This window comes from Amblyomma mixtum, chromosome 4 (assembly GCF_055824585.1).
Source record: "Amblyomma mixtum isolate Tamu chromosome 4, ASM5582458v1, whole genome shotgun sequence".
NCBI lineage: Eukaryota > Metazoa > Arthropoda > Arachnida > Ixodida > Ixodidae > Amblyomma > Amblyomma mixtum.
Genome location: NC_143015.1, coordinates 152,456,677 through 152,528,409, shown reverse-complemented (window position 1 = coordinate 152,528,409; position 71,733 = coordinate 152,456,677). Strand labels below are relative to the sequence as shown.

At 51.3% G+C, this 71,733-nt stretch overlaps 1 protein-coding gene and 1 pseudogene across 1 annotated transcript; one reads left to right on the top strand and one right to left on the bottom strand.

Annotated features, from left to right (window-relative positions):
• The first annotated feature begins 39,682 nt into the window (after positions 1-39,682).
• On the top strand, positions 39,683-42,225 carry LOC149348805 (uncharacterized; annotated as a pseudogene).
• Positions 42,226-44,744: 2,519 nt separating this feature from the next.
• Positions 44,745-48,469, bottom strand: LOC149348804 (uncharacterized). Its single transcript, XM_089541852.1, has 6 exons — positions 48,268-48,469; positions 47,874-47,990; positions 47,089-47,196; positions 46,484-46,561; positions 46,323-46,394; positions 44,745-45,902 (listed from the first exon to the last, which is right to left on the bottom strand). The coding sequence occupies exons 1-6, from the start codon at positions 48,467-48,469 to the stop codon at positions 44,818-44,820; spliced, it is 1,662 nt and encodes a 553-aa protein (XP_089397978.1). The 3' UTR covers positions 44,745-44,817.
• Positions 48,470-71,733: the final 23,264 nt, after the last annotated feature.

Sequence of the window (71,733 nt, the reverse complement as noted above, 5' to 3'; positions counted from 1 at the left end):
GGGGTTTAACGTCCCAAAGCGACTAAGGCTATGAGAGGCGCTGTAGTACAGGGCTCCGAAATTTCGACCACCTGGGGTTCTTTAACGTGCACTGACATCGCACAGTACACGGACCTCTAGAGTTTCTCCTCCAAAGAAATTCAACCGCCGCGGCCGGTGGTGGTGGTGAAAACATTTATTAAAAAGGGACAGGAGGTTTGTTTGGATCAGCCCTTAAGGGACCGATCCTTACACGCACTAGGTGGAGGTCCCTAGTATGGGACCCCAGAGGCAGTGGCCGCCGCCCGGGCGCGCCCGACTAAGGCTTGTTGGGCTTGTAAGTCGTGGCAACCGAGCAGGGTCGCCTCCCAGTCCTCCCGGGTTGGGTTGAGGATGGGGGTAATAGCCGGGTTGGAGGGGCAGGCCCACACCATGTGATAGGTGTCAGAGGACACTGCACTACAGTGCGGTTAAAGGAGGGGTCAAATGTTTTAGTGCTGCTGGGCACAGAAATGTATTGGTGAGAAGGCGGAAAGGAGCCGCTCATCCACCTTCTTCAGGCATTTACATGGGCGAGGGTAAAGGCGATGACTGCCTTGAAAATAGGTTGCATTATCTTTGAAGGTATAGATCGGATTAGTATCGGGATTAGTGTCGGGCTAGCGCTTCCGCTCGTGCCAGGCGCCGACCATTATGGTCTTCGTGTTACATGTTTGCTGGAAGAGGCCGCACGTGGAGGGCACGTCTCCACAGTTCTGGGTTGCGAAACCTGTCTTCCATGGGAGTGGAGTGTTGGATATGGAGTCGAGCAAGAAGGCGGCGATCCGACTCCGTTAGCGACAAGCGCGTGTACTGGTTTGTAAGGTGCGCCTCCCGGAGCTCCCGCAAAGTATTCACCCCTCCAAGGGCCATAAGCCGGCTGTTTGAAGTAGTGACGGGGAGGTCAGGGGCACGCTTAATAATTTTGCGAAGGATGACCTCAAGCGAATCCCCCTCTTGTTTCCGTAGGTGGAGATAAGGAGTCGAATAGAGAATTCGACTGATTACAAAGGCGTTTGCCAGCCACAAGGCATCCTTACTTCGTAACCCCCATGTTTGTTGGAAACCCGGCGGACCATGCGGCCCACCTGGTCCCCCACCTTACGGAGTTTGGCCAATGTAGTGTCTGGCCGTCTGTGTTTGTGGATGTAGAGTCCGAGTACCCGTATGTCATCACTTTCGCGTATGGGACCACTCTCAGGAGAAAAGAGATATTTTAGTTGTGCACTTTTGTGACGGGCGGAGGTGCACAAAAATGCTTTTGACGAACCTGCCCGACTTACATACCAGTCCCTCCTAGACTACATCAATGCAATTTGGCGCGGGGACACCCCCTTGCCAATCGACTGGAAAACGGCTCTCGTCACTTTTATTCATAAAGCAGGAAAACCAACATACACAGATAACCTCCGCCCCATCTCTCTCACCTCCTGTGAGGGCAAACTAATGGAGACGATGGTGCAAGATCGGTTATCTGCATATCTTGAAAACAAACATGTCTTTGCGTGCACCCTGTTCGAATTCCGCACACACAGATCCGCACTGTGGAGTAGCAGGCCAGGGCCATGTTGCCACCGGCCGACCTCTGCACCTTTTCCTCATTAAAATTTCCTTTCTCAGATCCGCACAAGATGTCCTCCTGCAACTTAATCGGGAAGTCCTAGACCCCCTCGAATGCCCCCATAATGACCGGGTAGTACTCGCCTTGGACCTTAAAGGGGCATTTGACAATGTAACACACGAGATCATACTAACTTAAGCCAGAACGATTGTGGCCTGAACACATGCCGGTACATAAGCCCATTTTTAATGAATCGTCAATCCTACATCCGAATCCAAGATAGCATACTCCTTATCTACTCGGCACGCGGGGAACCCCCAAGGCGCGGTACTTTCCCCGCTGCTCTTCAATCTGGCAATGATGCACCTGCCGGCCCAGCTGAGTGGTGTCGCCGGCGTGCAGCACGCCCTGTACGCTGATCACATTACTCTGTGGGCCACGCAGGGCAGCACAGGGGACATTGAAACCAGCCTGCAAACAGCGGCGACGATAGTGGACCGCTACGCCCGCCGCTGCGGTCTTCAATGTTCCCCTCAAAAATTTGAATTTGTGCACCTCCGCGGCCGGGATCAAACCCGCGTCTTTCGGGTCAGCAGCCGAGCACCATAACCACTGAGCCACCGCGGCGGCGGCCATGGGGAGTGGTAGAGGGTGGCTATCTCTCCGCACCACACGCATTCTGGAGTGTATTGCTTAGGCCAAATCTTACTGTATATGTAGCGACATGGGTATGAGTTTGTTTGTAGCCGTCTGCATGTAGTTGCCTGATGCCTTGTGAGTGTCTTGTGGGGAAGCGGGCATTTACGGCGTCCTAACTTCCAAAACATGGCGAGCTCTCCGTAGCTGTTCGGAGTAGTGTTGGTTTCCCCCTTGTCGTCGCTCGCTCGGTTTGTGTAACCTCAAACCATCGCGTCGACTTTAAGGTGTCCCTCCACTCCTCCGTGCCCGGGTGGGCATACCACACTCTGCTCGTTTTCGAGTTTTGTCAAGGGGACCCACAGAAAGCTCTTGCCATATCTCTCAGCTGATCGCTGGGGAAAGATGATATGCAGTGAAGACAAAAAGAGGGCAGTTATACGCGTTCCCTCTGGGTCAGGTGTCCACCGAGATGTGTGAGACAGATGGTGCGCCATTGCCTATCCTCAAAAACCAATTTACCATTTGTGCCCCCTGCTTTCTAAGCTTCCGCTCCATTGGTTGCACAGCTTAAAGCGCGACTAAGGTGTCCACTGGTTACAACGTCGACGGCGACGGACAACGGCGACGGCGACGCCGCGAAACGGAGAAACGGGCACTAAAGAGCTGCGATCTAACAGGTGCAAGGCAAAATCGCAGATTGGATCATCGAGGTCGCCCCTTCGTGGCGGCCACCTGGGGACAAAGTGAGCGGACGACGACAGAAAAGCCTAATAAAGTTTATTTCTCCTCCTCCTCTGTCACGTAACTCTCTGTGTTGAAGGTTTTTATTCTCGGCGGCAAATAACTGTCCCTCATAAAGTTATTTCTCTCACTCACCCATTGAGATATCCTTGTCCCTCAAACCCTTGTATGTTAATTCATTTTGCATTGGCACAACCCACTCGCATTGGCACAAACGTCACCCGCGACACTACACCCGATCTCACATGGGCCACACCGAACATAATCTTAAAATCTCACACGGTGCTCCAGATAGCCTTGGAAGTGACTACTTTCCAGTCTCCACTATTATATCTTATGATTCCAAGATTTTCAACCCTCGTTCGCAGCTTCTCACTGACTGGGATAAATTGCGCTCATATTTGGCAACTGATTCGACAGAACCCCGTACTGTCACTGACTGGACAGACCGTCTGGTGAAGGCCATCCAGGCGAAGAGCAAAATCATTAAAAATACCCCTAAGGCACCGCAGGTTGATCCGCATCTGGCTCATCTATGGGAGGCCCGACAGGGACTTCTCAAGCGCTGGCGTCACCAGCGACACAATCGTAAATTGAGACTCCGCATAGCCGCTCTCACTCGCGAGGCAGAAGAATACGCGAAAACGCTAGCCCGCTCAAACTGGGCAACATTTTGTAACGACCTCAAGGGTACATTAAGAACTAAACGCACGTGGTCCCTCCTACGCGCTCTCTTGGATCCAACAACCACTAAATCTCAGACACAAGTAAACACACAACTGGAGCTCCAAAACTCCAAAAGGGCACCGACGTAATTGGCCAACTACGAGACACTTATATACCCACATCTCTTCAGTCGGCAGATCCACCCAATCTACCTCCACCTAACCCAGAACTTGATGCCGACATCCCCTTAAACGAAGTCCGCCGAGCACTCTTTCGTATTCGCCGCTCTACGGCGCCGGGGCCGGATGGCATAACGTACAAGGCACTACTCAATCTGGACGATGTCTCCCTCCAGGAACTCACGGAGCTCTTTAATAACCACTGGCAAGCTGGGACGCTCCCATCAGCCTGGACCCATGCCAGCATGCGATTTATACCCAGACCGGGCAAAGCCCTCACTCTTCAAAATTTGCGCCCCATCTCCTTAACGAGCTGTGTCGGCAAGCTCTTCGAGCATGTCATTCTCAATCGCCTGCAACCATTCCTAGAAACAACAGGCTTTCTCTCAAACGTTCAATCCGGCTTCCGCCCAAACATCTCGGCGCAAGACGTACTTCTCGCGCTTAAAGAGTCCCTCTTTTGCACTAAGCGTCGTACAGCCTCTACGCGAGCCATACTAGCCCTGGATATCCATAAGGCTTTCGACAAAATAAGCCATGACCATATCCTCACGACATTAGCCACCACGGGGTGTGGCACCCGCATATGGCAATATATTCGGGCCTTCCTTCAGGGGCGCACGGCAGACCTCCACCTTGGGGATACTGCCTCCCAGCCTTTCCCCCTACCTAACCGGGGAACCCCACAAGGGGCGGTTCTATCACCTTTACTCTTTAACATTGCCCTAGCGCCACTGGCAAAGGCCCTTGCTGCTACCCCAGCGCTCCACACAGCCATATACGCAGATGATATAACCCTCTGGACAACGGGAGGATCCCTTGGAACAGCCCAGGATATCCTACAATCTGCCATAGACATCACCACCACTCATTTAGCAAACACAGGCCTCCGTTGCTCTCCAAATAAATCGGAACTCCTGCAGCTGAAACCCCTCCCCAGTGACCCCCTGATTGAACTGCACATGTACGGGAATCCAGAGCCCATTGTGCCTCAGGTGAAGATTCTCGGCCTTCTAATTAACAACACACTCGATGCAACCACCACCCTTCAGCTCTTGCAAAAACAGACCAAACAGGTCGCTGCACTTATCAGGCGGGTGGCAGCACGCAGTCATGAGCTGTCTGAACGGGAGACCCTCAATATGACAAATGCACTAATCATTAGCCGCATTATATACCACCTCCCCTACCACATACTCACTCAGCTGCAAACACAACAGGCAGACATCCTAATACGCACGGCTGTCACCTCCTCCCTACGTCTTCCACGGACGGTTAGCACGAAACGTCTTCTGGCCACTGGTACGCACAATACAGTGACCGAATTAATAGAGGCTCACCGCACCAACCAATTAGTCCGCCTGAGTCGCACAGAAACAGGACAACGCCTACTGCGACAGCTACGTCTCAATCCACCCATTCCAACCTCAACAAGTCCTACACCTTACATGATTTCTCTGCGCACTCAGGATCACATATATCAGAAGCCCCTACCGCGCAATATGAGCGCTAGTCTCCATCAAGGTGGGCGGCAGGCACGAGCGAGCTATTACACGAAAAGATACAGCAACCGCTCCGATATCCTTTATGTCGACGCGGCACAAAATTCGAAACCAGGATTTTTCACGGCAGTCGCAGCCTATGAAGACGGCACAGTGGGGGCCGCCGCCACTAACCGGACTAATTCGCCTGCAGAAGTGGAAGGAGCCGCCATCGCAGAGAGAGAGAGAGAGAGAACTTTATTACAACAGCAATTCGGGGCACACCCCAGGGTCCGCGCAGGACCCCACTCCACTCAAGTGTTTATGTTCCTGAGGTCCATAACACTGGCAGCCCGGCCGGTGGCGATGGTCTGCACGGCCGGGTACTCCGAGCGCAGCAGGGTCTCCCAGTCCTCCCCGGTCTTCAGGCTCTCTAGGTCCCGCGGTGGAGGGTCCGCCGGGCAGAGGGAAAGGATGTGGAGGGAAGAAGCGAAGGGTTCTGGGCATAGGGCGCATGCCGGAGTAGGGACGGAGGGATGATAGTGGGCTAGGGTAAGGGGCGCGGGGAGAGTGTGTGTCTGTAATCTGCGCCAGAGTGTTGCGTGTCTGTTATCTAGGGAGGGGTGGGGCGGAGGGTAGAGCTGGCGTGAGGCTCTGTATACCTGGGTCCGCTCACTGAATGAATGCATGCGCTCCTTCGTGAATGCCGCATCCGAGGCCACCTGAGCCCGGTTTAAAGAACATCGGGCTAAAAGGTTGGCGGCCTCGTTTCCGGGATTCCCGGAGTGCGCAGGCACCCATATCAGCTCCACTTGGCGGGGCGGGGGTGCATCGGGCGAGTCCAGTATGCCAAAAGCAGGGACATGGATTCGGCTTCGAGCAAAATTTAGAATCGCAGTTTTTGAATCACTGAAAATGTACCGGGCATCCTTGCGGGTGATTGCGAGTGCAATGGCGGCTTCCTCTGCAGCATCTGGGGAGGTGTTGGGAGGGAGAGGTAGTGTGATGAGGGCAGATAAAGAGGAGTCCACCACAGCTGCTGTCGCTTCATCACCCGTGCAGGCAGCGTCCACCTATACGGCGTCCGGCTCGGAGCCGTACCCTCGATGGAGTGCCTTCGCAGGGGCTCGCACTTGCTCTGGCCCACTCCGCCATTGCCAAAAACGTAACCGAAATTTGCACAGATTCCCAGGCCGTGTACCACCACTACCTAAAGGGCGTGGCGACGCCGGCAACACATCGTATTCTTGCCACAGTCACCTCTCTCGACCGAACGGTTACTCTGTCGTGGGTCCCTGGGCATGCCTCGATCCCCGGTAATGAGCGCGTTCATGCGCTGGCCCGAGAACTCTCCTCCCGGACCCCGGATGATCAGGCACTCAACCCTGCGAAACAGGCTACATCGGTTCTGTATACATATCATCAAATTACACTATTCTACAAACTCAGCCGCATGACACTGCCACCACCCCACAGTACCTTGTCGCCCTCATCCAGCGCCACATGGGGACAATTACAGGCAGGCTGTTTTATTTCCCCCCACCGTCTCTCATGCTTTCACCCCACCTTACCTCCTGATTGTACCACCTGTGGCGTGGCCAGATCTACACTTTTCCACTACCTTTGGGAATGTCCTTCCCCAAAGGCAGTACACCCCATCCCTAATCCCACTCATTCTTCCTGGGAGGCTGCTTTACGGACCGCTCAGCCCGCCTACCAGAAATGGCTGGTGGATCGGTCTTTACGTGAAGCGCAAGCCCGTGGACTCCTGGACCAGTAGGAGACCACCCTGGAAGATTTTTTTTTTGGTGTAATAAAGTTGTTTCCATCCATCCAACGTTGTGTCATTTCAAGGAAAGGAAGTGCGCATAACTGGCTCCCTGGTCAGAGGACGCCTGAATCTCGCTTATAGGTACGTGGTGTGATGGGAGAAAGATGTGGGCTGCAGGCGTTGACAACGTTGTGTCAGAAACGCTACCTTGGCATTCTCCCTCACCCAAACCCAACCCCGGAGGACTGCGAGGCGACCCTGCTCGTCTGCTCTGACCTTGCACGCACAACGGGCCTTGGTCGCGCGAGGCCGGGCTGCGGCCGATGCCACTGGGGTCCCGAACTAGGGACCTCCACCTTGTACTTGTAAGGGCTGGCCCCCTCTGGGTCAGCTCATGTATAACCTCCTGTAGTATACCTGTACATAAATGTTTTCCACCACCTCCTCTGAAGCCATTCGCCATCGGCGTTCATTGGCGTGGCGTTGACAACGTTTTACACTCCGATCATTTTAAGGAAAGGAAGGGCGCATAACTGGCTCCCTGGGTCAACGGGCGCCTGAATCGCGCTCATAGGCACGTTGGGCGATGAGAGAGAGGTGTGGGCTGCATGCGTTAGCGCTGACAACGGCGAGCGAACTCTCACGATCAGCTATTAGAGAGTTTTAGCTGAGCGTTTTTACGGCCAGCGGAGCGGAGCGGACGAGCGCGGACGCCACTGCGCATGCGCAGTGCGCTGGGGCGGCGAGCGCGTTTACGGCGCCCCGCTGGGAGGCCTTCCTCAGCGGAGCGCGCGAGCGTGCGTAAGCGCGCGCGGGCGTGTATGGGTATTCAAGATGGCGGCTGCCAGCACGACCGCTGGCAACGCTGTTTCGTCGGTTACGACCGCGGCGATCTTCTATCTCGGACCATTTAAGTCTCGACAGGAGTAGCGGATCTTGCAATATGCTTTTCGGCATCTTGGAAACGGATATAAGCAGAGCAGAAGCAACTAAAAAAGCGCGCGAAAGAACAACTGACCTGGCGGTTAGCACTTGGCTTCATTTTCGTAGCGTCGCAGTCGCAAACTTTTTTTCTAACACAAATATTCCTCTACTGCATCCAAAACACCCCTATTTTAAACTAATATAGAGAAAACAAAAGAAAATTACATTTATTCCGCAGTTATAGCATAATAAAAACAAGCGCGACGCGTATTCATATTACGCTAGCTCCAATTCTGACCACGAGATGGCGCAACAGAGCGCGCCGATCTTTTCCGCTCGGGCGGGTTCCGGACCCGCCGAGCTAAAAGTCTTTTCTCGCTCGACGCTCCGCTGGTGGATCCGCTGGGCCGCTCAGCGCCGCTGGCCGTAAAAACGCTCAGCTAAAACTCTCTATTAACTACCACCTGCCAGGAAGGCGGGGTCGATGTGGACTTCAATGTAGTACTTATAAAGACAACGAGGAATTTTTTACTACCTATGCGGGAGAACATCCCGTTCCTCTCATTCGTAACGCCTCCCACGGCTGTGACGACCTCGCGAAATTTTTGCACAGGCCTCGCCTTTGAGAACCAGGCATTGGTGCAGAAAGTCGAGCATATGTCCATCTATTTCTCCGACCACAAAACTTCCTTCATGACAATCAAGAACTGTGAGTGAAGTGTTTCTTGAAGAAGGCATGCCCGAGCTCTTCTATACCGGGCGTCTCCCCCTGATGACCATGAAGGGTGCCGCGACCTAATAGGTTTAGCAGTGTATGCTGACAATCTTGCGCCATACAGAACAGCCAGAAAGGAGTACCCAACACCACACAAATCCCTCAACAAGTTAGAAGAGAACACCCTTAGGAGACTACAAACCAACACATACCCAACACCAGCTAAATTATACCAGTGGTACCCTACACTATACTCTCCGCAGTGTCCACATTGTGGAGCGGTAGCTAACCTCTACCATATGGTGTGGGCATGCCAATATAATCCCTTAGTTGACCCCATTCCCAACCCCTCGGAGGAGCAGTGGGAGGCTATTCTGCTCAGCGATGATCCTGACCGTCAGCACTGGCTGGTGGGGGGGGGGGGGGGGGCAGCGCAGCAGCAGCATCCAGTGGACTACCGGACTAGGCGGCCCACCCACATGTTCTGAGAACATTGAAGAAATAAAGATGTTTGTAATCAATCAATCAATTGAAGAGGAAAAATCTGGGAAAAAGACCAAGTTATCTGTAATTGTTCGTACATGTCTTGGTCGAATTCTTTGCCTCAATCTATCGAAAAGCTGAAACAGCTTATGAGCTGCGCGCAAATTTCGGATTAGGAAGTAACTTACTCGCCGGCAATTTTTCTTGACCCGCCTCGCTCGCCTGGTGTTAATATTTATGTGATTGTTTAGTGCGGATGTTCATGTATCGCGCTGTAGTTACAATTGAATCTCTAGAAAAAATTGGCTGTGGTTTAGCTCTGGTTAAACCTAGTAGAGTGGCGAGAGGTGCAGGCTTTGTCAAAAGTAACTAGGCTGCATGGTTTGGTTCTCATTCGTACATTCCCTAAAAAACAAAAAGTTATTTGAAGATGAGAACAGGGGTTCTTCTTACCATACAGAAATTTAGAGCTTGAGGGCTAGCATAACAGCTTTAATATACGATTGAGACGAAAAACATGCAGCCTGGTTACTTTTGACAAAGTCTGTACATACCCCTGGCTATACTGAGGTTTCGCTTGAAAGTAAGACAAATGACGCAACGTTCGGATGCCATGTGAGCGGACGCGTTTCACATGCGCTCCACAGACTTTGCCCTTGGCGACCGGGTAAGCTAGTATTATCAGCCTCCGCTTCTCGGCAGGAACCACAGGCAAACCATCGCATTATAAGTAAAACCTAGCACTATGCCCCTATGAGTAAAACCTAGCACTATGCCACATATCGGGCGCGTGGTCGAAACCATACGGTATTAGAAAGTAGTCCTGCGCGGACGTTTCAAACAATGGCCGCGAAAGGAGCCTTCGAAGGAATACCGTCACAAACGACTTGTAAGCTCGAAGATCTAAAGCCGCTGTTAGAATCTGCATTCTCAAGGGCTAATACCTGTTACCCAATCTGTATTCTTCACGGTTCGTGACCATAGCGTAAATAAATAACAAGCCACAAAGCGACCCACATTTCTTTCGTTATTCAGCGCTCAGCTTTGATCGCACTGCCCGGGATTTTTGTCCTCCGTCGACGGAAATGGTTCGACGAACTGCGGTTCTTTAGCAGCGGACATTTATAGAGTTTTTAGTTTGAGTACGTATGAGTGTAAGGGAGTTCGCTCGACCTCAGAGCGCACGTCTATAATTGTTCCCTTAATTGGAGTGTCTCCTAATTAGAAAGCTGGACAGAGCGCTTCGGAAGAGCACTCTCTTCTTGAACTCTTAGGACCCTAAGTGGGCCCCAGTTTCCAAACGCTTTGTTCTCGTCGCGACCAAAAAAGCTTCGGTCTTTGATTAGAAAAGTTGCCTTCATTCTGGTAAACGTCGTGCTCTGCTCGCCGGAACAAGTTCCAGAGTCATGCTGCTTGCTTCGCGCTTCCAATTACTCTTATCTATATTTGTACTTTGCTTATTTAAAATATCTTTATGGCCCCATGGTAAGAGGCCGTAAATAAGAAATGGAATAAGGCAGTGGTGCAATGTATATAGATCGTCCTCTTTTTGCGGGGAGTGCCCTTTTTTTGTGCTCTGCGTTCAGCTTAAGGGCAACTGCAGCAACTTTTTAAGAATTCGCGATATTTAAGAATTGAAATCTATAAATCTATATATCTATATAGGTAAAGCATGTCAAGTGTTTTTGCACTAGCATTTAAAATAGTGAAGTAATCGCCCATTGCATTTTGCTCTTCTTCTCAAAGCACCGGAGAAGTGCAGAAAAACTAAACGTGACGCCACGGAAGCTATGATTTCAAATTACCTCTGCCGCCAGCCACACCCTGCCCTCACTCCTTAGACGCTGCCAAACAACTATCCGCAGGGTTTGCCTTCGGTGGCGTTGGTTTTTTGTTCAAAGCAGGCGTTTGTGCGTTGGAAATGTACCGATACCTTCGATGACGTCATCATGCGCCCTCTACTTCAACGTTACTAGAACCAACTCAGTTTCACAGCTCCCAATACCGCCCTGCGGAGAAGTGTTTCCCAAGCGGCGGTCACGAGAACTAACGGCGCTGCAGTCGAGTCTTGCTCCCTGCCGGACGCGTCCCGGCACATATGAGGTTTTGGCGAGCTGCGTTTGCGCTCTACATGGCTGCAGTAAATAATGCTTCCATTACGGCAGCTTTTGCTTCGAAGCTGCGTGTTATCTTGGAGAACACGTTTGTGTGGTGCGAAATTAGGCTGTTAATATCGTGAAAAAAGTGCAAAAACACTGCCAGCACGCTCGCGAGCATTGTGTCTTGCTTTGCTCAATGGCTTGTGTTTTTCGGAGTCAGTTTGCGATCCTTTCTGTGAAGTGCACGCTCCCACCTTTTAAACTCGATGGGGTCTTTCGGTGGCCCGAAGAAATGACTGTCCGTGGAGTCATCGTTACGATACCCGCTATTGCATCCCGGTTCAAAGCAGGTCAGCATGAAGAGGCCCGATGTCACAAGATAGTAACAAAAAAATTGCCGACCAGTAAGTTACTTCCTAATCCGAAATTTGCGCGCAGCTCTTAAGCTGTTTCAGCTTTTCGATAGATTGAGGCAAAGAATTCGACCAAGACGTGTACGAACAATTACAGATAACTTGGTCTTTTTCCCACACTTTTCTTCTTCAAGAAACACTTCACTCACAGTTCATGATTGTCATGAAGGAAGCTTTGTGGACGGAGAAATAGATGGACATATGCTCGACTTTCTGCACCAATGCCTGGTTCTCAAAGGCGAGGCCTGCGCAAGTATTTCGCGAGGTAGTCACAGCCGTGGGAGGCGTTACGAATGAGAGGAACGGGATGTTCTCCCGCATAAGTAGTAAAAAAATTCTCTGCCTCTCCCGTAACCGAGAGTAGAGTAAGCATGAAATGTTTACGGGCCTAATGTCATCTCGGTGGACACCCGAACCGCACCTTACAGGAAGGGAGGAAGGCCACCAGCCGTTCAGCGCGATGCCTTGCCATTTGAACGCAAGGTTTTTTGAGGAAAGGAAATGGTGGAGTAATTCTCTGCCATCTCGGTGGACACCCGAACCGCACCGTAAAGGAAGGGAGGAACGCCACCTCCCGTTCGGCGCGATGCCTTGCCCTTTGAACGCAGCGCTTCTCCCCCGGGCCCCTGTCCGCCTGCGCGGCTTTGCTTCGATGCGCGAAGCCCCTAAGAGATCACGTACGACAACCAAGTGTATCGTGGCATTTATGTGCTTTTTGCACGCGTTATTGAAATCGGAAATTATAATTCCGTGCATTATCAAACGCACAGCGATTGATATCTTGATAAACAGTGAGAAGGCACTGACAGTAGTTATTTTTTGCGACTCCTTTGGAGACCAACCGGCGCTTGCATGCCGGTCGCGTAGGAGGGCTTACAGAGTCTCGTTAATTCTCGTTAAGTCTCGTACGGTGCCCGGATGTTCTCGTTTCAGAGCCCGGATGACTGGAATTCAGTGCCCGGATGAGTGGATTTCAATGCCCGGATGAGTGGATCTCGGTCTCGGCGTGACGTCACCACACTGCCGACAACGGGGGCTAAAAGCATTTCATGCTTAAAATTCAGGGGCCACTTTGACGATGTAAAGTGCGCGAGGCGAAAGCCTTTCCCCGCAACTTTGGCCGCACGACCGTTGGCACGCACGAGGCGGCTATGGGGCGACTTGGATTAGGTAGCCATGAGAAATTGTGTCGTGACTAATTAGTTATGACCCATGAATAACTAGTCATGATTGGTTAATTAGGAACTAGTCATGTCTGGCTAGTCATGGCAAACCAGTCATGACTAGTCATGACTAAAAGGTCATTAACCAGTCATAGCTACTAATGGCTGGTTAATGACTAACTAGTCATGACTAACTATTCATGCCTGATTATAACTAACCAGTCATGACTAATCAGCAATTAGCCATGGTTAGTCATGATTAACCAGTCATGACTAACCATGACTAATGGCTAACCAGTCATGACTATTTAATTACTAACTACTCATGACTAACCATTCATGACTAATTGGGTCATGACTAATGACTAATTAGCCCTGACCCAATTAGTCACTGGGTAGTAAATCCTGACTAGTAAGTCATGACTAGTAAATCATGACTAGTAAGTCATGGGTCATGACTAATTAGTCATGACCCATGACTTACTAGTCATGATTGGTTATTGACTAACAAGTCATGATTGGTAATGACAAACTAGTCATGGCTAACCATCGATGACAAACCAGTCATGATTGGTTAAGGACGAACTAGTCATGTCTGGTCAATGACTAGTTAGTCATGACTAACCAGTCATTAACCAGTCATGACTGGTTAATGACTGGTAATGATGGCTAAACATGACTAACCATGACTAACCATGACTGATGACTGATTAGTCATTAAGTAATCATGACTTGTTAGTCATTAACCAGTCATGACTGGTTAATGACTAACAAGTCATGATTACTTAATGACTAATCAGTCATTAGTCATGGTTAGTCATGGTTAGTCATGTTTAGCCATGACTAATGACTAACCAGTCATGACTAGTCATGACTCCTTAATGACTATCTAGTCATGACTAACTAATCAAGACTAATTGGGTCATGACTAATTCGTCATGACCCATGACTTACTAGTCATGATTGGTTATTGACGAACTAGTCATGACTAGTTAATTGATGACTGGTTAACGACTAGCTAGCCATGACCAACTAGTCATGACTGATTAATGACGAGCTAGTCATGTCTGGCTAATGACTAGTTAGTCATGACCAACTAGTCATGGTTGAATAATGACAAACTAGTCATGCAAAGCTAATGACTAGCTATAGTCATGACCAACATTGCTAGAACTTGGTTCTAGTAACATTGGTCATGACAAACCAGTCATGACTAACCAGCGATGACAAACCAGTCATGACTAGTCATGACTAACCAGTCATAACTACTCATGACTGGTTAATGACTAACTAGTCATGGCTGCTTAATGACTAATCAGTCATGACTAATCTGTCATTAGTCATGGTAAGTCATGACTAACCAATCATGGTTGACTAGTCATGAGTGAATAATGACTAGCCAATGGCTAACCAGTCATGACTGGTTAGGTAGTCATTAACCAATCATGACTAACTAGCCATGAGTGATTAATGACTAACCAGTCATGACTGGTTAGGTAGTCATTAACCAATCATGACTAACTAGTCATGAGTTAATGATTATTCAAATGCCAAATGAGGAGGTAATGACTTCAAATGCCAAAGGCCCTGGTTCAATTCTCAGCCTCGACAGTTTTTTAAGCAGTGACGCCGAAACGCGGACACATCTGCCGACACGGCTGCTAACGACAGTATAAGGCATTAAAGGCTTTCGTCGTAAAATTAACTGAGAAGCAGACGACACAAAGCGGCTGTCGCGAGCGCGCGTTTAAAAAGGGCGCAGCAGGGCCAGCGAGCAGCACCGAGCGGTGACGAGGGAGCATGACTCGATCGCAGCGCCACTAGTTCGCGCGACCGCCACTTGGGACAGCTCTCCGGTCTGAGCTGTGAAACTTGAGTTTGTTCTAGTAACGTTTCTCTACTTGGTGTTGGGCGGTGCGGAGAAGCTGGAAGGGCGTCCGGATTTTAATCGGTGATTACTTCACTATTTCAAGCGCTAGCCCAAAGAGGCTTCGCATGCTTTACCTCCAAGTTTCACACATTCGACCCTTTCAAGCTCGTTGATTTTTAAAACCTAAGCACTTTCCATTTAAAGCTTCATTATTATTGCTACATGCCTATATCCAGCACATCCACCAAATGTCACGTGACGGCAAGCCGATGAAGACGGAACATGAAGCGTGGTGTTTGAACCGCGCGCCTCCACCAAAAGCTACGTGGCTATGTGCCGCAGAGATAATCTGCGAGGCAGAGGATCGATGACCAGGGACAGCCGAACAAAATACAAGTGCGAACCACAGTGTTGTCGTTCTAGACACCCCTTCGTCGTCCCAGCGTCCGCAGCACAATTTTTTGCTACAAATACACAATTATGAGATTAACCGCTTCTAACTTAGCGCCATACCATCACGAATCTTCTTCGGCAATGACGAAGTGGAAATGTTGCAGGTCACAGAATTATAAGGCACGAGATGCGACCCGAGAAAGAAGGAATAATTTGGAGGGTGTGTGCTTAGAAAGGTGTATCAGGTGTATCAATTCCGAAATAACCCATTAACATGTATAAAGAAATCAACCCCGTGTAAAAATAGGCTTCCCTAAACTACTGAAAAGTTAGCAGACTACACGAGAGCTGTCGATAAACGCAATGGTAACACCAAAACACGCTTGCGATGATGTCAAAAGTACACGCTTTTTTGCTTTTTCGTAAAGTGTCCGGAGTCCCACGTATCTTTGCTCTGAAAAAAGCATCGCAGCATTGTGACAAGCAAATGGCACGACACGCACAGCTTACGAGTTTCCCAACTTTTGGATAATACTATGTGTGCGTCTCCCGCAGACTGCGGGCTGGAAAATCCCATATAAAGGTGCCCTTAGCTCACGCCTTAGGGACGCTTACGCTAAGTCGCGACACAAAAGTTTCTCAGTTGAACTGAAAACTGGGCAAGCGGCTTTTTCTGTGAAGAACTCTGGCAGACAAGAAAGCACTTCCCCCGGGCTCATAGTGTGTTTTGTCGTACAGAACTTTTCCCTAAAGCTTACGCGTAGACTAAGGCTTAAATGTAAGTAAAACAGCGCTAGACACGGGACGAAGGAAGAACAACACAGCACAAAGCGATACTAGCAACTCAAAGGCTTAAAGGACATTCAGGTAAAGGTACTATATCGTAAGGGTTTTTTATTTATACAAAATAGCACTAAAAGCGACACCATAAACAGATGTTCGCTTATCCAAGAAGCGACAGCTCTGTTGTCAGTGCTGCCTTTCATTAGAAGGCAAATAACGGAAATCCACTCCTGGTCAACTTTTAAAGCCATAGCTTCACTCTGCTGGGTAAAGCCGGGTATCGACGCGTGTGCAATGTCACGAGCATGACTGGCAGGTGGCGCCAAGAGAGCAACCCAGGAGGGGTGCCTCGATGCCAGCGCTGCTTTTCAGGGTGGAGACAGCCTTTGTATAACCCTGCGCCGCCTCTCAGCGCCATATTGGTTCTTTCCGGCCGGCCGTCGGCCTGAACGGACCTGCGTGCGTGCGTTCTGTTTCACTGTCCTGGTGGCATTGTGGAGCGATAGCTCGTGTTTTGTTAGTTAGTTAGTTATATGGGGTTTTATGGCGCATAAGCAACTATGGCTATCATGCGCAAAACACAATCGTGTTTTGGTAGCGCCTTGTGAAGTGCGTGCTTGTTAACAAAACATGACTGGCTGTTGTGTCCCTCTGTGCACTGGATCGAGCGCGAAAGGGCAACATCTATCTGCGATGGCTTAACACTCCTGAAAAACCAGCCGAGTGTTACGCTAGCAAGACTGTAGCAGGTGCGAGTCTGCAGTAAGGCAAGCACATTTTAACCAGATAAGCTTCCCGAGAGCTTATGAAGTGAAATGACTACTTAATATTGCAAATAAATTTTGTTTGATTGCTAAAAAATGTTCTTAGTGATTTTTTTCCTCTTCAATAGGCACTTTAACTGCTGTCGGCCTACTTATGCAACGTGTCATTTTTCTTCTAGTCACATAAATATGATTATAAATCTATAATAAGAAACAAAATTATTATTAAAAGGGCTGCGAACACGAAATTCCATCCAAGTGTAATAATAATTGTAATAATAATTCCAGTGATGCTTGTGGGAAGCATACGAGTGACAAATGTTCCTAAAAAAGGGGTAACCTCGCAAGAAAATATTGCCACCTTCAGGTTACGGTACACGGGACATGTGTCGCACACCCTCTTTGGAAACCAACTGTTTATGTAAGCAGACTGCTAACCAGACGGCAGAGAAGAAAATTTACATTTACATCAGGGTGGTATTGGCTTTACACGCCCGCCCCCTTCTCTCTGACCGATAGATAACATGCTGCCGACACATTCAGCGCATTCGAAAGAACCTAGATGGCGCCGAAAGGAGTGGGTGTCCCCACCCTGAAAAGCGGCGCTGGCATCGAGGCACCCTAAACCCAGGAGGCAGGTTGGCCACCTAGGTCACGTGACCTTGCAGCGCCATTACAAACTGCCCACCGGATAGTGAGCAAACTGCCCACCACGGTAGGTGACCATTAAATTAATGACTGGTCGCTCGGGAAGAGCAAAATGGGCCACACAAGGCCCACCACTGGGAGCACCTTCTATCGCAGAGCAGTGGCGCATCGTTTAACAGCTGCACCACTGCGCCAGGAAGGGTTTGAGGACTCTTAGGAATCTGTGAATGTATAGAATAGAGATTCACCAATTCTGCATACATGGGAATTGACCCAATACGCTATCGCGTCATACCTTTAAGGCGGAGCTTAAGTGCCACATGTGCATTATCACATTGCATGTTCAGCTTGTTCAAGCCCGTAAGATATCAGAAGACTCCTCGTTATCGACCTTACATAGTTATGACTACGTGGTTTGCGACATGCCTAACGCGTTTTTATATTCTTCAGCGCTTGAAAACAGATTGAGACCACCCGTATGAATACAAACATCATCCAGTACGCCGGGGACATTCTCGAGGACACCGCTTTAAAGCATATCAAGTGCAAACTGAAACTGGCCTGCGCGATAGGTGGTGTTTTAGTGAGCAAGAGGCTACGTTTACCGAAGACGGGAAATATATACGCTTTTCAAGCTTGAAGAGGAAAAAAGAAATACAAAAAACAGGCATCGCCATGTGCTTGTCTCGCCAGTAAACTGCGATGAAATTCAGATAATTCTTTATTTCACCAATTCTTTAACCTATGCTGCACCAAAATTACTTCCAAAAGATGATTACGGAGTTATTTACGGCATTGACGCCAAAGAGTTCGAATCAGGTGACGGTAAAAAGAGTTTGCGTTTTAGGACTGAAACTTTGCTGGCAATGCATTTATCTTTTGCTGCTGACGAAACCCCGAAGTAGGCAGGACTAGCCATATTACTCATTTTCACTGAGAACAAAAGTTGTATGAATTGAATGGAGTTGTGTTCCTGGTCTCTCGGATCTACGGGCTGGCGTTGCCGGAAACGCGGTCTGCCCAAGTGAGTCGTGAGGAGTGGGTGGGCAGTCTATCCAGTGTCCGGAACACACTCAACGTTACAGACGCCAAGCCACGTACAGCTGCCCGATACGCCATAGCTTTCGCTCTGTAACCAGGTTCCGCAGTATAGTTGAACCGCAGCACATTTTTGAGGAATGCAAATATTAACTGTCTCACATATCTCCGCTGACCCCCGAACCGCGCCTGTAATGGAAAGGATAAAGGGGGGAGTGAAAGAGGGAAGGAATGAAGAGGTGCTGTAGTGGCGCCGTAACCACTGAGCCACCACGGTGGGGGCAACAACAAAAATGACTACAACATATCGTGAACGCAAAAGAGCCCGTGTACTGTGCAATGTCAGTGCAGGTTAAAGATCCCCAGTTCGCCGAAATTATTCCGCACGCCTCCACTACGGCACCTCTTTCTTCCTTCCTTCCACCGCGGTTCCGGTGTCGTTGGAGATATTCGAGACAGTTATTGCTCCACTTTCTTTCCTCAAAAAACAATTTTCATTTTCATTTCCGGCCTGCTCCGAACTGCTTTCGTGCCGTGATACGGCCTTGTATTATGGCGGAAGCCTTTAATGCCTCATCTTTGTAAGCATTTGTTGTCGACAGATATTTCACGCTTTTCAATTGGTCGAATTGGCCGTGACGTCACAGTGCGCGAATTTCAAACGGGGCGAATTGCAATAACCTGTACTAAATTGTAGTAAGCATGCCACAAATTAAATGGATGGTATAGTGATGCTCCAATAAAATAAATGAATAAATAAACCGAAGTAAGAAATTGGTCGGGTTGGGGAGTCGAACCAGGGTCTGCGGAGTGCGAGACGTACAAGCTAACCACTCCGCCATGCCAGTTTTTTTTTTGTTTTTTGACTGGATCCGCCATGCCAGCTTGATGGTTTGGAATGAACAAAATCGCCTCTAGTGAATACGGCGTCTTAGTTCCGTCCCTTCCCTGACGGAAAATTAAAAACCAACAACAAAAATAAAACAATAGAAAATAAAGAAAACAATCCAAAACAAGTGCTCAAGGAAAGGCTTTCGTCTTGCAGCACATTAGAGAGCCAAAGTGCCCTTGAATTATTTCCCACTCTTTAGCCTTGCGAATACTTTCTCCTCAATAAACACAGATTCAAATATAACAACCATCCGCGATGTCAAAAATGAAATGAAGGCAGTGAATTCTTTCGGGCACCTGCGGGATGCAGGCCAACTCTATGAGCAAATATTGCAAACTAAGCCAGTGCATGACAACGCGCTCTCTCGTTTGGCACACTGGCACCTGCGGTTTGCACACTCGGCTTGAATCGGAACTTTTCTTCGAGCAGTTATTCTACTCATGTCATACGTGGATGACAAGTGCGCGCTGAAACCTGTGGCATAGAGAAGGGACTTCAGCTGGGTGAGGAATGTGGGCGTGACGCTCAAGGGTTTGCGGAGAGAGAGAGAAACTTTATTTGGAGAGGAATTCGGGGCATGCCCCAGGGCCCCCGCACGACCCTACTGCACTCAAGTGTTTATGTTCCTAAGGTCCGTAACACTGGCAGCCCGGCCGGTGGCGATGGTCTACACGGCCGGGTCCTCCGAGCGCAGCAGGGTCACCCAGTCCTCCCAGGTCATGAGGTTCTCTAGGTCCCGCGAGGGAGGGTCCGCCGGGCAGAGGGGAAGGATGTGGAGGGAAGAAGCGAAGGGTTCGGGGCATAGGGCGCAAGCAGGAGTGGGGAAGGAGGGATGATAGTGGGCTAGGGTACGGGGTGAGGAGAGAGAGTGTGTCTGTAGTCTGCGCCAGAGTGTTGCTTGTTTGTTATCTAGGGAGGGGTGGGGCAGGGGGTAGAGCTGGCGTGAGGCTCTGTATGCCTGGGTCAGCTCACTAAATGAGTGCATGCGCTCCTTCGTGAATCCCCGATCCGAGGCCACCTGAGCCCGGTTTAAAGAACTTCGGGCTAAAAGGTTGGCGGCCTCGTTTCCGGGATTCTCGGAGTGCGCAGGCACCCATATCAACTCCATTTGGCGGGGCGGGGGTGTATCGGGCGAGTCCAGTATGCCAAAAGCAGGGACATGGATTCGGCCTCGAGCAAAATTTAGAACCGCAGTTTTCGAGTCACTTAAAATGTACCGGGCTTCCGTGCGGGTGATAGCAAGTGCAATGGCGGCTTCCTCTGCAGCCTCTGGGGAGGTGTCTGGAGGGAGAGGTATTGTGGGGAGGGCGGATAAAGAGGAGTCCACCACAGCTGCTGTCGCTTCATCACCCGTGCAGGCAGCGTCCACCCATACGGCGTCCGGCTCGGGGCCGTACGCTTGATGGAGTGCCTTCGCACGGGCTCTGCGACGCTGCTCATGGTGGGACGGGTGCATATTCCTCGGGAGCGGCCTAATGAGGAGCCCCCGGTGAAGGGGTCGTGCAACGGCGAGGAGGGTTGGGTCGTTGGCCGGTACTCTGATTCCGAGCGAGTCCAGGATATACCGACCTGTGGAAGTTTGTATACCCATCGTTCCGATTAAGCATGCCCTGCGCCAGGTGCAGCCGCTGTTTCTCTGACAAACTGATCTCCTCCGCCCACCTGATTTTTGCCACCTTCTGTAAAGCTTGTCCTCTCTTGGAACCCACTCAGATATCTTAACTGCATATCGGTTATGCTGCCGTCCCATTACATGCTCTGGCCTGTCCAATTCGCCTTTTTTATCCGAATATCAGTATACAACGTTGGTCCCTCATAATTTTTTCTCTGTGTAAATGCGTATCATTTTTATTTTAATTCCTCGCTGCGTTGCCCTCTTTTAAGTTCAACCATTATCGTAAACCTCCACGCCTCTTTCCCACAGGCTGCTACTAGCAACATACAGCTTTGACATATTTTCCTTTCGAATTTCGATGGAGGCGGAATTCTAGAAGCCCGTGTACTGTGCGATGTCAGTGCACGTTAGAGAACCCCAGGTGGTCGAGATTTCCGAAGTCCTTCACTACGGCGTCCCTCATAGCCTGAGTCGCTTTGACACGTTAAAATCCCAATAAACCAAACCAAACCTTTCGATGGATATTGATAAACCGATATTCATAACAGGAATTTGCCTGCAAAATGCTCTCCACCCCATTGCGATCCTCATAATCGTATCACTGTCAAGGTCCCGATCTGCGGCCACTGTATACCGGAAGTAGGTTAATTCCCTTCACAAATTTCAAACCTTCGCTGCCTATAGTAAACCATTCTGTCTATACGTTTTACAGTAAAATCATAAACTTTATCCCTAACAAATTGCAAGGCTTTAATGGCCACGGTAAGCTGTCGTGCCCATCCGAGAATACTGAACTAGCTTTATACCATAAGAAATTGCAAAGTTTCGCTGCCTATAGTAAACTTCGCGCCTATGCCAGACTACTGAACTACTGACGCTTATTAAGGCGAAAGCCTTTAATGCCGCGTACTGTCGTGACCAAGGAATGTTAGCGTGTCCGCGTTTCGGCGTCACTGCTTAAAAAAAAACTGTGTAGAGGCTGCGAATCGGACCAGGGCCATTGGCATTAGAAGTGGAGACGTCACCATTCCGCCACGAAGGCTCAGGGTTTGAGCATGAATGAAGGCTCATCTAGTGAATGCATTGGTTTCATAAATTAAATAAAAGGAATAAAGAAAAACAGAAATAAGAAAAGAAGCAAAACTAAAAACGAAATGAATAATAAAAATAACAAGAAAAACAAAAATTAAAGAACAATAAAAATATAATATGAAAAACACAAAATGAAAAAAATTAACAGTACGCCAGGGAACGCTTTCGCCTCGCAGCACTTTAGAGAGCCAAAGTGCCCTCCTGAATTTTTTTTCTTTTTCCTAGCAAACTCCAAACGTTCCCTCCTTAAGTAAAAGGTTGTGCCCACCCGAGACCACTGAACTGTGTATAGCGTAGCAAACTCCATAGCTTCTCGGGCTATAGTAAATTGTCCTGCCTATCCGAGAATGCTAAAGGAAACAGGACTATGCCCTAACAAATCGCAAAAGCCTAGCTGAATATATAGACCCGTGGTGTGCATCCGAGGCTATGAACTAACTATGTTTATTCACTACCAAACCCTGCAGCTTCGACGACCATTGTAAACCGTCGCGCCCTTCCGAGACTACTGACCTAAGTAGGTTTATTATTTAACAAATTTCAAGCTTCGCTGGCTATAGTGAACAGTCGTACCTCTCCCGAACTACTGAACATTATTTCAAATTTCTGCTTACTAATATTTAAACCAGCCCTCATGCTTAGCTTGTCTAGGTCCTCGATCATGCTTTGCAATTCTGCATCTGTGTTACTATGTTACTACTTATCGAGACAACTTCATCAGCAACGTTACCTTTACAAACTATGCCTCATTAGTTACTAACCCCAACTCTTCCCCCGCCAATTCACTAAATACCTCTTGTCAAGACACGGTTGATAGCAATGAACACATCGTATTGCAACGAAGAAGGCAGTGCGCCAGCACCAATGACGACGAATCGATTTGTGCGCCCTCCGATACCGGCCGCCGCACGCGCCGAGAGCTCGAGCTCACTCTTGGTTCTGTTCTGGCGCCGCCGCTACTCGATCAACCTATGCCCTCGTTTCGCTGCCAGCCCTTCCAACTTTCCAATAAACTCCTCTTAAGTTTAAAGAAAAAACTGGTAATGACGCAAGAAACGGGGACACAGAAGGCACACAAAAGACAGGACTGACGCCAATTTGTGTGCCTTCTGTGTCCCCGTTTCTTGCGCCATTACCAGTTTTTTCTTTCAACATGAACCAACTCGCCCAAACCAGAGTTTTACTTCCTCTTAAGTATCTCCTTCTGTAAGACGCTTCCTGATTGGTAATTTGTAGCTATCTGTGGGGAACTACGGTCGCGTCGCGACCACTCAAGATAGTTTCCAGTACCTCTGTATAGGCCTCTTCGAAGGGTTGGTTTCGGAATGCCTGAATTACGGCCGAAGTTTCCACTGAGCCAATTCAATGCTCGTTATGCATGGTGACTACTCGATGTTACGCCTAACATGCACTGAAACTCTTAAAAACAGCCGTTTTAATCTACAAGACCGCTTTTAATGGCATATCATTGGTTTATCTGTCGGTTTCAGGTTTCTTATTTGTGCGTATAGCTTAATTGTGACCACGTAAAGAAACAATCAGGTCCTGTTCAGCGACTTGCGTCTCTTTCCTACACGTCCTAATTTTGGGCTAAGAAAGTGCATTCTAATTGGGGGGGGGGGGAATAATTTTGTGTCCTTTGAAGAAGTCTGAGTTTATCAATCATCTTATCTGGTTCCCAAGTTGCCGTTAGGTTTTTGTCCTCACTACTGCATTCGTTTGCACCACTTGTTGAAATATTGTTGCAGAAGCAACACTACACTAGGTGTCAGCTATTTCGCGGAGCCCCAGAGAGCTCCAACTGCGCATGCGCGAGAAGCTCAAATACAATTTTCATTTTCTTCCTTACGGCCCCTCTTTCTCTTCTTTTATTCTAGAGGCCCGTACGTACTATGCCATGTCAGTGCACGTTAAAGAACCCCAGGTGGTCTAAATCTCTGAAGCCCTTCACTACGGCGTCCCTCATAGCCTGACTTGATTTGGGACGCTAAACGCCAATAAACCAAACCAAAACTCCCACTTCACCCCTCCTCTATAAACGCATGACGGGTGTCCACCGAGATATGCGAGACAGTCACCGCTCACAGGCATGCCCGAGCTCTTCTATACCGGGCGTCTCTCCCTGATGACCATGAAGGGTGCCGTGACCTGATAGGTTTAGCAGTGTATGCTGACAATCTCGCGCCATACAGAACAGCCAGAAAGGAGTACCCAACACCACACAAATCCCTCAATAAGTTAGAACACCCTTAGGAGACTACAAACCAGCACATACCCAACACCAGCTAAATTACACCTGTGGTACCCTACACTATACTATCCGCAGTGCCCACACTGTGGAGAGGTAGCTAACCTCTACCATATGGTGTGGGCATGCCAATTTAATCCCTTACTTGACCCCATTCCCAAACCCTCGGAGGAGCAGTGGGAGGCTATTCTGCTCAGCGATGATCCTGACCGTCAGCACTGGCTGGTGGTGGTGGTGGTGGTGGTGGTGAAAACATTTATTACGAATGAAGAGGAGGTATGTTTGGATCAGCCCGTAAGGGACCGATCCTTACAAACACTAGGTGGACGTCCCTAGTATGGGACCCCAGTGGCGGTTGCCGCCGCCCGGGCGCGCCCGACTAAGGCTTGTTGGGCCTGCAAGTCGTGGCAGCCGAGCAGGGTCGCCTCCCAGTCCTCCCGGGTTGGGTTGGGGATGGGGGGAATAGCGGGGTTGGAGGGGCAGGCCCACACCATGTGATAGGTGTCAGAAGACACTGCACTACAGTGTGGGCAGCTGCCGCTAAAGGAGGGGTCAAAATGTTTTAGCGCTGCCGGGCACAGCAAAGTATTGGTGAGAAGGCGGAGAAGGAGCCGCTCATCCGCCTTCTTCAGGTCTTTACATGGGCTAGGGTAAACGCGATGACAATTTTGATAATATGTTGTAATATCTTTGAATGTATAGACCGGATTAAAATCGGGTTCCTGATCGGACGGGGAGGAGAAAACAGCCCGGTGAGAGAGCGCGCGGGCGGCTGCGTCTGCTGCCTCCTTTCCTGCCAACCCCTGATGAGCAGGGGCCCATATGAGGTAACGGTGTGCGGGGTCCGTATCCCGTATGCAACTTTGGTATATTCGATAGGCTAGGAAGGGAGTGCAGCCTTGTTCGACATTCCGACAGGCACCTCGCGAGTCGGTGATTATGTATTATGAATTGGAATGTGAGGCCGCGAGAGCAATCGCGACCTCTTCTGCTTTTGTTGCACTGCGGGCTCTGAAAGTTAGGCCGTTAACTGTGTTGCTGTTGTGAACTACCGCGGCCGTGTACCATCCCCCGTGGTGAGGGCCGGAGGCGTCCACGTAGTATACACCTGTTTTGTTGCCATAATATCGGGCTAGCGCTTCCGCTCGTGCCAGGCGCCGACCATTATGGTCTTCATGTGACATGTTTGCTGGAAGAGGCCGCACGTGGAGGGCACGTCTCCACAGTTCCGGGATGCGAAACCTGTCTTCCATTGGAGGGGCGTGTTGGATATGGAGTCGAGCAAGAAGGCGGCGACCCGACTCCGTTAGCGACAAGCGCGTGTACTGGTTTGTAAGGTGCGCCTCCCGGAGCTCCCGGAAAGTATTCACCACCCCAAGAGCCATAAGCCGGCTGTTTGAAGTAGTGATGGGGAGGTCAAGGGCACGTTTAACAATTTTGCGAAGGATGACCTCAAGGGCGTCCTCCTCTTGTTTCCGTAGGTGGAGATAAGGAGTCGAATAGAGAATTCTAGTTACGAAGGCGTTTGCCAGCCGCAAGGCATCCTTACTTCGTAACCCTCCGCGTTTGTTGGAAACCCGGCGGGCCGCGATCCCCTGCTGATCGTGGGCGACTGGCTGGTGGGGAGGGCCACCGCAGCAGCAGCAGCCAATGGACTACCGGACTAGGCGGCCCACCCACATGTTCTGAAAATACTGAATAAATAAAGATGTTTTCAATCAATCAATCAATACCGCTTAATTTCCTTTCCTGAAATAAAATTTTCATTTTCTTCATTACAGCGCCTCTTTCTCTCTCTTCTTTCACTCCGACTTCCTCCTTTCCTGTGCGGTGAGGTTCAGGCGTCCACCGAGATGGCAGAATTACTGCGCCATCTTCTTTCCTCAAAAACCGTTGCATACAAAGGGCAAGGCATCGCGCAGAACGGGTGGTGGCGTTCCGTGGTGGTGGTGAAAAACTTTAATCTTCAGAGAGAGTTTGAGGGTCAAAAGACCCTGCTGCATGGTCGGCGTCCTTAGTCCGGGACACCGCACGACGAGGCCCCGTCTCGCGCCCGCCTTACTGGAGCCCTTTGAGACACCATGGAGCAGTTGAGGAGGGCAGTCTCCCATGCCTCTCGGGTTTGGGTGGGGGAAGGGGGAAGGTGAGGATTCCGAGTACATGCCCACACCATGTGGAAGATATCGCAGATCTCACCGCCCTCCCAGACACTCCCATCGCGGACATCGACGCATGGGTGCAATCACTCACGCAAGACGTTCACCACAACACGCGACACATTGAAACTACAACCGAAACCCCTACACTCGACACACGCCTAGCCCACCTCTGGGAGGCTTATCACAGCCTCCTGGAACGCTGGAAAGGCAACAAACTTAGCAGGGCACTTAAACAGCGGCTGGCCGCGCTGCAGACACAAATCCAACAACACTATGAGGAGCTCTGCCGGTCCAACTGGGGACAGATATGTGACGGCATCGCAGGAAACCTGTCCAGCAAACGAGCATGGCAACTCCTCCGATACCTCATTGACCCCACGCAAACCAAATCAGCAACAAAACACCACGTGACACGCCTCACACACGAACACATTGACGATCCTGACACCATCCTAGACACACTTCAAACCATGTACACCTCTCCAGGCGCCCCACACCTCTACCCCACTACACAGGACAAGCAATTCCCACACTCGACACCGACATCACGGAGACGGAAGTCAGAGCGGCCCTCCTGATTCTCCGTTCCAACTCCACACATGGTGCAGACCAAATCACAAACTCCATGCTCCGTAATCTGGATGGCCGGTCGATCACCCAGATTACGAAATACTTCAACCAGTGCTGGAGGGAGGGTAGCCTCCCGCAGTCGTGGCGCCACGCGAAGGTAATATTCATACACAAACCCAACAAACTACTTACCATCCAAAACCTTCGCCCGATTTCGCTAACCTCATGCCTCGGGAAGCTCCTCGAGCATGTTGTGTTAGCGAGACTCACAAGTCGCATAGCGGACAACACTCTTTACCCGCATATCATAGTGGGATTCCGCCCCATCTATCCGCACAGGACGCCATGCTGCAACTCACTCACGACCTTTTTGACCCGCTTCTTCCAGGTCACACCAAGGCAGTCTTAGCTTTGGATCTTTCCAAAGCTTTTGATCGCATTGAACATCAGGCGATCATGACTACCCTGTCCCCATTGAATGTAGGTGCGCGCACGTATGCCTACATTCAAGCATTCCTCACTGACCGCACAGCTGAGATACACTTCCGCCCTTTGTCTTCCTCCTCCAACACGCTTCATAGTATCGGCACCCCTCAAGGGTCCGTCCTTTCCCCTTTCTCTTTAACATTACCCTCATCCCCCTCGCCCGAAAATTGGCAACTATTCCCCACCTGAAGCACACTCTTTATACCGACGATATCACCCTGTGGACCACCCACTGCAGTGACGGCGACATAGAGAACACCTTACAGGAAGCAGCCACACTCACCCAAAATTATGCACGGACCATCGAACTGTCTTGCTCCCCAGAGAAGCCCGAACTGCTCCTCATCCGTCCTAAGAACCACCGCTGTCCCCGCTCCCCCATTGTCATTGAACTGAATGGCGACCCGGTACCTGAGGTTGGCACCCTCCGTGTATTGGGCCTGCATATCCAGAACGATGGCAAAAACACCACCACCCTCAAGAAACTCAAGCAGGTTGTAGGCGCGATATCGCACCTCATCCGAAGGGTTTCAGGACATCACAGAGGCATGAAGGAGCGCGACCTATGTCGCCTCATTCATGCCTTTGTCCTCAGCCGTGTGCTGTACACTACCCCATACCTACAACTATCCAAACATGACATAAATTCGTTGGATCCTTTCATTCGCAAAGCATTCAGGGTAGCACTTCATCTTCCCCTCAACACACCCACAGACAGATTACTAGGCCTGGGCCTCCACAACACGATCGGGGAACTGGTGGAGGCCCACCGACAGGCCCACTACATCAAGCTCACACAAACTTCTAGGGGTCGGTATATCCAGGACTCCCTCGGAATCAGAATACCGGCCAACGACCCAATCCTCCTCGCCATACTATGACCCCTTCACCAGGAGCTCCTCATCAGACCGCTCCCGAGGAATATGCACCCGTCCCACCATGAGCAGCGCCGCAGAGCCCGTGCGAGGGCACTCCATTGAGCGTACGGTCCCGTGCCATACGCCGTATGATTGGACGCTGCATGCACGGGTGATGAAGCCAGCGCAGCTGTGGTGGACTCCTCTTTATCCGCCCTCCTCACACTACCTCTCCCTCCAGACACCTCCCCAGAAGCTCCAGACACCTCCAGACACCTCCACACGCACGGAAGCCCGGTACATTTTAAGTGATTCTAAAACTGCGATTCTAAATTTTGGTCGAGGCCGAGTCCATGTCCCTGCTTTTGGCATACTCGACTCGCCCGATGCATCCCCGCCCCGCCACGTGGAGCTGGTATGGGTGCCCGCGCACTCCGGGAATCCCGGAAACGAGGCCGCCAACCTTTTAGCCCGAGGTTCTTTAAACCGGGCTCAGGTGGCCTCGGATCGGGGATTCACGAAGGAGCGCATGCACTCATTCAGCGAGCTGACGCAGGCCTACAGAGCCTCACGCCAGCTCTACACCCCGCCCCACCCCTCCCTAGATAATAAACAAGCAACGCTCTGGCGCAGACTACAGACACACTCTCTTCCCTCACCCCTTACCCTAGCCCACTATCATCCCTCCTTCCCCACTCCAGCATGCGCCCTATGCCCAGAACCCTTCGCCTCTTCCCTACACATTCTTTCCCTCTGCCCGGCGGACCCTCCCCCGCGGGACCTAGAGAACCTCAAGACCTGGGAGGACTGGGAGACCCTGCAGCGCTCGGAGGACCCGGCCGTGCAGACCATCGCCACCGGCCGGGCTGCCAGTGTTATGGACCTTAGGAACATAAACACTTGAGTGCAGTGGGGTCGTGCGGGGACACTGGGGCGTGCCCTGAATTCCTTGTACAATAAAGTTTTTTTTCTCTCTCTCTCTCTCCACAGTGCGGGCAGCGCCCATCTGTGTTCGGGTCGAAGTGTTTTGCTATGGCAGGACAGAGAAGGGTTCCTGTCTGCAGGCGCCGCAGAGTTCGCTCCTCCGCCTTACTCAGCCCCTTGGCAGGTGCCGGGTAGAGACGGTGGCTGTCGCGATAATGAATTAGGAATTCGCGGAACCGCAGAAGCGGTTTATGAGCTTCTGAGCCAGGAGAACTAGGATGAGGAGCCAGGTGTGTGAGCACTCGGGCGGTTGCATCAGCGGCCTCATTTCCTTGTAGACCCTGGTGGCCAGGTGCCCAGATCACTTTTGTGCGAGTTGGATCGGCGGGAGTGGTCTCCCAGGAAGCGCTACAACACGCTCTCGCGTTGCACTCCTAAAGGCGAAGCTTAAGCGTCATTAATTATCACTTAATCAGTTTTTCGTCAGTCATCAGTAATTACATTAATTAGTAATTAGTCATCATTAAGTCGGACGTCATCCAGTGGTGACGTCACCAGAGCCACAGAGGCAGTCAAAGTGGTGCGGAAAACGCTTTCGCCTCTACGCACTTTAGACAGTCAAAGTGCCCCTGAGCTGCCACCGCCGCTGCGATTGCCGCGCCGTTGCTTCCGCAGCTCTACTCGGGACGGCCATTGGTGAAACCACAGCCAAGTTTCCTATTGTGCTGATATCGCTGAGCACACGAAAATGAGAATGCAAATTGGTTTTGAGGAAAGAAAATGACACACTAACTGTCTCGCATATTTCCCGTGGACACCCGAGCGGTGCCGTAAGGGAAGGGATAAAGGAGGGAGTGAGAGAAGGAAGCAAGAGAGAGAGGCCGTAGTGGAGGTCTCCGGAATAATTGCGGCCGCCTGGGGTTCTTTAACCTGCACTGACATTGCACAGCACACGGGCGCCTCTTGCGTTCGCGATCTGTTCTTGTTAGTTGGTTCTTATTGGTAATTAAAAATAAAATAAAAATGGAAAGAACAGATGTTGCTAACCGCAGCATCTGCCATAGCTGGCAACATCTGTTCCTTCCACTTTCATTTCGATCTGCTCTGAATTGCTTTCTGGACGTGATACGGCCACGCGTTTCCAAGTCTTTAGCCTTGCGAATACTTTTTCCTTCTCAACAACACAAATTCAAAGATAACAACTGTCCGCGATATGAACAATGTAAGGGGGATTGTACATTATTCCGGGCATCTGCGGGGTGCATCCCTGTTTGATGCGTTAATATCTGGCACTGAGCCAGTGCATGACGACGCGGCATCTCGTATGGCACAGAGGAACTTGTGGGTTCGACGTTCGGCTCGAACCACTGTTAACAGACGCTTTGTGTTTTTGAAAAGGACAGTGTGTCCAAGTGAGCAGACAGTAAATGTGCGTGCTGCGTCAGCCTCCGTGCGTCCCTGATGCCACGGGGGTCGAGCCTACTGTGGCCCTGGAAAACCCTGATGCTGAGAACGTGCCCCTCTCGGAGCCCGTGCTACAGCCCGCGGCCAGCGTTGCGGATTTGAGCAGGGACGCCGAGAGAGAGGGAGAGAGAAAACTTTATTTACAAAGGAATTCGGGTGGTGGTGGAAACTTTTATTGCCAATGATTTAAATCGTGGGGGCGAAGCCCCCTACATGGCACTTGGATGCCTCCTCAATGTGAGGAGGAGGCACCCTTACAATGCGAAGGATAGCCCCTGGAGCGCAATCCTTCTGTGAGCGCTGGAGATGATCCGGCGCTGGTCTTGAGCGGACGAGCTGGTCAGAAGAGACTCCCAGTAAGACTCCGCCGCGGTTGGTGATGGGGGATGAGGGAAGGTGGGGCATGTGAGGAGGGTGTGTAAGAAGGCTCCTGGTTTGCCGCAAAGTTTGCATGATGACGGGAATTGGTCTGGGTATCGGGCATGCAGCAGTATTGGGTATGGAGCAGTTCGGGTTTGTAGTTGTCGCCAATGTGCAGCCTGCGGTATGGTGAGGGATTCAAATTCAAATTCAAAATTCAAATTTTATTTGCCACCATGGTACAGATGATGGCGGGGACCCGTAGTAAAAGCTGCCGTTTGACAGCTTGACAAGGCCACGGGCCCCCACTTTGACAGCAATGCAGTGGTTTTTTTTTTCCACACACACACACACAAAAAAAGAAAATACAGGAAATACAGATAACAAAGGAAAAAAAATACACATAGCAGAGCTGTTATCAGGTTACAGTAGTCAGCATAAAATCAACAGCATTGTCCTGGCTGGAAAGAAAACTTACAATGATGGTGAAAGAAAGAATTAGGTAAACAAATCACAGAAAAAAAAAGGTTAGGTGTAGTGTAAAAAATATTCGAACAGTTTGTGGCGTGTTGTGTTTTGGAGATCAATATCGTTTTGTGCGAGTTTGTTAAGAAGTCGTGGTAGTTTATTTTCTAATGTTTGATTACCATAGAAAGTTCTGTATGTTTTTACGTTCCATTGTGCTATATTTCTTGTGTTGTACATTGCATCTCGTTTTTCTAAACCAGCTAATTTGGATAGAAAAGATATATTCTTCAACACCTCGTTTTTCACACACTTGCTCAGACGATGGAGCTGGGGGTGCGTATTCCCTTCGTTTGTCTCGGTAGTACGAGAGAATATCACGGAAGGAGAGCAGGCGCTCCGAGGCTCGTAGAGGGGGCTCGACTCCTGCCCGGAATTTGAGACCTCGGGCTAGGGAATGAGCCTCCTCGTTGCCAGGGAGGCCAGCATGTGCTGGCGTCCAGATGAGGGTGATGAGGCGCCGGGGCTGCCAGAAACGTAGTAAACGAGCAGCGGTGCTGGATATGTAGCCCTTCGCATAATTTAGAATTGCAGATTTGGAATCGGAGATAATTTTTGTGGCAGATGTAGAAATGAGAGCAAGCGCGATGGCTCCCGCTTCTGCCTCTGTGGTCGAATTGGTAATGATTGAGCTGGAGGTTAGAAGCTTTGCATTATTGTCGGCTACCGCCAGGGCCATACGGGAGCCTGCCGTATATTCCGCTGCGTCCACGTAGACCACCTCATGGTCCTCGCTATACTGTTTGTGAAGGACCCGAGCCCTTGCTACTCTGCGTTCCCTGTCTCGCTCAGGGTGCATGTTCTTGGGGATGGGGGTTACGTTGAGGTTCGAGCGGAGGGTAGCAGAAAGGGGGACCCCCTCGGTAGGCTCTGTAATTGGGGTCAGGCTCAACTGGGACAATAAAGTACGACCAGCCTCTGAGCTGGATAGACGGGATAGTTGTGCCATAAAGGTAGCTTCTTTCAGCTCCTCAAAGGTGTTGTGTACACCGAGTTTGAGGAGTCGGTCGTTGGATGTGCTGGGGGGAAGACGTAGAGCCGTTCTCGTGCAACTACGTAGGAGCGCATTAACCCGGTCTCTCTCCTTCTGTTTGAGGGGTAAGTATGGAAGGGCATATGTTGTGCGGCTTATGATGTAAACCTGGGTGAGGCGATTCGTGTTTCGCTCGCGTAGGCCAGCCCTGCGGTTCGCTATGCGGCGAATAAGTCGAGTGGTGTGTTGAGCGTGTGTTTGAAGTGTCTTTATGACTTCTCCGTGCGCACCGTGGGAGTGGAGAACCAGTCCTAGCACGCGGATTTTGTGTACTAGTGGGATGGGATGGGTACCTATAGCGAGGGAGATGGGTGCATTGACTGAATCGTGTTGCTTGGGCCGGTAGAGGAAAAGCTCCGATTTTGAAGGGGAGCAGGTCAGGCCACGCTCCCGTACATATGCGTCGATGGTGGTTAGTGCAAATTGTAGGTGTTCTTCTATTTCGGGATCGCTGCCATGGTTTGCCCAGACAGTGATGTCGTCGGCGTAGAGGCTGAAATGGATGTCGGGAATTTGAGCTAGCTGTTGCGGTAGGTGAAGAAGTGCTATGTTGAATAAAATAGGGGAGAGGACGGCTCCCTGGGGCGTACCTCGTGCTCCCAGCGTGATCCCTGGTAGGCTGTGATCGCCGAAGGTAAGCGTGGCTGTGCGGTGGGTGAGGAAGTCTCGGATGTAGTTGTACATCCTGGCGCCGACTCCCAGGGTCGTAAGGTTTTCTAGGATAGCTGAGTGTGCAACGTTATCAAATGCCTTAGTGAGATCCACCCCTAGGATAGCTTCAGTGTCGGAGGTCTGTGAGTCGAGAATGTGATGTTTTAGCTGCAAGAAGACGTCCTGTGTAGAAAGCACTGGTCGAAATCCAAACATGCTAGTGGGCATGAGATTGTTGCTTTCTAGGTATTGGCAAAGCCTGCGCTGGAGTACATGCTCCATGAGTTTGCCAACAGAAGATGTGAGGGAGATGGGTCTGAGGTTAGAAGTAAGCAGAGGTTTGCCAGGTTTGGGTATGAAAATGACTCTCGCCTCTTTCCATTGTGGTGGGAGGGTGCCCAGTCGCCAGCACTCATTAAAGTATGCTGTAAGTGCAGCAATGGATTGTGCGTCGAGATTCCTGACAGCCTTGTTATGTACCCCGTCTGGGCCGGGGGCTGAGGACGTGTTAAGCGTCTGGAGTTCAGCCTGGACCTCTGCTTCTGTAATGGGTTGGTCAAGCTGGTCGGTAGGGGGGCCTGCATGATCAGGATGGTGTGCAGGAGGGTATGTGGGGAAGTATTGATTTCGAAGGTCTTGGAGGAGGTCTGGTGGAGGTATATCTGAAGTATGTATGAGTTTGGTGAGGGCGTGTCTCTGGGCAGTCTTAGAGTGAGTGGAGTCTATTAAGTGCCGAAAAAGGTTCCAGGTCTGAGGCACACTCATATTGCCATCAAGCTTGTTGCAGATAGATTCCCAGTTCTGACGTGAAAGATTCGCTGCGTGTGTTTCTATCTCTTTGTTAAGGCGGGCGAGGCGACGCTTAAGTGTCCGATTCCATCGCTGCCTTTGCCAGCGGCGCTCTAGGCCTGTTTTAGCCTCCCATAAATGTAGGAGGCGGGAGTCAATTGTGTCGCTTGGGCAGTCTTCGGGTAGAGTACAAGTTACGGATCGGACATCGCTTTTTAGCTGCTCGGTCCTTGCGGTGATGTCCGTGATGGGAACGAAAGTGCGTGCTGTTCTACATGAGCGGAAAGAGTCCCACTTTGTAAGAGTGGAGCCTCTGGGAGGCCTGCGATGTAGTTGAATGTGTAAGAGAATCTCGATGATGAAATGGTCGCTACCAAGATTCTCTTGTGTGTTGCACCATGTGGCGTGAGGGAGGCGATGTGCGAAGGTAAGGTCTGGCGTAGTGTCTTTACAGACACTGTTTCCCGTGCGTGTAGGAGAGGTGGGGTCTGTGAGAAGGGAGAGACCGGCTTGTTGCGCGGCTAACCATACCCGACGTCCTTTCGGTGTGTCGTGTCGGTAACCCCAGGCTGTATGTGGGGCGTTAAAGTCTCCCACGACGAGTAAGGGGCACTTGGCACGCCCCAGGGTCCCCGCACGACCCCACTGCACTCAAGTGTTTATGTTCCTGAGGTCCATAACACTGGCAGCACGGCCGGTGGCGATGGTCTGCACGGCCGGGTCCTCCGAGTGCAGCAGGGTCTCCCAGTCCTCCCAGGTATTGAGGTTCTCTAGGTCCCGGGGGGGAGGGTCCGCCGGGCAGAGGGAAAGGATGTGGAGGGAAGAAGCGAAGGGTTCGGGGCATAGGGCGCAAGCAGGAGTGGGGAAGGAGGGATGATAGTGGGTTAGGGTAAGGGGCGAGGGGAGAGTATGTGTTTGTAATCTGCGCCAGAGTGTTGCGTGTCTGTTATCTAGGGAGGGGTGGGGCGGGGGGTAGAGCTGGCGAGAGGCTCTGTATGCCCGGGTCAGCTCACTGAATGAGTGCATGCGATCCTTCGTGAATCCCCGATCCGAGGCCACCTGAGCCCGGTTAAAAGAACCTCGGGCTAAAAGGTTGGCGGCCTCGTTTCCGGGATTCCCGGAGTGCGCAGGCACCCAAATCAGCTCCACTTGGCGGGGCGGGGGTGCATCGGGCGAGTCCAGTATGCCAAAAGCAGGGACATGAACTCGGCCTCGAGCAAAATTTAGAATCGCAGTTTTAGAGTCAGTTAAAATATACCGGGCTTCCGTGCGGGTTATAGGAAGTGCAATGGCGGCTTCCTCTGCAGCCTCTGGGGACGTATCTGGAGGGAGAGGTAGTGTGAGAAGGGTGGATGAAGAGGAGTCCACCGCAGCTGCTGTCGCTTCATCACCCGTGCAGGCAGCGTCCACCCATACGGCGTCCGGCTGGGGGCCGTACGCTCGATGGAGTGCCTTCGCACGGGCTCTGCGGCGCTGCTCATGGTGGGACGGGTGCATATTCCTCGGGAGCGGCCTGATGAGAAGCTCTCGGTGAAGGGATCGTGGGATGGCGAGAAGGGTTGGGTCGTTGGCCGGTATTTTGATTCCCAGGGAGTCCAGGATATACCGACCTGTGGAAGTTTTTGTGAGCCTGATGTATTGGGCCTGTTGGTGAGCCTCCACCAGTTCCCCGATCGTGTTGTGGAGGCCCAGGCCTAGTAATCTGTCTGTGGGTGTGTTGAGGGGAAGATAAAGTGCTACCTTGAATGCCTAGCGAATCAAAGCATCCAAAGCGTTTATGTCATGTTTGGATAGTTGTAAGTATGGGGTAGTGTACAGTACACGGCTGAGGACAAAGGCATGAATGAGGCGACATAGGTCGCGCTCCTTCATGCCTCTATGATGTCCCGAAACCCTGCGGATGAGGTGCGATATCGCGCCTGCAACCTGCTTGATTTTCTTGAGGGTAGTGGTGTTTTTGCCATCGTTCTGGATGTGCAGGCCCAATACACGGAGGGTGCCTACCTCAGGTACCGGGTAACCATTCAATTCAATGGCAATGGGGGAGCGGGGACAGCGGTGGTTCTTAGGCCGGATGAGGAGCAGTTCGGACTTCTCTGGGGAGCAAGACAGTCCGATGGTCCGTGCGTAATTTTGGGTGTGGGTGGCTGCTTCCTGTAAGGTGTTCTCTATGTCGCCGTCACTGCCGTGGGTGGTCCACAGGGTGATATCGTCGGCATAAAGAGTGTGCTTGAGGTGGGGAATAGTTGCCAATTTCCGGGCGAGGGGTATGAGGGTTATGTTAAAGAGAAAGAGGGAAAGGACGGACCCTTGAGGGGTGCCGATACTCTGAAGTGTGTAGGAGGTGGAAGACAGAGGGCCGAAGTGTATCTCAGCCGTGCGGTCAGTCAGGAATGCTTGAATGTAGGCATACGTGCGCACACCCACATTCAATGGGGATAGAGCAGTCATGATCGCCTGATGTTCAATGCGATCAAAAGCTTTGGAAAGATCCAAAGCTAAGACTGCCTTGGTGTGACCTGGAAGAAGCGGGTCAAAAAGGTCGTGAGTGAGTTGCAGCATGGCGTCCTGTGCGCATAGATGGGGCGGAATCCCACCATGCTATGCGGGTAGAGATTGTTGTCCGCCATGTGACTTGTGAGTCTCGCTAACACAACATGCTCGAGGAGCTTCCCGAGGCATGAGGTTAGCGAAATCGGGCGAAGGTTTTGAATGGTGAGTGGTTTGTTGGGTTTTGGTATAAATATTACCTTCGCGTGGCGCCAGGACTGCGGGAGGTTACCCTCCCTCCAGCACTGGTTGAAGTATTTCGTAATGTGGGTGATCGATTGGTCATCCAGATTACGGAGCATGGAGTTTGTGATTTGGTCTGCACCAGGTGCGGAGTTGGCGCGGAGAGTCAGGAGGGCCGCTCTGACTTCCGTCTCCGTTATGTCCGTGTCGAGTGTTGGATTTGCTTGTCCTGTGTAGTGCGGTAGATGTATGGGGCCGCCTGGAGATGTGTACGTGGCTTGAAGTGTGTCTAGAAGGGTGTCGGGATCGTCAATGTGTTCAAGTGTGAGGCGTGTCACGTGGTGCTGTGCTGCTGATTTGGTGCGTGTGGGGTCAATGAGGTGTCGGAGGAGTTGCCATGCACGTTTGCTGGACAGGTTTCCGGAGATGCCGTCACATATATGTCCCCAGTTGAATCGACAGAGCTCCTCAGAGTGCTGTTGGATTTGTGTCTGCAGCGCGGCCAGCCGCTTTTTAAGCGTTCTGTTGTGTTTGTTGCCTTTCCAGCGTTCCAGGATGCTGTGATAAGCCTCCCAGAGGTGGGCTAGGCGTGTGTCAAGGGTCGGTGTTTCGGTTGTAGTTTCAATGTGTCGGGTGTTGTGGCGAACGTCATGCTTGAGTGATTGCAGCCATGCATCGATGTCTGCGATGGGAGTGTCTGGGAGGGCGGTGCGTGCAGCGCGAAAGGCATCCCAGTTAATGAGTTCGTGTGTCATATTTGCGTGACGGGGTGGTTTGTATGGGACAGTGATTTGTATAATGTAATGATCACTGCCCAGTGTATGTTGTGTTCTGTTCCAGGTAACGCCGCGGATACAGCGGCTCAGCGTCAGGTCGGACTGGTGTCGATGCTGACACTGTTGCCGATCCGCGTAGGCGTCTGAAACGTGTTGTGCACAGTGAGTTGGAGGTTCTGCAGGAGCAGCCAGAGCCTGCGACCTCGATGTGTCGTGGTTGTGTATCCCCAGTCAGTATGCTGACTGTTGAAGTCCCCACCGATGAGTAGGGGATGTTTCCCTGCTAGATGGTGTAGCTTTCGCAGAAGTGATTCTAGCGGGGCCATCGGCAGGGACGGGGGGTGGTATATGTTTGCTATAAATATAGAAGGACGTGAATGTGTGTGATGTATAATTTCCGTGATCACGCAGGGCGTCTCAGACGTAATGCGATGAGTTTTGTAGGTGAGGCTGCGGTGGATGAGTGTGGACGCCCTGGGTGTGTTAGTGGTATCCGAGTGTGTAGATGTGTAGCTGGGGAGGGTTGCTCGGTGTGCAGTCTCCTGGAGAAGAAGTATGTGGGGCGTGGGTGTGATGGTGGGAAGGAGAAGTTGCAGAGGTGCGCGCTTTGCCCGGAAGCCGCGGCAGTTCCAAGTTATAATGGGGAGATAATTAGTGTTCCCCCCCGCCATATTGGATGGTGGGGGGATTGAGGAGGGTATTAAGACGGGTGTCAATTGGTATGTGTGGCTCAGGGAAGGTGTTTTATGCTTGTGGAGGTAGGATGGGGGAGTGGAGGGGGTTTGAAGTTGGGTGAAGCGATGGGTAAGATTATGCTCCAAGAGCTCCATCATCTTGGTAAGCATAGCGTCCATGCGCTGCTCAAGTTTTTCGGTGAGGGCGGCGGCAAGGTGATTGAATCTGGCCTCGAGGCGGGCGTCTAGCTCCTTTAGTTTATGGTCAAATTTTGCTTCGAGTGCTGCTAATTTAGCGTCTATTTCTGGGGGCACGGGAGGGGGTGTGGCGTCTGTGGTGCGCTGTTTCTTTGCAGGAGGGGTGCTCGAAGTGTCTGTGGATGATGAGCTCGAATTAATGACAGGGGGTGCGGGTTGAGGGGGCATGGAGGGGGCGGGGGTGCTTAGGAGAGAGGAAAGGCGGCTTACCTCGTCACGCAAGGCCTTGAGCTCCTGGTCTCTCGGGTCTGCCTGGGAGGACTGGGGTGGAGGGGGTTGACGGGTGGTTTTTCCGGAAACGCGGTCTGCCCAGGTGAGACGCGTGGCGTTCTTGCTGCCATTCTGCCGGCTTGTAGAAGGCGACCGGGAAGCCGTCGAGCTGCGTCTGCTGGCTGTGCCTGGTTGATCGCAGCGGGAAAGCCGCGATGTACCCGGAGGAGAGAGAGCGTTCTTCGGGGACGCTAGTTTGCGGCCCCGTCCCTTGCAGTTCCCGGTGCCGGTCATATCAGGGCCTCCGCAGAGAATGCAGTTGGGGGTGCATGAGGGCACATCTTCCTTTGGGTGGGACTGCCCACAGCGGGGGCACTTATGGGATCTTGGGTGGACACACACGTCTGCCCGGTGACCAGGGACGCGGCAGTTAGTGCAGGCGTCTATATGCCCTCGATAGGGTGTGCACCTGTGGAGGGCTCCTCCATAAAGGAAGGCGCGTGGGACAGGTCCAGCTCGGAAAGTGATTAGGATGGAACGCGTGGAGCCCATTCGGCGGGCGTCCACGATGAGGGCGTCTGGGTTGCCGGTGATCAGGTCTTGCAGGAGCTCTGTCGGGTCTCATTCCAATAAGCATTGGAGATGACTCCGCGTACTGCTCCGTCCGGCGGGGCTATGTAAGGTGCTACGGCGAATTCCTTGCCTTGGTGTGTGATGGTGTTCACCCGAACCAGAGCGAGCGCGTCATCCTTTAGGGGCGTGCTTACGGTGCAGGTGTTGTTGACCGGGTGTACCCTGATTTGACAACTTGCAGAAATGTGAGCGCCGTCTACAGTACAGCGCCGAAAGCTGCAGTGCTTTGGGTGCGAGACTATTTGTTTGGAAAAGATGGCACCTCGCTAGCTTGGCTAGCTTGGCGGAGCTTGGTTGGTGCCCTTTCTTCGCGTTTGAAAACTTCAAGTTTTGACCATTGTGCCTCTGCCAAACGTATTTTTCGAGCCCTGCGCGACTGTGAACCCTGTGCGTGCAAAATGATTGAAGAAGACGGCATACCATTTGCATTTTCGTCAACCGGGTGGACGACAGACGCGTCGCAGTGTACAATAACAAGCGACAGCGTGTGGATCTATTTGAACTCGCTTGCGCCGACCGTGCGTGAGGCGCATCGTGGCTGGGCCCTCAAAGAGGAAGGGTACGTAAAGAACGTTATGCTAAACGTTCTCACCGCCGACGCGGAACTCGGTCTTGTGCGTGCGGCGTGCGCGCCATCCATGAAGACGGGCGTCTACACTGTGTCGGCGTGGTACTTCCGTGCTACAGGTGCCATCGCTGGAGCTCACTTTGAATGTGTTGCAGGGTAAGAGACGTTTTACTTGTTAGCAGTTCTCGCGGATGCGATGTCGACACGCTGAACCGCTCACGCTTAGCCGAAAACTATGCCATATGCGAAACTCGAGAAATTCAGCTTCCCTGCGTAACTTTAGCATGGTCGCTTGGCCTGACGAAGCGACAAACTGTGTGTAGCGTTGCTTCTGTCTGAATATTCACGCCCTCTCCCTACACATTTTCCGAGCACTGCTGATTGCAGCTGCGCTTCTAGTGCCGCAGGTGTCTCGCTAACAGTTACTTGGCTCCTGAAATGCTTGAGAGAAAATCGGCTTTGCTACAAAATCGCCAAATGAGGCGCCACGCCTACGAGCGCGGGGCTGCGTGCCTTCCCCGGCCGCGCTGTTTCGGCTTCGAGCGTGCGCGGGCCCAAAGTTTCTTTCGCTGCAGCGGCGGCAAGAATCGCATTTTATAAAATCTAGAAACTGACATGAGCTAAAAACCTCGAAATAAGTAAGGCACCCAGCTGTAGCTGGTAAAATTTTAACTATTAGATATTAACCAACCTGCTAATTAGCACATCCTAGCTATTTTCTAATGCACATAACCACTGACAGTACAGTAGATCTCCTAAATTACATAGAAGATGGCGATACAGAAGGGCACAAACTCAAAGTATGAAAAATACCTGCATTACCTCTTTCAGGCTGAGCGAGACATGCCAGCATGTTGCGGGCCTCTTGTTCACTGTTGCTGACAAGAACCCTGTACCAGATGAGAACAAGCCATCCTGCACAGACTTGCCGTGCAAGTGGATAGTTCCTGCAGAAGGTTTGCATCATTGTGCAAGAAGCTAAGCACTGTCCATTTTCTTGAGTTTGAAGGTTTGGAGTTTACTAGTTGAAATGGATAAAATGTCAGGGCAGGCATAAATGCTCAGCTTGCTACTGCTGCCTGCATAATACCGAGCCATTTTGTGGAAAGTAGGCGGATACAAGAACTGGGTGTGCATAAAAGTGTGTAAAATAACACTGAAATGCTCAATTTGTTTCCATTTCAGCAAGGAAACCTGCAGTAAGAGTGCCTCTCCAGAAAATTTCGTTCCAGAGGAATGTTATCAATAAGCCGGCCTCCGTGAAGCGGCTGCGTGACTACAATCCCTGTCAAAAAGTGCAATGTGGTCAAGACATTGCTAAACTGAAAGCAAGCCTTGCTGCTGCATGCCCAACACTGCACGCATTACGTTATATGTGCTCCAGAGAAAGCGAGCAGGCAGTGAAAAAAGAAGCAGCAAATGCCTTGCCGCAGCTGAGCGATGAGGAAGACTTGTGGAACCAACGTGCCACAGAATTTGTTGCAGCTCATTTCAAGTCTTTGCTGGCACCATCATTTGCTGAAAGGAAGCACATATGCATGCACACACTGGGGCAAGCCAACAATAAGCACTGGTTTGTAGAAAGGACCGGCCGCTTAACAGCCTCGGTATTTAAGAGGATATGTCGCTGCATAAAAGTGGATGGCTTATTGAAGACTCTACTGTATCCAAGTGATAAAGCAGTGTCAGAAGCAATGGCATATTGTCGGCTACATGAAGTCTCGGCTGTAGAGTCATATGTGGCGCTGATGCAAGCCCAAGGATTCAGTATAGAAGTTGAAGAGACTGGCTTGCACATTCACGAGGAATACGGGTTCCTAGCAGCATCGCCAGACAGAATCGTCAGAGTTGATGGGCAAGAGGGCTTGCGTGCCCGTACTCCAAGAAGGGGATGCCGGCTGAAACAGCATGCAATGATCCGACGTTTTGCTGCAAGATTGTGAATGGGGACGTTGTTTTGAAACGAGATCACTCCTATTATTTTCAAGTGCAAGGGCAGATGGCTGTCACCGGACACAAGTGGTGCGATTTCGTCATTTGGACTGAGAACGAACAGCTTGACATGCCAGCACACATTCATTGGGAGCGCATTGATTTTGACGAGTCCTTTTGGAAGCAGGATATGCTACCTGCCCTGCTGCACTTTGCACACCATGCACTCATCCCCGAGATGCTGACAAAGCGAGTTAAAAGACTTGGGAAACTGTACACATGCGGGCAGTATGTCTCCTATAAGAAACTAGAGCAGGGTTTTTATGTCTGCCAACTTGCAGATGAGGGCCTAACAATGAAAATCAGAAAGCTGAAGTGAGCTGATGAGAAGGCAGACTATACAATACTTGCAAGCCCGTAAGCCACTGTGAACCACCGCGAGAAAAAAATATGTTACTTTCACTGAAAATGTAAAGTCTTGGTCAAAGAGTATTAAGGCCACAGAGAAATGAATGTTCGGTTTAGGTTTGGTTTATGGGGTTTAACGTCCCAAAGCAACTCAGGCTATGAGAAACGCCGTAGTGAAGGGCTCTGGAAATTTCGACCACCTGGGGTTCCTTCACGTGCACTGACATCGCACAGTACACGGGCCTCTAGAATTTCTCCTCCAAAGAAATTCTAGCCGCCGCGGCCAGGATCGAACCCGCGTCTTTTGGGTCAGCAGCCAAGCACCATAACCACTGAGCCACCGCGGTGGCAAATGAATGTTCCTAGAATGCCCCATGTAGCAGATTGTTAGGCCAAGCAGGAAGCTTCTCTACCGCAAGAAGGAACACTCGAACATCACATTGAACTTCGAAAGGCCTCATCCGTCGGCCGCTAACCTCATCGAAATTTCCGTCGACGGCGTTTCTGTCATGGCGCTTGTCGACTCTAGTGCTGCGGTTTCTGTCATGGACGCAAAGCTGTGTAGTTGTTTAAGAAAAGTAAGGACGCAAATTGCTGGACTCTCAATGTGCACTGCTAGCGCTCAGAACATCCAGCTGTCTGCAGCGTGTACCGCTCGAGTTGTCATCCAGGGGACCATCTATGCCGTTGAATTCGTCGTACTGCCCTGCTGTTCTCATGCTGTTATCCTGGGATGGGATTTCCTATCGCGCCATGCTGCTATCATCGATTGTGCTCGAGCTGAAGTCGAGTTCTCTCACCTGCCCCAAGCTGTCTTGGATGCTGCCCCTTCTGGTGCCTGTGTTAAGGCCCTCGTTGCCGAAGACATTGACCTGCCCCCCTGCTCTTCAGTTCTCGTACCCCTCTCTTGCGGCTTTCTTCGCGACGACACTGTCCTCCTCACACCGTCCCCTATCTTTCTGCACCGCAAGTGTCTTCCTCTGCCATACGCCGTACTGACTGTATCCGCTGGCCTCTCCGTACTGTTCATCTCTAACCCATTCTCGTTCCCCAACGCCTTGCTCCTAGGTGAATGTCTCAGCACGGTACAACCATTCGCGTCTCTGCTCATCTGCGAAGAGACGGACGACTCGCCGCACCTCTCCATAGCCGCACTCAGCCCACCTACTGCTGCGCCCGATCTCTCCTCAACCGAAGCATTCCTTCGCTCCATCGACGACAACCTTCCAGCACCGCAAAGGGCACAGATTCTTACTTTACTTCATCAGTTTCGCTCGTTATTTGACTCACATCAAAGTTCCTTGGGCCAAACTTCCACTGTCACCCATGCCATCGACACAGGTGACCACGCACCGCTGCGACAACGTCCCTATCGTGTGTCTATCGCCGAGCGCCAAGTTATTGAAGACCAAGTCGACAAGATGCTCCAGAGCGGCGTCATTCAGCCTTCAAGCAGCCCATGGGCGTCGCCTGTGGTGCTCGTCGAAAAGAAGGATGGCTCCATACGCTTCTGTGTAGATTACCGCCGCCTTAATAAGATTACGCGCAAAGATGTCTATCCCCTTCCGCGCATAGACGACACTCTGGACTGTTTGCAAGGGGCCGAACTCTTTTCCTCCCTCGATTTGCGTTCCGCCAAATCGCCCGCTCACTCACGACTGACACCCAGAATCGCCAGCGCTCACGCCTCGACCAAGATCAAACTTCACCGAACTACTCTTCTGGCGCACTTGTTTTGGCTCTGGATCCCTTCAGGAACTCCCGGTCTTTCCTCAAAATTTTTAGCCAAGTACCATAGTCCCTACCGTGTACTGGAGCGCACCTCTCCGGTTAATTATGTCGTGGAACCCCTCACGCCGTCTCCTGATCTCCGCCGCCGAGGACGGGAGACCGTTGATGTGCAGCGCCTCAAGCCCTACTACGACCCCGCCGTCTTGCCATCACCCTAAGTTTCCAGGATGGCTCCTCTTTTCCCCGGGGTGATTGTAAGGCTAAAGAAGAAGATGCGTCTGATGATTTGCAAACACGAAGACGAGGTGGCAGTGCTCTCGAGAGTTTTTGCCAGTGCTACGCTTGTGTGTCCTTCGCCGACCTGGTCCTGGACTGCTGCCGTCGCCGTTGCCCCAGTACTTGGTAATAACCCCCCCCCCCCCCGTTACAGCAAGAATAAATACCATGTTTAAATCTGGTTTTGCCAGCAATAAATGTGTTTTGCTCGGGCACCAACTTGGCAGAGACACAGTAGCTGTTTTTAGTAAAAAAATATTTGATGGAGCTGACATCTGAAGTTGTTCACAGTGATTACATGTTTGCTTCTAATGTTGTGTGACCTTTTCTCCTTTACCTAGACACGCCAACTATAAAAAATCTGTTTTCTTAGGCGTTTTGGATGCCGCAGTGATGTTTGCTGCACTTATTGCACTCCGAGATATGTCTGCCCCATGTGGACGGATTTAAAGTGAAAAAACTTGCATTTCATTGTGCATTCATGATTTTTATTTTTTCCAACAAGTAAAACAATCATAATGTCAACAATTTTATAGCAGCACTGTCTGGTCATGACCACACAGAGCAGTTCCAGGTTACTGCATTGAAATATCATATTCAATGGTTATGATGTAGCTTCATCTTTTATTAACGGATTTCTGAAATTGCTCAAGAAACAGCACACTTGAAATACTTGTTCAGCAATCTCAATCATAGAGATTGGGAATGGCCGATCTAATATCCTGAAGCTTTTTACACGTGCTATAGCCCGTTCAACATGTACCCTCGCAGAGGCAATGCGTCGCGTTTCATGAACTGCTGCTGCCGGCATCTGTTTCTCGTGGCGCTCACGAAAGGGGGGTCGATAGATGGTCACCCCTGCGGGTATGTAAGGAAAGGTGAAACCCTTGTCGACCATGATTGCATCGCCTTCCACCAACTGATCAAGCAACCCGGTGCTTTCGAGGATGGCCTTGTCAGATACAGACCCACCCCAAAGGCGCGATACAAATGCTAAATACCCATCAGGGGTGCACCCTACAAGCACCTTGTATGTATTGTAGTGTTTGTAGGGTGAAAAGGTTTGCCTTTGTGCATTTAGTGATGATGGTCGTTGAATTCTCACTTCTGTTGCATCGAGAATCAGGCGCGTGTCCTCAAATTCCTGAAAACACTTTGGCAGGTGTGGCTTGATTTGTTCTCGAGAAGGCAGCGTGGTGAGTTTTTGAAGCTCTCGTTGCAGTAAGTTCACCCACGTGGTGAAGGAGCGGCTGACCTGGCTTTCGCTCATGACAAAGTTGCATGCCAGTTCTTTGCCACACATTCCTCTTCTCAGCCGAACCAAGGTCATAAAGAACTCGTTGGCCAATTCCCGATCTCTTGGGCGGCCACGAAGGTCACTTTTTCTCCTCTTGCCAGTACCCCAGTAAGACATTTCACTGGCGCGCGGTCTGAGGTATTCAAACAAGCCTTTGAAAACTTCATAGTTGGGCAGTCCAGTGTAGTGCATGCAGTTATTTGGATCATGTAGTGTCTTTAATGAGAGAAGCCTCGACTTGACCCTGTCCAGCTTGCATTCAAGTTTTAGGTTCCTCTTCTCAAGAAGAAGCACTGTTTTTTGTAGTTTGCCTAGTTCACGCTCCATTCGTGTCACTTTGCCACAGCTGCATTCTTCACAGCTGCACCCCTGCATTGAGTGTGCCTTGGTATCTGCAAGTAATGCCAAAGGAAAACAGATTTGTTACCTTAACAGAGAGAGCACTAAAGCTAGAAGTTCAATGGCAGCTGCCCGATAGCTGTGTGGAACTTAGAACAGGAAAATTTGGATGGTGTTCACTTGTACAAGAATAAAGCTACATGTATGACTGCCATGTCAATTTTGCAACAGATAAAGAGCATCTTGTTGACATAAATTAAATAGAAACATTCTGCCTCACTAAGTTTAGTGCTTCAGAATATGGTACATCGTCTCTTAAAAAATATGCTCATATGTCCCCTGTAAATAATGCAATGGACTGTATGGAAAGCGTATTGTGTGAACAACAGCTTCTGTAAATGGTGATGTTAACAGATTCAACATAAAAAGATGGTGAGAAAGGTATCAACGTTTGCATGCACACATGAGCTCACCATTTGCAGAAATCTCCAGCTGTTCAAGGTCTTGAGGAGGTACTACACCATCTGCAGCCATCTCAGTGTCGCCTGTAAATACGAAAAGATGCCTGCCATGACAACAGCTCTGTGCGGGAAGCAACCATGCTATGAGCTGATGTATGTGCATATGAGCTCACCATTTGCAGAAATTTCCAGCTGTTGTAGCTCTTCAGGAGGTACATCATCTGAGATGTCCACAGCCATGTCAACGTCATCTGCAAGCATAAACTGCCATGAAGACGGCACCTAATTTCACGAGGTGCAGTGTAAAAAAAGACGCCAAGAGATGAGTCATTTACAAGTCATTAAAAAATTGCATGCCAGGTCCTTGATGAACTGTATAATTAGTGCTGTACAAAAACTTGCTCTCAACTGCCAGGCACTGCTGCTAAGCCCCTGTTTGGCTTTGGCACGGCCCATCAAGTGTACTCTTGTTTACTCATGGGCACTCAGCTTCAGGTTGAAGCCAATAAAAAATTCATCTTTTTAAAGTCAAGCGTAGAAATGAAAAAAAATTACTAGAACAGAATTTGAGAATCTCTCTTCTCATTCTGTTATTAGAAGAAAACTCTTGTTGCTACCCTGTACAAAATACAATATTATGATGCTGAATAACTTTGCAGACAGGACTGGAGTAAACTGAGCAGAAGAAACATACACATTTTTAGTTTATTTAGCAATGAGAATGCTTATGCTAGGTGTCTCACATGTCTTTAGGTTACTGTGTTTTAATGGCATATACCTTCAATGGATTTCACTTGGGTCGGTGAAAGGAATGTTGGCTGTTGTGTGGCAGCAAGTTGATCAGCCAGGTTGTGCCCTTTATGCAGCTGGTTTGCACTAGCAGCACCTGGAATGACGTTTCGCGAGATTTAGTGAGGGGCACATATATCATGAAAGCTGAAGCATACACAGCCAGTGAAACCAATAGCAACGAAAAACTGTGATGCCATATGGCACAGAAAATGAAAGGACTAGTTTCTAAATATTCCAAAAGTGGTGTACACTGCCACCAATAACATATTAAGTACTGAGAACTCCTGTAAACAAACACAAAGCTGCAAGAACAAGCTTTGAGAGCTTTGAGAACACATATCACTGGCTCACAGCAAACGTAGTTTCTCGATCACTGGACTGATCACAAGGCATAAGTGCATGCTCCCGTTGAAATATCAACACCTGCGACGCTTACCGAAAGGCAGTGCAATAACAGTGCAACTTTCGCGCTCGCTGCTGTACCCAACGCAGTGTCTCATAACGCTTGCACAGACGCGCCTCGCCCTTGATTACCATGAAATGTTCGCAAATAGTCCATTGGTACAGTGATATCAAGCTGTATATTTTTTTAAAGCAACAATGACAGTTTTCATTACCGCTATTTTCATGTTATTACAGCGCTCCTAAACGTGACTGCGGCAACGTTCCTCAACCGAGATTCCTCAACCGCCGCGCTCAACCGAGATTCCGAAAAAGGAGCACATGTAGCTGCCAGCATAATCTCTTAGCAGTATGAAACTTCGGGCTCACCTTTCTGTCTTTTCAAACTACGGTTGTGCCGATCCACGGCAGCTGGACCCGGAGTTCTCGTGTAGCAAAACACATTCGGCACGTAGTCAGGGTGCCTCATAAAAGTTGACGGCCGCCCTGTAATTTTCACCGATATTAAACGTTTAGTCAAACCGAAGAAGGCTCGTCATACTTCCATGAACTCGTGCATAATAACACGACGGCCAACACGAAAAAAGACTGCACGGACGGTAGCGCATCGACGGAAACGACACGGACGGAAGCGCTTCCGTCCGTGCAGCCTTTCTTTGTTATTTTACGCTGGTTCATCAAAGTATGGAAACCCAAGTATAGTTCAACAGTAAGTGGTGCTCAACACTTGTCATAAGTCTCTCAAGTGTGCTTCTGTACTCACCTGTGATAAAATGCGCGCTGCAGATGCGTGAATGGTCGTTCGGCTGCCACAACGAACCGTCTGCATTTTCCCTCTTCACCGCAGCTATCCATGCATTTCGCTTCTCGGGATACAGTTTCGCCGATGGAAATCTAAAAAACTTTACGTCCGCTTTGCCATAAAAATAGTTACTGCATCCATACGCGACGCAGTGCGCTGGCATCGTGTCGGCGCGCGCGGCCCAGCAGCGTAGAAACGGCGGATCGTCTGTTTGCTTTCCAACCAAACTGGGGGCGCTAGCGTCGCACTTTTTCCGCGCAGGCGCAGAAGGTTTTCTGCAAGTTGTCATTTGAGTACGCGCTGGCTCCTTAAGTTGGGACGCCGCTTGGAGGATGGCCTCTCGTAGTTGTCGGGGTGGAAGGATGTCCAGCTGCAGCCAGCCTCGTTGTCTAAAAACGATCTTGTAATCTGCAGCAGGAAGCGGTGGCTGCTGTCGCGAACGCTGCGCAGCTGTGAGCGTTGCTTGCAGGTGCGCTGACTTTTCAAGGCATGGAGACTTGGGGGTACCGGTAGCAGAGGCTGCGCCCTCCGGGCGTCGGGTTGTTGAAAGGACGTCCTTGGAGCCGGCAGGCACACTAAGAATGTGCGTCCAGTCCCTTGGGTCGTAGTCGTTGGGTTCAAGAACCTCTCCCTGCACCTGCACCTCCATGATGGCGTTGGTGGCGGAAGCGTCCGTCGGAGTAGGCCTAGCTCCCAGCGGAGCGAGGCCTAGCTCAGGCGGAGAGGTCACAGAGAAGAAAGGGCCGTGGGTGCCCGAAAAATGGCGTAGGCGGGCCAAAAATTGATGGCGTGCAGCACTCACATTCGCAGATCCGTGGGTGGTGAAATTTTGGCTGATGATGCTGGCGATTGGCGAATTCCGCTGTCTTTGTGCGGAGCCGATGTGGGGTGCGTCTGTACTACACGGCCCCCTAGCGGCCAGACAGCGGCCGCATATTGGGGTGGAGTGCATTTTTCAGGCACACTCCTGTTATGAATAGCAGTTTATCAATATCCCTCGAAAGGAATGTATATCCCTTACAAAAATGCTTCTTGAGACAGTGTTGAAGTTCTCATGAGCAGACTCAACACGCCATGTTAAATTTTTGTTGTGACCAGGATGGGCTAGTGTTGGTGTATTATTGAGGCAGAGTTGAAACTCATTTGAAAGTGGCCACTGTGCTAGAGTTGAGCATTCTCAATAAAATTTCTGCTTTGCGTTCATGTTGAATTCATGTTGGAATAACGGGAGTGAATCAACATGCCATTCTGAATCTTGGCTGGGGTAAAAAAGAAAAAAATCCCGGGAATGCATTCGTATTGCGCCAGATGGACTGACTACCAATGCAATTTTCGGCGGTATATTCATATTTATTGCTGCAATTTCTCGTTAACGTGAAGCCGTCATCTCCTGTGACGTAGTGCTCCACACATACGCACAAACATGTATGTGTTTGTGCGTATACACCCTACATACATACACCCCTACACTTCCATCACATAAAGAGCAGGGACAGTACTGCACACGAGGCTAGAGGAAGAACTGACAGAGTTCATCTTACGATCTTAAGTGCAATGTTGTTGTTGTTGTTGTGACTGAGAGAAGGATGAAAAGGAAATTACACGGGCCTGCTACTGGCTCGAGCCAAGCCACCACCGCTGCCACGTGCAGATAGAGGAGAGTTAAAAGAGCAGAGGAAAGACAAAAAGGAAAGAAAAGACGCGCGTCGCAGCAACAACTGCATCCGGCGGAGCGGACGCTGCTCATAAAACAGATAAGCGGCCGAAGCCGCGCCCGCCGAAGCGAGGACATGTGCCTTAGCACTATCTTAAGTGCAACCTCGGCTTAGCCCTTATATATTCCTACTCAGGGGTGTCCGGATCTGCGCAGGTTGTGGCCTGCCGATCAGCAAAGTTATGTCAGTTATTATTATTAATATTTATTTATTTTATATGTAGTAGAAGTAATCAAGTTCATATGCAACGGCTTATTATTTGACGACCTTGATTCTTTCATAAAGAACTTAAGTAAAGCATTAATTAAGCGCCCTTTTTATGAGAGCACATACGAATCCTCCAAAGTAAGTATGCCTGAATTAGCATATTGCACTTTTTTCTATGCGAGAAAATGACTTTGAGCGGTTTATGAGAGTTTTAACGGGTGCTGTATGCGTTCTTAATATGTGTAATGTGATTACGTTCTGATTACACGATGCATGTCGAAATGATTTCAATTAGTTAGGCTTAGAAGCGGCTGCCTTGAGATGGTTCAACCTAAATTCAACAGAAATTGCTCAACAGTAAATCTCTTGACTACGCTCAACAAAAATTCCGTGTAGCAGGTGTTGAGTAGGCTCAACATACATTGAGTTCATGTTGGCTTCCTCTTGATTCAACAGGGGCTCATCAAGGCGTCAACTGAAGCTCAAAAGTCGTTTTTGTAAGGGTATGAAAGCTGCACGTTAGTAATACCAGCCTGTGGGAAAGAAGCGTGGAGGTTCACGATAATGGTTGAACTTGAAGGAGGGCAACGCAGCGGGCAATTGAAAGAAAAATTATACACGTTTAGACAAAGAGAGAGAGAGAGAGAGAGAGAGACTCTTTAATGAAGAGCAGAGAATTTAGCCGGCGTTTAAAAATCGCTGGCATGCTACTCTGCGTAGGGAGGGGAATTTGGGAGATAAAGACAGAAGGAGAGCAGAGTGGAAGAGGTAAAAAAAAAACGAAGATAAAATGCGGTCATGAAATGGGTACTAAGGATGCAATGGCGAGAATTGATGTAACCTATGGAGTGATGGAGTGCATAGTCCGTCAAATGGGCTGACGAAGTTCACTGCATGAAGAATGCATGAAGGTGACGTGCAAGTGAGTTTAAAGCTTATCAAGATGTCCAATGTCTTTTAAATATGTGAATAGAAAAGTCATTGCAAGTCTCTGTTGCCTAAGGCAGGCTAAGGGACCTAAAACTTTGTCCATTGTAAGGGGCACTGAGCAGAGCTTCTGCATGCAATGTTCATAGTACGCACGCTCGGTAGTATATGCAGGGAACTCAAGCAAGATATGCTCCACAGTTTCTATCGCGGCACAGTTGTCACACCCTTACAAAAATGAATTTTGAGCTTCAGTTGACGCCTTGTTGAGCTCCTGTTGAATCAACTGGAAACCCACATGAACTCAATGTATGTTGAGCCTACACAACACCTGCTACACGGAATTTTTGTTGAGCGTAGTCAAGAGATTTACTATTGAGCAATTTCTGTTGAACTTAAGTTGAATCATCTCAAGACAGACGTTTCTAAGCCTAACTAAATGAAATCATTTCGACATGCATCGTGTAAACAGAACTTGATCACATTACACATATTAAGAACGCACGCAACACCCGTCAAAACTCTCATAAACCGCTCAAAGTCATTTTCTTGCATAGAAAAAAGTGCAATATGCTCATTCAGGCATACCTACTTTGGATAATTCGTATGTGCTCTCATAAAAAAGGGCGCTTATTTATGCTTTATTTAAGTTGTTTATGAATGAATCAAGGTCGTCAAATAATAGACCGTTGCATATGAACTTCATTACTTCTACTACACATAAAATAAATAAATATTAATAGTAGTAACTGACATAACTTTGCTGATCGGCAGTCTACAACGTGCGCAGGTTCGGACACCCCTGAGTAGGACTATATAAGGGCGAAGCCGAGGTTGCACTTAAGATCGTAAGATGAACTCTGTCAGTTCTTTCTATAGCCTCGTGTGCAGTACTGTCCCATGCTCTTTATCTGATGGATGTCTAGGGCTAAGGTGTATATATGTATGTATATATATTGATGTACATGCGTGTTTGTGCGTATGTGAGGAGAACTACGTCACAGGGGATGACGGTTCACGTTAACGAGAAATTGCAGCAATAAATATGAATATACCGCCGAAAATTGCATTGGTAGTCGGTCCATCTGGCGCAATACGAATGTATTCCCAGGATTTTTTTGCTTTTTTACCCCAGCTAAGATTCAGAATGGCGTGTTGATTCACTCCCGTAATTCCAACATGAATTCAACATGAACGCAAAGCAGAAATTTCATTGACAATGCTCAACTCTAGCACAGTGGCCACTTTTCCAATGAGTTTCAACTCGGCCTCAACAATTCACCAACACTAGCCCATCCTGGTCACAACAAAAATTCAACATGGCGTGTTGAGTCTGCTCATGAGAACTTCAACACTGTCTCAAGAAGCATTTTTGTAAGGGCAGTGCGGACTGTCCATTTGTCTAAAACGGTATCGTAAGCCGTTTGTATATGCAGCATTAAGACGAAGTCGATGATAAAGTGTTTCCAGATGTCGAGGAATTCTGGGTGAGAGTCTTGATCTAAGATGTGGGTCGATTGAGTGAAGAAATTGGTACTGATATGTCGGCAAACTCCAAAGCCGATACATTTCTTCGGAAGCAAAAATTTTGGCCACCTGGGACGCATCAGATTTCGTAAAAAAAGTTCTAATGTATCTTCGATGTTGATGGCCCTTACGGGCCGCTTCATCTGCTTTTTCATTAGCCTGAATGCCACAGTGAGCAGGTACCCACTGAAATGTTATGCAGTGGCCTGCGGCAATAGCTAAATGATGTAGATATCCGATGTCCAGGGAAACTGGCTGGTGATTCGTTTTCTTCAGCAGGTTGGCCAGGATCTGGAGAGATGCTTTCGAATCGGTGAAGATAACCCAACGGTCGGCGGTTCGGCGCAGGATGCCGTGAAGCTCAGCTGTCGTAGAGGATGTCCTCCGCTGCAGGCGGTAAGAAAGGGCATGGCCTGTTGAGGGCACATAAAGGCCACATGAAGAGGTTTCTTTAGTAGTTGAACCATCGGTGAAGATATGGGTGTGCTGCCTATATTCCTCCGTTAAGTAGGCGAGAGTAGTTTGCAGAAGCGCTGCCTGTGGCATGCGGCTCCTTGCATTCACACCTGGAACAAACTTCTTCACCTTTAGAGGAGAGAGTCTCCATGGAGGAAAGGCCAGAGGTAGTAGTCTCTGTGGCTGATTAATAGTAGGGATGGGCAGGAGCTGCACTGCCTGGCCAAAGCTAGAGTTGCTGTGAGTTAGGTGGACACGGTGCAGGAAGTGCTTCTTCCCTTGAAGAACATGGCGGAGATGGGTACGCATAGTTTCCTAAAATGTATGACAAACGTTATATACTGATATTCTGACCAAAAAGGCGAGTTGGAAAGACCAGTGCATGTAATGGGACGGCAGCACAACCGATAGGCAGTTAAGATATCTGAGTGAGTTACAGGAGAGGACAAGCTCTACTGAAGGCGGCGAAAATCAGGCCGCCGGGAGAAATCAGGAAGCTTCCGGAGAAACAGCGGCTGCATCTGGCACAGGGCGTGCTAAATCACATGATATAGGAAAAGGGTTGGAGCGGCAGTGAACTCAGTTGTGCTGATGATGATCGTCACTGATTTTCAGGGCCATCATGTTGCTATGCATACGCAGAAATTAAACGCAGCGACAATTTGGGGTGCGCCGATTCCCCGAGCGCCGGAGTAAATATTGGCAGTAGAGATGCCGAGGAAATATTGCTGTAGAGCGAGGGCCCCCCAATCCAGCAGCAAGTACCCGCATGGCGGCTGAGGGCGTGAAAGAACAATGCAACTTCAATAGTCAGTGTGCGGAGCATCCCTACCCGCGTTCCAGGCATGCTTATCGGTACCGGGCATCTGGGGGCTCCATCTCGGTAGATCAAAAATTCGCACTAGCTGGCTGAGCTCTGCTATGCCGAGATACGTATACGTAGCGGAAGCTCGCGGCGCCGGCGGCATATTCACGGCGTTTAGCCAGTAGTTCGGAGCGCTCTTCCTCTGCGCTCATCCGCAGGGTTTCGGGACGTCATAGAGGCATGAAGGAGCGCGACCTATGTCGCCTCATTCATGCCTTTGTCCTCAGCCGTGTACTGTACACTACCCCATACTTACAACTATCCAAACATGACATAAACGCTTTGGATGCTTTGATTCGCAAGGCATTCAAGGTTGCACTTCATCTTCCCCTCAACACACCCCCAGACAGATTACTAGGCCTGGGCCTCCACAACACAATCGGAGAACTGGTGGAGGCCCACCGACAGGCCCAATACATCAGGCTCACAAAAACTTCCACAGGTCGGTATATCCTGGACTCCCTGGGAATCAAAACACCGGCCAACGACCCAACCCTTCTCGCCATCCCACGATCCCTTCACCGAGAGCTTCTCATCAGGCCGCTCCCGAGGAATATGCACCCGTCCCACAATGAGCAGCGCCGCAGAGCCCGTGCGAAGGCACTCCATCGAGCGTACGGCCCCCAGCCGGACGCCGTGTGGGTGGACGCTGCCTGCACGGGTGATGAAGCGACAGCAGCTGTGGTGGACTCCTCTTTATCCGCCCTCCTCACACTACCTCTCCCTCCAGACACGTCCCCAGAGGCTGCAGAGGAAGCCGCCATTGCCCTTGCTATAACCCGCACGGAAGCCCGGTACATTTTAAGCGATTCTAAAACTGCGATTCTAAATTTTGCTCGAGGCCGAGTCCATGTTCCTGCTTTTTAGATACTGGACTCGCCCGATGCCCCCCCGCCCCACCAAGTGGAACTGATATGGGTGCCCGCGCACTCCGGGAATCCCGGAAACGAGGCCGCCAACCTTTTAGCCCGAGGTTCTTTAAACCGGGCTCAGGTGGCCTCTGATCGGGGATTCACGAAGGAGCGCATGCACTCATTCAGTGAGCTGACCCAGGCGCACAGAGCCTTACGCCAGCTCTACCCCCCGCCCCACCCCTCCCTAGATAACAAACACGCAACACTCTGGCGCAGACTACAGGCACACACACTCCCTTCACCCCTTAACCTAGCCCATTATCATCCCTCCTTCCAAACTCCGGCATGCACTCTATGCCCAGAACCCTTCGCCTCTTCCCTCCACATCATTTCCCTCTGCCCGGCGGACCCTCCCCAGCGGGACCTAGAGAACCTCAAGACCTGGGAGTAATGGGAGACCCTGCTGCGCTCGGAGGACCCGGCCGTGCAGACCATCGCCACCGGCCGTGCTGCCAGTGTTATGGACCTTCGGAACATAAACACTTGAGTGCAGTGGGGTCGTGCGGGGACCCTGGGGCGTGCCCCGAATTCCTCTGTAAATAAAGATTTCTCTCTCTCTCTCTCAGTTTGTGCGTGGTCGCCATTGGAACCAGCAGGAGGGTAGTTACACTCTAAGGAGAAGGAAGTCACGGCGAGAGGTGGATCTTATCCAGACTAGCACTTCCAGACCAAAAATCTAGGCCAGCGCCTGACGCGGCGACCCTGTCCACACGAATCCCTCCTGGCCCTCATCTCTCGACTGAGAGCAGGAGGGTAGGATGAGGTAGCGTTCTCTTGTTTGACGACAAAGTATTTCACTCACTCGAGCATCCTCAAGGGCAGCGTACGCGATCCGTCACGTCAGCGAGCAGTTTCCCCGACGGTAGATCACCCTGCCTTTTACTTCAAGCAACATGCAGAGAGAGAGAGAGAGAAAACTTTATTTACAGAGGAATTCGGGGCACGCCCCAGGGTCCCCGCACGACCCCACTGCACTCAAGTGTTTATGTTCCGAAGGTCCATAACACTGGCAGCACGGCCGGTGGCGATGGTCTGCACGGCCGGGTCCTCCGAGCGCAGCAGGGTCTCCCAGTCCTCCCAGGTCTTGTGGTTCTCTAGGTCCCGCGGGGGAGGGTCCGCCGGGCAGAGGGAAAGGATGTGGAGGGAAGAAGCGAAGGGTTCTGGGCATAGAGTGCATGCCGGAGTGGGGAAGGAGGGATGATAATGCGCTAGGGTAAGGGGTGAAGGGAGTGTGTGTGTCTGTAGTCTGCGCCAGAGTGTTGCGTGTTTGTTATCTAGGGAGGGGTGGGGCGGGGGGTAGAGCTGGCGTAAGGCTCTGTGCGCCTGGGTCAGCTCACTGAATGAGTGCATGCGCTCCTTCGTGAATCCCCGATCAGAGGCCACCTGAGCCCGGTTTAAAGAACCTCGGGCTAAAAGGTTGGCGGCCTCGTTTCCGGGATTCCCGGAGTGCGCGGGCACCCATATCTGCTCCACTTGGCGGGGGGGGGGGGGGGGGGGGCGTACTGTACAGGTAAAAAGCACCCCTGCATTTGTATTTCAGCAGTGCGCAGTAGGCGGCATTGCAAACTATAATCTTACGCCTATTAATCGAATGTAACTGACTGACTGACTCAGAATGATGAACAAAGCTGCACGAGCCTGCCGATTGGCTGTAGCTAACGCGACTACATGCAGCGGTTAAACTTGGACATTTAAAAAAAATCCAGCTCGCACATGTTCGCATTTAATGAACACTTCCTCTTAGAATGCTGCCCTGAAAGCGCGCAATGCTGTTATCCTGCGCCTCATGCGCAAAAGAAGTGAAAAGAATTCTGGGAAGGGTGCGGCTTTAAAGGGCTCCTGAAGCGGTTTTAGAATTCGATGAGTTTAAGGTTGCCGAATGTGCGAAAAGTGCAGGTGAAACCTGCAAAATCGTTTTGCTCTAGCTTTTGAAATGGTGGTGTAATCACCGAATAAAGTTGTCATCGGCGTTCAGGCTTCTCTGAAGTGTAGAGCGACGAGCAGAGGCCCCGATAATGACGTCACGTATGACGGCAGTACGTTTCCAGCGAATAAACGGTTATAACATGATAGAAAGCCAACGCCATCGAAGGTGAAGCTCACGATGCATTGTTTGGCGCCATCTGACGACACACAGCGGCATGCGGGCGTAAGCAGCGAACATCTGAAATTTCGGCAACAATGACGTCACTGCCGAGTTTCCCCGCACTCCTCCATTGTAGTGAGGAGAAGCTTAGATATCGTCGCAGTTTTAATTGATGATTATGACACCATTTTAAACGCTAGTGCAAAAATACTTTTCATGCTTTATCTAGATGCTTGATAGATTCGAATTCTTGAATAACCTCGAATTCTCAAACAACCGTTTCAGCTTCCCTTTAACGTCCCGCAAAGAATCGGCTATGAGGAACGCCATAGAGGCAGGCGGCAGATTTGTTGAGACCACTTGCGGAAATTTGGAGTGCTGAGATCGCAGAGAACACGGACGCCTTTTGCCTTCCACGTTCATCGAAAAGTGGTCGCCGCTGCCAGGATTGAAACTGGGGTCCTCCGACTCTAGCGGAGAACCGTAACCCACTGAGCCTCCGCTGAGGGTAATGAAACAGGAATGGCGATCACGTGGGTGAAGCGAATCGGCAGAGAGGGACAAAAGCAAAGTTAGGGCATGGGAACATTTTAACTCGGCGGACAACTGAACCGAGTTTGACAATGTCAAACATGGCACCATACTCTCTAACTTGAACACCACTAACTGCGGGGAGAAGGTCTTCGCCTATGTCAGAGACTTCCTCTCTGCGCGTCAGGTACTCCTCCGGATCGAGGACGAGGAATACGGCCCGTACTCCATGGGTACACGAGGTACACCACAGGGGGCGGTGTTATCGCCGCTCCTTTTCAACATCGCCATGATGCACCTTCCCGGCCGACTGGCTCAGGTGGATGGCATAAAACACGCACTCTACGCAGACGACATTACAATCTGGACCACCGAGGGGAGCCTTGGGGAGATAGAGGACCGCCTTCAGCAGGCCGCCTCCATAGTCGAAGCATATGCTGCCGACTGTGGTCTCCAATGTGCTCCCGCCAAATCAGAGCTTCTACACGTCAGGACAAACCACAAGGACAACACGTCTCTACACATATCTCTGTCGGGCGGTCCCATCAGAGAAGTGGCGGAGCTCCGGATCCTGGGTCTGTTCATCAATAACAAACTTAGGCCGGACTCTACTATAGTGAAACTCAAGAGCATAGGTGAACAGGTAGGGCGCATGATCCGCCGTGTTTCCAACAAGCGGGGTGGTCTGCGGGGCAGGGACGCGCTACGGCTCGCCTATGCCTTCGTGACCAGCCGGATCCTCTACGCCGTGCCGTACCTACGCACCACCAAACAAGACGAGCGCATTGACGCCATCACCAGGAAGGCAACAAAGCGAGCACTGGACCTCCCGGTGGCTACCTCCAACGCCAAACTGAAGGCGTTGGGAGTGGTAAACTCCTATCAGGAGTTGCGGGAGGCCCACCTCGTGAACCAATATTGCGGCTACCGCAGACGGTGCCTGGGCGCCGCCTGCTAAACCGCTTACACATCCAACACACATGCATACCAGAGGGGACGGAGAACATCCCGGTGCTGTCGCGGTGGTGGTGAAAACATTTATTTCGAATGAACTGGAGGTATGTTTGGATCAGCCCGTAAGGGACCGATCCTTACAAACACTGGGTGGAGGTCCCTAGTATGGGACCCCAGTGGCGGTTGCCGCCGCCCGGGCGCGCCCGACTAAGGCTTGTTGGGCCTGTAAGTCGTGGCAGCCGAGCAGGGTCGCCTCCCAGTCCTCCCGGGTTGGGTTGGGGATGGGGGGAATAGCGGGGTTGGAGGGGCAGGCCCACACCATGTGATAAGTGTCAGAAGACACTGCACTACAGTGTGGGCAGCTGCCGCTAAAGGAGGGGTCAAAATGTTTTAGCGCTGCCGGGCACAGCAAAGTATTGGTGAGAAGGCGGAGAAGGAGCCGCTCATCCGCCTTCTTCAGGCCTTTACATGGGCTAGGGTAAAGGCGATGACAATTTTGATAATATGTTGTAATATCTTTGAATGTATAGACCGGATTAAAATCGGGTTCCTGATCGGATGGGGAGGAGAAAACAGCCCGGTGAGAGAGCGCGCGGGCGGCTGCGTCTGCTGCCTCGTTTCCTGCCAACCCCTGATGAGCAGGGGCCCATATGAGGTAACGGTGTGCGGGGTCCGTATCCCGTATGCAATTTTGATATATTCGATAGGCTAGGAAGGGAGTGCAGCCTTGTTCGACGTTCCGACAGGCCCCTCGCGAGTCGGTGATTCGCCACATGCTCTTGGTCGCTCCGCTCCCGCGTAACATGGACATGGCTTCACATGAAGGCAGACGACAAGCGCGGGTTCGCACGCTTGAGAGGCAATATGGCTATAAAGAGGGCGTCTATTACGTGGACATCACAGGGCCGTCGCCCGCGGGATTCTTCACGGCTGCCGTAGTCCACCGGGGAATGAATGTCGATGGGCTATCTTTTCGGGCCCCAAATTCAACACGAGCGGAGGAAGTCGCAATAGCTCTCGCTGCCGCCGATCCAAAATCGAAAACGGTTATCACAGACTCTCGCCGGGCCTGTGAACATTATCTTGCAGGCGAAATATCACCTCTGGCCTCGCAAATTCTAAGACGCGCTCTCGCCGATCCAACTCGCACAAAAGTGATCTGGGCTCCTGGCCACCAGGGTCTACGAGGCAATGAGGCCGCTGATGCGGCCGCCCGAGCGCTCACACACTCACACACCGGGCTCCTCATCCTAGCTCTAATGGCTCAGAAGCTCATAAACCGCTTCTGCGGTTCCGCGAAATCCTAATTTATTATTGCGACAGCCACCGTCTCTACCCGGCACCTGCCAAGGGGCTGAGTAAGGCGGAGGAGCGAACTCTGCGGCGCCTGCAGACAGGAACCCTTCTCTGTCCTGCAATAGCAAAACACTTCGATCCGAACACAGATGGGCGCTGCCCGCACTGTGGAGAGATCTGCGATATCTTTCACATGGTGTGGGCATGTACTCAGAATCCTCACCTTCCCCCCTCCTCCACCCCCACCCGAGAGGCATGGGAGACTGCCCTCCTCAACTGCTCCACACTGGAGTCCCAAAGGGCTCCGGTCAAGCGGGCGCGAGACGGGGCCTCGTCATGCGGTGTCCCGGACTAAGGATACCGACCATGCAGCAGGGTTATTTTTTTTTAACCCTCAAGCTCTCTTTGATTAAAGTTTTTCACCACCACCACGCAAGAGAGTGGTTAAGGAGATCAGATTGGTAATTTCGGTTTTTGGATTTTGAGGAAAGGAAGTGGAGCAGTATCTGTCTCACATCTAGGTGGATACCCGAACAGCGCGGTGAAGCAAGGGAGGAAGGGGGAGTGATATATTAGGAAAGGAGGAAAGAGGTAGTGTAGGCCCCCCGGAATGATTTCCACCACCTGGGGATATTTAACGTGCACTGACATCGCACTGCATGCAGTTCGGAGGTGTATCTGTTCTCGCTTCGGCGAGCGCGGCTTCGGCCGCTAATCTGTTTTTTGAACAACGTCCACTTCGGCGGACGCAGTTGTTGCTGCGACGCGCGTCTTTCCTTTCCTCTCTCTCCTTCCTCTGATCTTTTAACTCTCCTCTATCTGCACGTGGCAGCGGTGGTGGCTTGACTCGAGCCAGTAGCAGGCCCGTGCAATTTTATTTTCATCCTTCTCTCAGTCACAACAACAACACTGCATACAGTTGGTTGTCGGTTGTTTTCTTTGGGAAAGGAAATGGCGGAGTATCTGTCTCGCATAACTCGGTTGACACCTGAAGCGCGCCGTAAGAGAAGGGAAGATGGTTGGATGGAGAGATTGGCCGCTAGGGGGCCGTGTAGTACAGACGCACCCCACATCGGCTCCGCACAAAGACAGCGGAATTCGCCAATCGCCAGCATCATCAGCAAAAATTTCACCACCCACGGATCTGCGAATGTGAGCGCTGCGCGCCATCAATTTTTGGCCCGCCTACGCCCTTTTTCGGGCACCCACGGCCCTTTCTTCTCTGTGACCTCTCCGCCTGAGCTAGGCCTACTCCGACGGACGCTTCCGCCACCAACGCCATCATGGAGGTGCAGGTGCAGGGAGAGGTTCTTAACCCCAACGACTACGAACCAAGGGACTGGACGCACATTCTTAGTGTGCCTGCTCACTCCAAGGACGTCCTTTCAACAACCCGACGCCAGGAGGGCGCAGCCTCTGCTACCGGTACCCCCAAGTCTCCATGCCTTGAAAAGTCAGCGCACCTGCAAGCAACGCGCACAGCTGCGCAGCGTTCGCGGCAGCAGCCACCGCTTCCTGCTGCAGATTACAAGATCGTTTTTAGATCACGAGGCGGGCTGCAGCTGGACCTGCTTCCACCCCGACAACTACGAGAGGCCATCCTCCAAGCGGCGTCCCAGCTTAAGGAGCCAGCGCGTACCCAAATCAGGGTACACCCGGTCAACAAAACCTGCACCGTCAGCACGCCCCTAAAGGATGACGCGCTCGCTCTGGTTCGGGTGAACACCATCACACACCAAGGCAAGGAATTCGCCGTAGCACCTTACATAGCCCCGCCGGACGGAGCAGTACGCGGAGTCATCTCCAATGCTTATTGGAATGAGACCCCGTCAGAGCTCCTGCAAGACCTGCTCACCGGCAACCCAGATGCCCTCATCGTGGACGCCCGCCGAATGGGCTCCACGCGTTCCATCTTAATAACTTTCCGGGCTGGACCTGTCCCACGCGCCGTCCTTTATGGAGGAGCCCTCCACAGGTGCACACCCTATCGAGGGCATATAGACGCCTGCACTAACTGCCGCGTCCCTGGCCACCGGGCAGACGTGTGTGTCCACCCAAGATCCCATAAGTACCCCCGCTGTGGGCAGTCCCACCCAAAGGAAGATGTGCCCTCATGCACCCCCAGCTGCATTCTCTGCGGAGGCCCTCATATGACCGGCACCGGGAACTGCAAGGGACGGGGCCGCAAACTAGCGTCCCCGAAGAACGCTCTCTCTCCTCCGGGTGCATCGCGGCTTTCCCGCTGCGATCAACCAGGCACAGCCAGCAGACGCAGCTCGACGGCTTCCCGGTCGCCTTCTACAAGCCGGCAGAATGGCAGCAAGAACGCCACGCGTCTCACCTGGGCAGACCGCGTTTCCGGCAAAACCCGTCAACCCCCACCACCCCAGTCCTCCCAGGCAGACCCGAGAGACCAGGAACTCAAAGCCTTGCGTGACGAGGTAAGCCGCCTTTCCTCTCTCCTAAGCACCCCCGCCCCCACCATGCCCCCTCAACCCGCACCCCCTGTCATTAATTCGAGCTCATCATCCACAGACACTTCGAGCACCCCTCCTGCAAAGAAACAGCGCACCACAGACGCCACACCCCCTCCCGTGCCCCCAGAAATAGACGCTAAATTAGCAGCACTCGAAGCAAAATTTGACCATAAACTAAAGGAGCTAGACGCCCGCCTCGAGGCCAGATTCAATCACCTTGCCGCCGCCCTCACCGAAAAACTTGAGCAGCGCATGGACGCTATGCTTACCAAGATGATGGAGCTCTTGGAGCATAATCTTACCCATCGCTTCACCCAACTTCAAACCCCCTCCACTCCCCCCATCCTACCTCCACAAGCACAAAACACCTTCCCTGAGCCACACATACCAATTGACACCCGTCTTAATACCCTCCTCAATCCCCCCAACATCCAATATGGCGGGGGGGAACACTAATTATCTCCCCATTATAACTTGGAACTGCCGCGGCTTCCGGGCAAAGCGCGCACCTCAGCAACTTCTACCTTCCCACCATCACACCCACGCCCCACATACTTCTTCTCCAGGAGACTGCACACCGAGCAACCCTCCCCAGCTACACATCTACACACTCGGATACCACTAACACACCCAGGGCGTCCAATCGATCACCCACATTACGAAATACTTCAACCAGTGCTGGAGGGAGGGTAACCTCCCGCAGTCCTGGCGCCACGCGAAGGTAATATTTATACCAAAACCCAACAAACCACTCACCATTCAAAACCTTCGCCCGATTTCGCTAACCTCATGCCTCGGGAAGCTCCTCGAGCATGTTGTGTTAGCGAGACTCAAAAGTCACATGGCGGACAACAATCTCTACCCGCATAGCATGGTGGGATTCCGCCCTCATCTATCCGCACAGGATGCCATGCTGCAACTCACACACGACCTTTTTGACCCGCTTCTTCCAGGTCACACCAAGGCTGTCTTAGCTTTGGATCTCTCCAAAGCTTTTGATCGCATTGAACATCAGGCGATCATGACTGCTCTATCCCCATTGAATGTGGGTGTGCGCACGTATGCCTACATTCAAGCATTCCTGACTGACCGCACGGCTGAGATACACTTCGGGCCTCTGTCTTCCACCTCCTACACACTTCAGAGTATCGGCACCCCTCAAGGGTCCGTCCTTTCCCCCTTTCTCTTTAACATACCCCTCATACCCCTCACCCGGAAATTGGCAACTATTCCCCACCTCAAGCACACTCTTTATGCCGACGATATCACCCTGTGGACCACCCACGGCAGTGACGGCGACATAGAGAACACCTTACAGGAAGCAGCCACCCTCACCCAAAATTACGCACGGACCATCGGACTGTCTTGCTCCCCAGAGAAGTCCGAACTGCTCCTCATCCGGCCTAAGAACCACCGCTGTCCCCGCTCTCCCATTGCCATTGAATTGAATGGTTACCCGGTACCTGAGGTTGGCACCCTCCGTGTATTGGGCTTGCACATCCAGAACGATGGCAAAAACACCACTACCCTCAAGAAACTCAAGCAGGTTGCAGGCGCGATATCGCACCTCATCCGCAGGGTTTCGGGACATCATAGAGGCATGAAGGAGCGCGACCTATGCCGCCTCATTCATGCCTTTGTCCTCAGCCGTGTACTGTACACTACCCCATACTTACAACTATCCAAACATGACATAAACGCTTTGGATGCTTTGATTCGCAAGGCATTCAAGGTAGCACTTCATCTTCCCCTCAACACACCCACAGATAGATTACTAGGCCTGGGCCTCCACAACACGATCGGGGAACTGGTGGAGGCCCACCGACAGGCCCAATACATCAGGCTCACAAAAACTTCCACAGGTCGGTATATCCTGGACTCCCTGGGAATCAAAATACCAGCCAACGACCTAACCCTTCTCGCCATCCCACGATCCCTTCACCGAGAGCTTCTCATCAGGCCGCTCCCGAGGAATATGCACCCGTCCCACCATGAGCAGCGCCGCAGAGCCCGTGCGAAGGCACTCCATCGAGCGTACGGCCCCCAGCCGGACGCCGTATGGGTGGACGCTGCCTGCACGGGTGATGAAGCGACAGCAGCTGCGGTGGACTCCTCTTCATCCACCCTCTTCACACTACCTCTTCCTCCAGATACGTCCCCAGAGGCTGCAGAGGAAGCCGCCATTGCACTTGCTATAACCCGCACGGAAGCCCGGTATATTTTAACTGACTCTAAAACTGCGATTCTAAATTTTGCTCGAGGCCGAGTTCATGTCCCTGCTTTTGGCATACTGGACTCGCCCGATGCACCCCCGCCCCGCCAAGTGGAGCTGATATGGGTGCCTGCGCACTCCGGGAATCCCGGAAACGAAGCCGCCAACCTTTTAGCCCGAGGTTCTTTAAACCGGGCTCAGGTGGCCTCGGATCGGGGATTCACGAAGGATCGCATGCACTCATTCAGTGAGCTGACCCAGGCATACAGAGCCTCTCGCCAGCTCTACCCCCCGCCCCACCCCTCCCTAGATAACAGACACGCAACACTCTGGCGCAGATTACAAACACATACTCTCCCCTCGCCCCTTACCCTAACCCACTATCATCCCTCCTTCCCCACTCCTGCTTGCGCCCTATGCCCAGAACCCTTCGCTTCTTCCCTCCACATCCTTTCCCTCTGCCCGGCGGACCCTCCCCCGCGGGACCTAGAGAACCTCAAGACCTGGGAGGACTGGGAGACCCTGCTGCATTCGGAGGACCCGGCCGTGCAGACCATCGCCACCGGCCGTGCTGCCAGTGTTATGGACCTCAGGAACATAAACACTTGAGTGCAGTGGGGTCGTGCGGGGACCCTGGGCGTGCCCCGAATTCCTTTGTAAATAAAGTTTTCTCTCTCTCTCTCTCTTGGAGGGAAACAACTTTATTACACAAAAAATCTTCCTGGGTGGTCCCCTACTGGTCCTGGAGTCCACGGGCTTGTGCTTCGCGTAAAGCCCGATCCACCAGCCATTTCTGACCGGCGGGCTGAGCGGTTCGTAAAGCAGCCTCCCATGAAGAATGAGTGGGATTAGGGATGGGGGGTACTGCCTTTGGGGAAGGACATTCCCTAAGGCAGTGGAAAAGTGTGGATCTGGGGACGCCACAGGTGTTACAATTACGACGGGAGTATGAGCCATTAAAAACGCCTGAAAATTGGATGTGGTTTAGCTCTGGTTAAACCTGGAGTGACGCGATAGCTACAGCTGGCCGAGTGGAACCCGCTGAGAAAGAGAGAGAGAAAAAACTTTATTTACACAGGAATTCGGGGCACGCCCCAGGGTCCCCGCACGATCCCACTGCACTCAAGTGTTTATGTTCCTACGGTCCATAACACTGGCAGCACGGCCGGTGGCGATGGTCTGCACGGCCGGGTCCTCCGAGCGCAGCACGGTCTCCCAGTCCTCCCAGGTCTTGAGGCTCTCTAGGTCCCGCGGGGGAGGGTCCGCCGGGCAGAGGGAAAGGATGTGGAGGGAAGAAGCGAAAGGTTCTGGGCATAGGGCGCATGCGGGAGTGGGAAAGGTTGGATGATAGTGGGCTAGGTTAAGGGGTGAAGGGAGAGTGTGTGTCTGTAGTCTGCGCCAGAGTGTTGCGTGTTTGTTATCTAGGGAGGGGTGAGGCGGGGGGTAGAGCTGGCGTGAGGCTCTGTATGCCTGGGTCAGCTCACGCTGAGTTGAATCGCAAAGTCAGTCTTTCGCCGCTGCGTTTCGTCTTCTTCTTCTTGTTCTTCTCCACAGTAAGCTGCGTTTCGCTGGGCGTTCCTTCTTCATCTTTGTCCCTGCACGTGGATCCACAGCTCGTGTGTAATTTGCTTTCCTCAAATTCTTTACAGCCCTTCTTTCTCTTTCATCTTCAATTCCCACTTCCTCCCTTCCTCTAAAAACGGATGACGGGCGTCCACCGAGATATGCGAGACAATTTACTTTTCTCAAATACAATGTTCCTTTTCTTCATCATGGCCCCTCTTTCTTCTTTTACTTCCACTTCCTCCCATCCTGGCTGCGGTTCGGGTGTCCACCGAGATGAGAGAGATTACTGCGCCATTTCCTTTCCTCAAAAAGCGTTGCGTTCAAAGGGCAAGGCATTGCGCCGAACGGATGGTGGGGTTCCGTGGACTCCCTTGCAGCGCTCCAACGCACTGTCGCGTTCCACTCCTAAACGCACATCGTACACGTGATTAATTAGGAGTTAATTAGCATTTAGGCCGAGGTGCAGCCACGGCTAAAGTGTGACCAAGCTGAAGAGACGCAGCGGCTGGCGTAGTGTAGCTATCGCTACAAAACTCGCTTTTCTTCCAGTGACAACCTAGAAATTGAGACTGACTGCCCTCTTGTGCACGTAAATAACATTAAAAGAATCGCGTATCATGCACAGAAGAATTAAATATTGTTTACCAGCAAATCATGCATTTGAAAAAAAAAAAGCATCGCTTCACAAGTTGACCCACCCGCTGAGCACAGCTTCCTACGCTCAGTAAAACAGATTCCATGTAGAGACAAGCTTCGACGGTAAGTAGGAGAACTGCTAGTAAAGATCAGGTTCTTCTACTCTCCTTCTTTGCACCATAGGTGCCCCGCCAGAGACGGGTGGTTTCAACTTGAAGACTTGAAGACACAGGGATAAAAATAGGCAATAACTGAAGCTTTATATACAAATATTTACAGAATATACAAGTTAAGGCACACTAGAGACATATTAAGCGGCAAAAGGACAAACAACAAAAAGGGTGGATCTGGCTAATACTAGGGGAGGCCCCTACTCGGCGTAGCCGAAGATGCGTAGCATCTCACATTAGCGCAGAACCCCGCTTCCAGCTCCGGGGCCCGGTTTTAAAGCCCTAAAGGCCCGGCCCACATTTCGTAGCTTCCAATCATATTGTGCTCTCAACATGATTGGTTCTTCAAGAGCCTGGCCAGCCCTCCAGCTGCCGTAAAGTAGAGCACTCTCTCCACCACAAAATAAAAACAAACACAAATAGACATCCGTGCCAGCACGTGTGCGAATCAGTACCGCGGGTGGGGGGACACCCGTATACCTGCCGGCGCGTTCGCGAGCGGCCGCGTTCCAAGAAAGGAGACGCTTCGCTTTGAGCACCCCCAGCCGCGTTCCGATGACCCCCGCGAACGCTACCGAACCCTTACACTGCTCTCGACGAGTTTGCTTATGGCTGTTCAATGCCGTCTTGTTTGTTATGTCGGACTACGTAAAGATTCTTTTAATCATCCCGCCGATCTGTTTACACGTTGCTTTCAGCAGCTGAATAGCCTCCGTATTCACTGAGAATACGAGGGAAATCTACCCCCCAGAAAGTAGTAGTATAAAACTTTATTCCGCAAAATGGGACGGGGTTTAGGGGTTGGGGCTTTGAGCAGCATGTGGTGTTCCTAGGTGCAGGATCCCATTGGTTCTTGCTGCCTCTTCGGCCCGCTCAACCAGCGCAAGCTGATCTTGCGGATCGGACCTAGACAGAAGTTCCTCCCACTGCTCGACTGACGGGTTTGTAATTTTGGCCTCTATCGGGCTCGCCCGACAACCCCATAGGGAGTTTGGTTTGGTTTGGTTTGGTTTATGGGGTTTAACGTCCCAAAGCGACTAAGGCTATGACAGGTGCCGTAGTACAGTGCTCCGAAATTTCGACCACCTGGGGTTCTTTAACGTGCACTGACATCGCACAGTACACGGACCTCTAGAATTTCTCCTCCAAAGAAATTCAACCGCCGCGGCCGGTGGTGGTGGTGAAAACATTTATTAAAAAGGGACAGGAGGTATGTTTGGATCAGCCCTTAAGGGACCGATCCTTACACGCACTAGGTAGAGGTCCCTAGAATGGGACCCCAGAGGCAGTGGCCGCCGCCCGGGCGCGCCCGACTAAGGCTTGTTGGGCCTGTAAGTCGTGGCAACCGAGCACGGTCGCCTCCCAGTCCTCCCGGGTTGGGTTGAGGATAGGGGGAATAGCTGGGTTGGAGGGGCAGGCCCAGACCATGTGATAGGTGTCAGAAGACACCGCACTAGAGTGCGGTTAAAGGAGGGGTCAAATGTTTTAGTGCTGCTGGGCAAAGAAATGTATTGGTGAGAAGGCGGAGAAGGAGCCGCTCATCCACCTTCTTCAGGCATTTACATGGGCGAGGGTAAAGGCGATGACTGTCTTGAAAATAGGTTGCATTATCTTTGAATGTATAGATCGGATTAGTATCGGGTTCCTGAACGGGTGGGGAGGAGAAAACAGCCCGGTGAAAGAGCGCGCGGGGGCTGCGTCTGCTGCCTCGTTTCCTGCCAACCCCTGATGAGCAGGCGCCGATAAAGGTAACGGTGTGCGGGGTCCGTATCCCGTATGCAATTTTGGTATATTCGATAGGCTAGGAAGGGAGTGCAGCCTTGTTCGACGTTCCGACAGGCACCTCGCGAGTCGGTTATTATGTATTTTGAATTGGAATGTGAGGCCGCGAAAGCAATCGCGACCTCTTCTGCTTGTGTTGCACTGCGGGCTCTGAAGGTGAGGCCGTTAATTGTGCTGCTGTTGTGAACTACCGCGACCGTGTACCATCCCCCGTGATGAGGACCGGAGGCGCTCACTTAGTATACACCTCTTTTGTTGCCATAATGTCGGGCTAGCGCTTCCGCTCGTGCCAGGCGCCGACCATTATGGTCTTCGTGTTACATGTTTGCTGGAAGAGGCCGCACTTGGAGGGCACGTCTCCACAGTTCTGGGTTGCGAAACCTGTCTTCCATGGGAGTGGAGTGTTGGATATGGAGTCGAGCAAGAAGGCGGTGACCCGACTCCGTTAGCGACAAGCGCGTGTACTGGTTTGTAAGGTGCGCCTCCCGGAGCTCCCGGAAAGTATTCACCACCCCAAGAGCCATAAGCCGGCTGTTTGAAGTAGTGATGGGAGGTCAAGGGCACGCTTAATAATTTTGCGAAGGATGACCTCAAGCGCATCCTCCTCTTGTTTCCGTAGGTGGAGATAAGGAGTCGAATAGAGAATTCGACTGGTTACAAAGGCGTTTGCCAGCCGCAAGGCATCCTTACTTAGTAACCCCCCATGTTTAACAGAATGGAAAGCTGGGCTAGTGTAATGGGCTAGTGTAAGGCGCTCGTCCTGTGGTTTCTTCGCTGTCGTTTGTTTGTTCGTGCCCAGAAATTTTCATCATGAACCCCCCATGTTTGTTGGAAACCCGGCGGACCATGCGGCCCACCTGGTCCCCCACCTTACGGAGTTTGGCCAATGTAGTGTCTGGCCGTCTGTGTTTGTGGATGTAGAGTCCGAGTACCCGTATGTCATCACTTTCGCGTATGGGACCACTCTCAGGAGAAAAGAGATATTTTAGTTGTGCACTTTTGTGAGGGGCGGAGGTGCACAAAAATGCTTTTGACGAACCTGCCCGACTTAGCATACCAGTCCCTCCTAGACTACATCAATGCAATTTGGCGCGGGGACACCCCCTTGCCAATCGACTGGAAAACGGCTCTCGTCACTTTTATTCAGAAAGCAGGAAAACCAACTGACACAGATAACCTCCGCCCCATCCCTCTCACCTCCTGTGGGGGCAAACTAATGGAGACGATGGTGCGGGATCGGTTATCTGCATATCTTGAAAACAAACGTGTCTTTGCGTGCACCCTGTTCGAATTCCGCACACACAGATCCGCACTGTGGAGTAGCAGGCCAGGGCCATGTTGCCACCGGCCGACCTCTGCACCTTTTCCTTATTAAAATTTCCTTTCTCAGATCCGCACATGTCCTCCTGCAACTTAATCGGGAAGTCCTAGACCTCCTCGAATGCCCCCATAAAAACCGGGTAGTACTCGCCTTGGACCTTAAAGGGGCATTTGACAATGTAACACACGAGATCATACTAACTTAAGCCAGAACGATTGTGGCCTCAACACATGCCGGTACATAAGCCCATTTTTAATGGATCGTAAATCCTACATCCGAATCCAAGATAGAGAGCATGCTCCTTATCTACTCGGCACGCGGGGAACCCCCAAGGCGCGGTACTTTCCCCGCTGCTCTTCAATCTGGGAATGATGCACCTGCCGGCCCAGCTGAGTGGTGTCGCCGGCGTGCAGCACGCCCTGTACGCTGATCACATTACTCTATGGGCCACGCAGGGCAGCACAGGGGACATTGAAACCAGCCCGCAAACAGCGGCGACGATAGTGGAGCGCTATGCCCACCGCTGCGGTGTTCAATGTTCCCCTCAAAAATTTGAATTTGTGCACCTCCGCGGCCGGGATCGAACCCGCGGCTTTCGGGTCAGCAGCCGAGCACCATAACCACTGAGCAACCGCGGCGGCGGCCATGGGGAGTGGTAGAGGGTGGCTATCTCTCCGCACCACACGCATTCTGAAGTGTATTGCGTAGGCCAAATCTTACTGTATATGTAGCGACTTGGGTATGAGTTTGTAGCTGTTTCCATGTAGTTGCCTGATGCCTTGTGAGTGTCTTGTGGGGAAGCGGGTATTTACGGCGTCCTAACTTCGAAAACATGGCGAGCTCTCTGTAGCTGTTCGGAGTAGTGTTGGTTTCCCCCTTGTCGTCGCTCGCTCGGTTTGTGTAACCTCAAACCATCGCGTTGGCTTTAAGGTTTCCCTCCACTCCTCCGTGCCCGGGTGGGCATACCACACTCTGCTTGCTTTTGAGTTTTGTGAGGGAGACCCCCAGAAAGCTCTTGCCATATCTCTCAGCTGATCGCAGGGGATGGATGGGTGGAAACAACTTTATTACACACACACAAAAAAAAATCTTCCAGGGTTGTCCCCTACTGGTCCAGGAGTCCACGGGCTAGTGCTTCACGTAAAGCCCGATCCACTAACCATTTCCGGCCGGCGGGCTGAGCGGTCCGTAAAGCAGCCTCCCAGGAAGAATGAGTGGGATTGGGGATGGGGGATGGGGGTACTGCCTTTGGGGAAGGACATTCCCAAAGTTAATGGAAAAGTGTGGATTTGGGCACGCCACAGGTGTTACAATCAGGAGGAAAGATGGGATGAAAGCATGAGAGGCGGTGGGGTGAAATAAAGCAGCCTGTCTGTAATTGCCGCCATGTGGCGCTGGATAAGGGCGACAAGGTACTGTGGGGTGGTGGCAGTGTCATGCGGCTGAATTTGTAAAATGTGGTAATTTGGTGATATGTAGAGAGGACCGAAGGGGCTTCTTGCGCAGGGTTGGGTGCCTGATCCTCCGGGGTCCGGGAGGAGAGTTCTCGGGCCAGCGCATGAACGCGCTCATTACCGGGGATCGAGGCATGCCCAGGGACCCACGATAGAGTAACCGTTCGGTCGAGAGAGGTGGCCGTGGTAAGAATACGGTGTGTTGCCGATGTCGCCACGCCCTTTAGGTAGTGGCGGTACGCGGCCTGTGAATCTGTGCAAATTTCTGTTATGTTTTTGTCAATGATTTAGTGGGCCAGAGGGAAAGATGATATGCAGTGAGGACAAAAAG

What these genes read in the sequence shown, in the direction of transcription:
- LOC149348804 (XM_089541852.1), bottom strand. Translation starts at nt 48,469, where the DNA reads ATGCCAGCGCACTGCGTCGCGTATGGATGCAGTAACTATTTTTATGGC. An exon ending in TAGTTTGAAAAGACAGAAAG is followed by an intron (nt 47,197 to 47,873) that starts GTGAGCCCGAAG and finishes ACGTCATTCCAG; the next exon opens with GTGCTGCTAGTGCAAACCAG. An exon ending in GCTGGAGATTTCTGCAAATG is followed by an intron (nt 45,903 to 46,322) that starts GTGAGCTCATGT and finishes CATTACTTGCAG; the next exon opens with ATACCAAGGCACACTCAATG.